Source organism: Aegilops tauschii, chromosome 5 (genome assembly GCF_002575655.3).
Source record: "Aegilops tauschii subsp. strangulata cultivar AL8/78 chromosome 5, Aet v6.0, whole genome shotgun sequence".
Lineage (NCBI taxonomy): Eukaryota > Viridiplantae > Streptophyta > Magnoliopsida > Poales > Poaceae > Aegilops > Aegilops tauschii.
In genome coordinates this window covers 534,354,541-534,426,215 of record NC_053039.3, presented here as the reverse complement: position 1 = coordinate 534,426,215, position 71,675 = coordinate 534,354,541, and the positions used below count along the sequence as shown (strand labels likewise).

The window sequence follows — 71,675 nt, the reverse complement described above, 5'->3', positions numbered from 1 at the left end:
GGAGAGGTTTAGTCAACGGATCTGCTACATTCAGGTCCGTATGTACTTTACAAATATCTATGTCTCCATTTTGAACACTTTCACGAATGGAGTTGAAGCGACGCTTGATATGCCTGGTCTTCCTGTGAAACCTGGGCTCCTTCGCAAGGGCAATAGCTCCAGTGTTGTCACAGAAGAGAGTCATCGGGCCCGACGCATTGGGAATCACCCCTAGGTCGGTAATGAACTCCTTCATCCAGACTGCTTCCTGTGCTACCTCCGAGGCTGCCATATACTCCGCTTCACATGTAGATCCCACCATGACGCTTTGCTTGCAACTGCACCAGCTTACTGCTCCTCCATTCAAAATATACACGTATCCGGTTTGTGACTTCGAGTCATCCAGATCTGTGTCGAAGCTAGCGTCGACGTAACCCTTTACGACGAGCTCTTCGTCACCTCCATAAACGAGAAACATATCCTTAGTCCTTTTCAGGTACTTCAGGATATTCTTGACCGCTGTCCAGTGTTCCATGCCAGGATTACTTTGGTACCTTCCTACCAAACTTACGGCAAGGTTTACATCAGGTCTGGTACACAGCATGGCTTACATAATAGACCCTATGGCCGAGGCATAGGGGATGACACTCATCTTTTCTATATCTTCTGTCGTGGTCGGGCATTGAGCCGTGCTCAACTGCACACCTTGCAATACAGGCAAGAACCCCTTCTTGGACTGATCCATATTGAACTTCTTCAATATCTTGTCAAGGTATGTACTTTGTGAAAGACCAATGAGGCGTCTTGATCTATCTCTATAGATCTTGATGCCTAATATATAAGCAGCTTCTCCAAGGTCCTTCATTGAAAAACACTTATTCAAATAGGCCTTTATACTTTCCAAGAATTCTATATCATTTCCCATCAATAGTATGTCATCCACATATAATATGAGAAATGCTACAGAGCTCCCACTCACTTTCTTGTAAACACAGGCTTCTCCATAAGTCTGTGTAAACCCAAACGCTTTGATCATCTCATCAAAGTGAATGTTCCAACTCCGAGATGCTTGCACCAGCCCATAAATTGAGCGATGGAGCTTGCATACTTTGTTAGCATTCTTAGGATCGACAAAACCTTCCGGCTGCATCATATACAACTCTTCCTTAAGGAAGCCGTTAAGGAATGTCGTTTTGACGTCCATCTGCCATATCTCATAATCATAGTATGCGGCAATTGCTAACATGATTCGTACGGACTTCAGCTTCGCTACGGGTGAGAAAGTCTCATCGTAGTCAACCCCTTGAACTTGTCGATAACCCTTAGCGACAAGTCGAGCTTTGTAGATGGTCACATTACCATCCGCGTCCGTCTTCTTCTTAAAGATCCATTTGTTTTCTATGGCTCGCCGATCATCGGGCAAGTCAGTCAAAGTCCATACTTCGTTTTCATACATGGATCCTATCTCGGATTTCATGGCTTCTAGCCATTTGTCGGAATCCGGGCCCGCCATCGCTTCTTCATAGTTCGAAGGTTCACCGTTGTCTAACAACATGATTTCCAGGACAGGGTTGCCGTACCACTCTGGTGCGGAACGTGTCCTTGTGGACCTACGAAGTTCAGTAACTTGATCCGAAGCTTCATGATCATCATCATTAACTTCCTCCCCAGTCGGTGTAGGCACCACAGGAACATTTTCCCGCGCTGTGCTACTTTCCGGTTCGGAAGGGGTGACTATCACCTCATCAAGTTCCACTTTCCTCGCACTCAATTCTTTCGAGAGAAACTCCTTCTCCAGAAAGGACCCGTTCTTTGCAACGAAGATCTTGCCTTCGGATCTGAGGTAGAAGGTATACCCAATAGTTTCCTTAGGGTATCCTATGAAGACGCATTTTTCCGATTTGGGTTCGAGCTTTTCAGGTTGAAGTTTCTTGACATAAGCATCGCATCCCCAAACTTTTAGAAACGACAGCTTAGGTTTCTTCCCAAACCATAATTCATACGGTGTCGTCTCAACGGATTTCGACGGAGCCCTATTTAAAGTGAATGCGGCAGTCTCTAAAGCATAGCCCCAAAATGAGAGCGGTCAATCGGTAAGAGACATCATAGATCGCACCATATCCAATAGAGTGCGATTACGACGTTCGGACACACCATTTCTCTGAGGTGTTCCAGGCGGCATGAGTTGTGAAACTATTCCACATTTCCTTAAGTGTGTACCAAATTCGTGACTTAAATATTCTCCACCACGATCTGATCGTAAGAATTTTATTTTTCTGTCACGTTGATTCTCAACTTCACTCTGAAATTCCTTGAACTTTTCAAAGGTTTCAGACTTGTGTTTCATTAGGTAGACATACCCATATCTACTTAAATCATCAGTGAGAGTGAGAACATAACGATATCCTCCGCGAGCCTCAACACTCATTGGACCACACACATCGGTATGTATGATTTCCAATAAGTTGGTTGCTCGCTCCATTGTTCCGGAGAATGGAGTCTTGGTCATCTTACCCATGAGGCATGGTTCGCACGTGTCAAATGATTCGTAATCAAGAGACTCCAAAAGTCCATCTGCATGGAGCTTCTTCATGCGCTTGACACCAATGTGACCAAGGCGGCAGTGCCACAAGTATGTGGGACTATCGTTATCAACTTTACATCTTTTGGTATTCACACTATGAACATGTGTAACATCACGTTCGAGATTCATCAAAAATAAACCATTGACCAGCGGGGCATGACCATAAAACATATCTCTCAAATAAATAGAACAACCATTATTCTCGGATTTAAATGAGTAGCCATCTCGAATTAAACGAGATCCAGATACAATGTTCATGCTCAAAGCTGGCACTAAATAACAATTATTGAGGTTTAAAACTAATCCCGTGGGTAGATGCAGAGGTAGCGTGCCGACGGCGATCACATCAACCTTGGAACCATTCCCGACACGCATCGTCACCTCGTCCTTCGCCAGTCTCCGTTTATTCCGTAGTTCCTGCTTTGAGTTACAAATATGAGCAACCTCACCGGTATCAAATACCCAGGAGCTACTACGAGTACTGGTAAGGTACACATCAATTACTTGTATATCACATATACCTTGGGTGTTGCCGGCCTTCTTCTTGTCCGCTAAGTATTTGGGGCAGTTCCGCTTCCAGTGACCACTTCCCTTGCAATAAAAGCACTCGGTCTCGGGCTTGGGTCCATTCCTTGACTTCTTCCCAGTAACTGGTTTACCGGGCGCGGCAACTCCCTTGCCGTCCTTCTTGAAGTTCTTCTTACCCTTACCCTTCTTGAACTTAGTGGTTTTATTCACCATCAACACTTGATGTTCTTTTCTGATCTCCCCTTCCGCTGATTTCAGCATTGAATATACCTCGGGAATGGTCTTTTCCATCCCCTGCATATTGTAGTTCATCACAAAGCTCTTGTAGCTTGGTGGAAGCGACTGGAGGATTCTGTCAATGACCGCGTCATCTGGGAGATTAACTCCCAGCTGAGACAAGCGGTTGTGCAACCCAGACATTCTGAGTATGTGCTCACTAACAGAACTGTTCTCCTCCATTTTACAGCTGAAGAACTTGTCGGAGACATCATATCTCTCGACCCGGGCATGAGCTTGAAAAACCAGTTTCAGCTCCTCGAACATCTCATATGCTCCATGTTTCTCAAAACGCTTTTGGAGACCCGGTTCTAAGCTGTAAAGCATGCCGCACTGAACGAGGGAGTAATCATCAGCACGTGATTGCCAAGCGTTCATAACGTCTTGGTTCTCTGGGATTGGTGCTTCACCTAGCGGTGCTTCTAAGACATAATCTTTCTTGGCTACTATGAGGATGAGCCTCAGGTTCCGGACCCAGTCCGTATAGTTGTTGCCATCATCTTTCAGCTTGGTTTTCTCTAGGAATGCGTTGAAATTGAGGGCAATGTTGGCCATTTGATCTACAATACATAGTGTAAAGATTTTAGACTAAGTTCATGATAATTAAGTTCATCTAATCAAATTATTTAATGAACTCCCACTCAGATAGACATCCCTCTAGTCATCTAAGTGAAACATGATCCGAGTTTGACTAGGCCGTGTCCGATCATCACGTGAGACGGACTAGTCAAGATCGGTGAACATCTCCATGTTGATCGTATCTTCTATACGACTCATGCTCGACCTTTCGGTCCTCCGTGTTCCGAGGCCATGTCTGTACATGCTAGGCTCATCAAGTCAACCTAAGTGTATTGCGTGTGTTCCGAGGCCATGTCTGTACATTCTAGGCTCGTCAACACCCGTTGTATTCGAACGTTAGAATCTATCACACCCGATCATCACGTGGTGCTTCGAAACAACGAACCTTCGCAACGGTGCACAGTTAGGGTGAACACTTTCTTGAAATTATTATAAGGGATCATCTTACTTACTACCGTCGTTCTAAGCAAATAAGATGCAAAACATGATAAACATCACATGCAATCAAATAGTGACATGATATGGCCAATATCATCATGCTCCTTTGATCTCCATCTTCGGGGCACCATGATCATCTTCGTCACCGGCATGACACCATGATCTCCATCATTGTGGTCTCCATCATTGTGTCTTCATGAAGTCGTCACGCCAACGATTACTTCTACTTCTATGGCTAACGCGTTTAGCAACAAAGTAAAGTAATTTACATGGCGTTATTCAATGACACGCAGGTCATGCAAAATAATAAAGACAACTCCTATGGCTCCTGCCGGTTGTCATACTCATCGACATGCAAGTCGTGATTCCTATTACAAGAATATGATCAATCTCATACATCACATATATCATTCATCACATCTTCTGGCCATATCACATCACATAGCACTTGCTGCAAAAACAAGTTAGACGTCCTCTAATTGTTGTTGCAAGTTTTTACGTGGTTTGTAGGTTTCTAGCAAGAACGTTTTCTTACCTACGTATGACCACAACGTGATTTGCCAATTTCTATTTACCCTTCATAAGGACCCTTTTCATCGAATCCGTTCCGACTAAAGTAGGAGAGACAGACACCCGCTAGCCACCTTATGCAACTAGTGCATGTCAATCGGTGGAACCTGTCTCACGTAAGCGTACGTGTAAGGTCGGTCTGGGCCGCTTCATCCTACAATGCCGCCGAAACAAGAAACGACTAGTAGCGGCAAGAAGAATTGGCAACATCAATGCCCACAACTGCTTTGTGTTCTACTCGTGCATAGTAACTACGCATAAACCTGGCTCATGATGCCACTGTTGGGAATCGTAGCATAATTTTAAAATTTTCCTACGCTCACCAAGATGCATCTATGGAGTATACTAGCAACGAGGGGAAAGGAGTGCATCTACATACCCTTGTAGATCGCGAGCGGAAGCGTTCCAATGAACGTGGATGACGGAGTCGTACTCGCCGTGATCCAAATCACCGATGACCGAGTGCCGAACGGACGGCACCTCCGCGTTCAACACACGTACGGTGCAGCGACGTCTCCTCCTTCTTGATCCAGCAAGGGGGAAGGAGAGGTTGATGGATATCCAGCAGCACGACGGCGTGGTGGTGGATGTAGCGGGTCTCTGGCAGGGCTTCGCCAAGCTTCTGCGAGAGAGAGAGGTGTTGCAGGGGAGGAGGGAGGCGCCCGAGGCTGTGTCTTGCTGCCCTCCCTCCCCCCTTTATATAGGCCCCCTGGGGGGTCGCCGGCCCAGGGAGATGGGATCTCCAAGGGGGGCGGCGGCCAAAGGGGGGGAAGGGTGCCTTGCCCCCCAAGGCAAGGGGGAAGCTCCCCCCCCCCTAGGGTTCCCAACCCTAGGCGCATGGGGGGAGGCCCAAGGGGGGCGCCCCAGCCCACTAAGGACTGGTTCCCTTCCACTTTCAGCCCACGGGGCCCTCCGGGATAGGTGGCCCCACCCGGTGGACCTCCGGGACCCTTCCGGTGGTCCCGGTACAATACCGGTAACCCCCGAAACTTTCCCGGTGGCCGAAACTTGACTTCCTATATATAATTCTTCACCTCCGGACCATTCCGGAACCTCTCGTGACGTCCGGGATCTCATCCGGGACTCCGAACAACTTTTGGGTTTCCGCATACATATATCTCTACAACCCTAGCGTCACCGAACCTTAAGTGTGTAGACCCTACGGGTTCGGGAGACATGCAGACATGACCGAGACGCCTCTCCGGTCAATAACCAACAGCGGGATCTGGATACCCATGTTGGCTCCCACATGTTCCACGATGATCTCATCGGATGAACCACGGTGTCGAGGATTCAATCAATCCCGTATACAATTCCCTTTGTCAATCGGTATGTTACTTGCCCGAGATTCGATCGTCGGTATCCCAATACCTTGTTCAATCTTGTTACCGGCAAGTCTCTTTACTCGTACCGCAATGCATGATCCCGTGACTAACGCCTTAGTCACATTGAGCTCATTATGATGATGCATTACCGAGTGGGCCCAGAGATACCTCTCCGTCACACGGAGTGACAAATCCCAGTCTCGATCCGTGCCAACCCAGCAGACACTTTCGGAGATACCCGTAGTGCACCTTTATAGTCACCCAGTTACGTTGTGACGTTTGGCACACCCAAAGCACTCCTACGGTATCCGGGAGTTGCACGATCTCATAGTCTAAGGAAAAGATACTTGACATTGGAAAAGCTATAGCAAACGAAACTACACGATCTTTTATGCTATGCTTAGGATTGGGTCTTGCCCATCACATCATTCTCCTAATGATGTGATCCCGTTATCAATGACATCCCATGTCCATAGTAAGGAAACCATGACTATCTGTTGATCAACGAGCTAGTCAACTAGAGGCTTACTAGGGACACGTTGTGGTCTATGTATTCACACATGTATTACGATTTCCGGACAATACAATTATAGCATGAACAATAGACAATTATCATGAACAATGAAATATATTAATAACCATTTATTATTGCCTCTAGGGCATATTTCCAACAACAACTGCATTACCATCATCAATTGAGCAGATGACCTTGAGGACTACACGGGTCCACAAGAGAGGTCGCACTCCTCCGTGTCTGCTTACGTTATGCATCGCTTAATATGATGACATGCTGCTTTATCGTCGTGTTCACCTATTAGACTCCGAGTCAGGTCCAAACTAATGCAGAAACTTGAGTTTTTAAATGGTTGTGGGGTACATATTGGGGCAACAATTAGTACTATCTCTCTACTATCCTGTTAATCTCGGGTGTCTACTATGAGTTTCATGTTGGGTGCAAACAAACATTAAAGGAGCCATTATCTGTATTATTTAACTAAAGCTATTATCTACCTGCTATCATTGGTTTTGGGTCTATCCATAGTTTGCTACCATCACTCTGGATTTGTGCATGCACTCCTTACATAATCTCACTATGTTTTATTCCTATGCATGTCAGTTATCGTACACAATGGAACTAAACATGTAGAGCAAAAGAGACGAGCCTTGCGTGGCAATAAAATTTCATGCAGACGTCGCTCCATGGTGGGCGCAAAGGCAGCCCCCCCCCCACCCATTTCGGATCGTAATCAAGAGGAAGATAACTGTTCTGAGGGGGATTCAGAAGGAGAAGACCACTCCTATTTACCCCCTGAGGTCTTCGCTCTAACTTGGCATGCTGATGTTGGTAATATCATGCATATGGTGCCTTGCATTGCTTACTGTATACATCAAATATGTCATCTGCTTAGTTTAGACATGCTTTGTGTCAATGCCATCTGTTTAGTTTCTTTATCGTATATGTGAATCATGCAATGCCATCTTGTTTAGCCAGGCATCATATATGTGAATTTTGCAATGCCACCCTGGTTAGCCAGTCATCTTATATGTGAATTATATCATGCCATCATTTTTTATTACGTATTAAATTTGTCAACAATTTTAGTACATTCAATTACTCTTCCTGTGCATCAGCCATTCGGCACGGTCATGAAAAAATCTGGAGTGGAAGCAAGGTCTTCAGAGCAGACAATGCTATCTGACGAAGCGCATGTCTTGCTGGTTACGGATAGCTCCTCGGAGGAGGATTCAGAGACAGATGACCAGTCCTATCCCCCCCCCCCCCGAGGTGCATGCTCTAACTTGGCAGGGTTATGTTGCTCATATCGTGCGTATGGTATCTTGCATTGCTATGTCATTTGCTTAGTTTAGACATGCTTTGTGTGAATGCCACCTGTTTAGTGTCTAATTACCATATATGTGAATTATGCAATGTCATCTTGTTGCAAGACATTATATATGTGAATTATGTAGTGCAATCTTGTTGCAAGGCATTATATATGTGAATTGTGCAATGCCATGCTGTTAGCCAAGCGTCATATATGTGAATTATATCATGCCGTCCTTTTTTTTGTATTTCTCGTTGCATTTGTCAACAATGTTTGTATATTCAACTGCTCTTCCTATGCATCAGCCATTTGAATTGGTGGTGGAGAAATCTGGAGCAAAAACAAGGTCTTCAGAGCAGACAATGCTACCTACTGAAGCAGATATCTTGCTGGTTACAGATAGCTCTTCAGAGGAGGATTCAGAGGCAGATGACCAGTCCTATTATCCCCCTGAGGTGTATGCTCAAACTTGGCAGGGCTACATTACTCATATCATGCATATGTTGTATTGCAATGCCTAGTTTTTACATCATATACACAATATTGAATGCCATCTCCTTAGTTGACACATCATATATGCGGTTGCCCTCTGCTCACTTGCTTAGTATATAAATCATATATTTGAATTATATCATGCCATGATGTTTACATAGACAGCATGTATCTGAATTATGGCATGCCAACCCATTTTCTAAAGACATAATATAGTTATATCATCTCATCCTATTTACATAGTCATCATATTTTGAATTATGTCATTCTATCCGTGAATTATATCATGCCATCATGTTTCCATCGACGGCATGTTTGTGATTAATGGCATGCCAACCACTTTGATAGACACATCGTATAGTTATATCATGTCATCCTGTTTACATAGTCATCATATTTTGAAGTATGTCATTCTATCCTGTTTAGTTAGCCATCATACATGTGAAATTGTGTCATGCTATCCTGTTTAATTAGCCACCATATATGTGAAATTATGTCCTACTATTCTGTTTGGTTAGACAACATAAATGTGAATTATTTCATGCCATGTTTTCTTCCCTACTATCCATTGCACCTGTCTATCTTACAATGTTTGTACATTCAATTACTTTTCTTGTTTATCAGCCATTTCAATTGGAGGGGTGATGGCAGTATCTGTGGGAGTAAAAACACGGTCTTCAGAAAAGATCATGCTACCTGTCGATGCAGATAGAACCACGGTTGTACTTGCCCAAAAACCAGCCCCACCACACATAACCCAGACTCACGCAGATTGTACCCCTACCCAGTTGGACAGAGAACCAGCTACACCCCTTCTAACCCCAACCCCAGCAGATAGTAACCCAGTTCCAGTTGACACAGCACCGTCTCCACCACAGAGCACCCAAACACGAGCAGTTAGTAAGGCCATTGCAGTGCCCAAAGCACGAGGACCACCACTCCGAACCCCAAGTCAATGCTTAAAGCAGAAGAAGAATTGTTCTCAGGTCAGGTTCCGTAGCTATGGTTCATACTACTTTGCTCCTGCATCACGGTATTTACTCATACCAACTAATTTCAAATTTGAAGGATGCAATTGAAACTCCAATGGCGCAACAGGTATGTTTTAAACATGTTTCTTTAACGTGTTTGCTGTTGTAACTTGCTCTATGTTGATTTCAGTTTCAATTGAATAAACGGTTATGTTCTCATGCCATGCACATTACAAGTGTTGTTATTGTTGTGTAGTTTCTCACACTTATATTTTGTCTATGCTGCTTTGTCTTAAATAGATATGATTCGAACTGTATATCTTGATTTGGCAACATAAACTAGAATGATATAGACCATACAGTGACCATACTACATAGATATATGTTTGTTTCATGTTGTTATTCTGTCCACCTTACTACTGAACTGGTTTACCAAAATGAGTTTCATATACTACATTGTAAACCTGTGATGTGTTTGTTTGTTTCTCTTTTAGAACGCGGATAAAATATTGGAGAAGAGTACCCCATTATGCAATGGTAAAGGAAGTAATGCAGATAAGGATCAAGATACTGAGACATCCCTGTTGGTCTCCAAGAAAGCTGATAAAAACTATATTGAAGACACTGAGACAACCCCAAAGTCCTATCTTGATGTAGTGTTCGAGTTACTGGCTACTACTGCTGGCACCAGCTCTTCGAACTCACTGCCCGAATCAGTTCGGCTTCTTGAGTCTCAACTTCAAGTTGAAAGACATCGATCAGATGTTATGCGACAGGAAGCCGAAGGACTGAGGAAGTCCCTGCAGAATTCAGATGCATACTTTCTGGTGCAACAGCAAGTGCTGGAGGATTTAAGCGCCAAACAAGAGAAAGTTAATAAGCTTGCTAAGCATCTTGCCAGCATTATGGGTACCCAGGATATTGTTTCTTGAACTCTTCTGAAGTGGTTTCGGTTCTGGACTTGTTTTGCTGTGGCGTTTATTTGCACTGGTCGCCAACTTTGACAACCAGTGTATATGATATGCTGCTTTGTTCCCTATATTTGCACTGGTGGCGAACTTTGATGCCCAGTGGATGTAATATGGGTAATAGCCGCGATAGCCTAGCGTAAGTTGCTTGCTTATTTATTTCCTTGTTGTTTCCCTATATTTGCACTGGTGGCGAACTTTGATGCCCAGTGGATGTAATATGTGTAATAGCCGTGATAGCCTAGCGTAAGTTGCTTGCTTATTTATTTACTTGTTGTCTTGTTTATTTGTTTGCTTGTAGTCAGTCCAGTTCTTTTTCCGCGGTTTGCTAGTGGCCGCAATAACCTATTTTTTAAAACTAGGCCACAATAACCATGGGCTACATATTTACTGTAGTTACCATGGGCCTTCTACAGGCTGTAGAAACACTGGGCCTTCTACGGGCCGTAGAAACAATGGGCCTTCTACGGGGCGTAGAAACAATGGGCCTTCTACGCGCCGTAGACACAATGGGCCTTCTATGGGCCGTATCATCAATGGGCCTTCTACGGGCCGTATGATCGATTGGCCAAACATGGGCCAATAACAGACCGCATTATGGCCGTAAACGGGCTAGAGTTGGAATCGTCCGTTCATGGGCCGACCATAACGGGCCGTCGTTAATCGGCCGTATTTGATGACGCTATGAAAACAGCCCAACGTATTAACGGGCCACAAACGGGCCGACTGTAACCACGGGCTGAATTTGGCCCACAAGCAGAAAATGACAGTAACGGGCCGTAAGTAAACGAATGCTGGAAATGAGCCCAAGAATAAATGGGCCCTGAGAAGGCCGAAAGATAACATGGGCTAGAAACGGCCCAATGGAATAATGGGCCGTTAATGGGTATAAAGTGATACACTGTTCATTATGGCCCAGTTTCACCACGGGCCGTTAATGGGCCAAGAGTTACAAAGGGCCTCATATGGGCCGAAAGACTTCATGGGCTATACATGGGCCGGAAGTTAAAACGGGCTGGAATCATATTGCACGGCCCAGATGACGCTACTGGGCCTAATTCGAATATGTCGTAACGGGCCCTGGGTTAGCGGGCTGTAAATGGGCTATATGCGAACAGGCCGTTAACAGGCTTTCCGTGGGCCGGCCCGCCACCTTTTGACCAAGTCAAACGGGCCGGCCTTTTCACAGGAATGGGCCTCTATTGGGCTGTGCCACGTGTCGACGTATCATAGGCGCCTTCGGTCCAATGAGTGGATGACATCTGTCCCAACGGTGAGCCGACACGTGTTTCCTCCAGCCAATGATGATTTTACACGTGGAAAATCCCCATTGGTCGGGGCTGTTAACGGGTTATCGGATCCAAAACCGGACCCCATAGCTTAACGGCAAGCCGTTACGGTGGATGCCACGTGTCGGTCACCCTTGACGAAAGCACTTCTATGACGCGCGATTTATCGTCATGGAAGTGGACACTTCCGTGATGATAATTTCGGTAATGTCATGGAACACTTCTACGACAGCACAGGTATGACTATCTTGATTATGTCATACATGGATGTACATGCATGACAAAAAACGTGACCTACTGTGACAAACACGTATCATCACGGAAGTGTATTTTTTTTGTAGTGCTGGTCTTGCACATGTAGGTTCTGCTGTCAGAGGTTTAGACCCACTGTTCGACCCATTTTGCATATGGGGAAATGAGATGTCCATGAATATCAGTCAAGTCAAGAAACTTAGAAAGATTGTCAGGATAAAGAAACTTGCGACGAATGACAGCAAGATCTTTGTTTGCATAATGGAGAAGACATCAGCCAACTATAGCATGGTACTAACTATTTTACCTTGTTTTTTCCCTTGTGCAATTTCAAAATTTAGAACAGCTATTTATGCATATCTTTGTTTTCAGTCCTTTCCAAAACAGTTCACTCATGATTACCTCTCAAACCACCTGCATGGTCAAGAGGCGAGGAAGGTATTCATTCAACACTCACGGTACAATATTGAAGTCTTCCTCAAGAGGACGACGGTTGGGGGGGCAATTATCCATAGCCACTCGCCTAAAGTTGCAAGGACATTCAACATCACTGAAGGCACAATATTTGCCTTCCGCTTCTGCAGTTTCCCAGATGTGATTTATCTGTCTATTTATCGTGTATGATGCTACTTTCCAAAGGTTATCGATGTTGCATGTGAAACTTGGTGTTGTTGTGTAATGGCGTAGCTAGCTATATGCCTACATGGTGTAACTAAGTGCTGAAGCTATCTGATTTAATTCAATTATGAAATCATGGTTGCCGTAATATGGATATAAAATATATTGTGTGTTTTATAAGAAAGGTCAATTTGATTACTAAATGGATTATCAATTGCAGACGGTTTCTGTTGCAGACGGTTTCTCAGACAACATCATGGGCGATGAACTCAAACAACACACATGGTTTCTGGAAAGTAGGCGTGTTGGATTAATGAACAATCACACACGACTTATGCCAGACAATTGTTTGTGTTAGGCCACCTTGCACAAACGTTTCCACATAAAAAAATTGTGTGTGATATATACATGTGAACAGAAATGTTTTTTTGGGATTCACTTTGTGGGATATACATACGAATGGAAATGATTGGGCATGTATAATTGTCTTCGATGCCTTGCCCAATCGCAAACGAGCTCATTTTGCCCCGCGTGTGTGACCGGAGGACCTATCGCGGCGGTTTCGGGGTTGTGTGCGAAGGACCCCCCCCCCCCCCCACCCCTATGCACACACAGTCAACGCGACGGTTTAAAACTCCGTCATGGAAAGGGGGTTTAAACCGTTTGTATAGCACGTCTCTGCACCAATGTAATAGAAGTACCTCCACTTGGTGTCTATAGATTTTTTTTTATCATTATGTAGAAATGCACCAGTATTTAGCTAGTGTTTTATTATATGATAGTGGACAAGGGTTGGACAACCAATGCATACTTGTTAGCGAAACAAAAATGAAAATCCACATATATTAAATGGAAATTTCTAGCAAAAAAATAAGATGGGCGTTGTACATGTGGTACAATAAAAATAGTTGTGCTTCAATGACTATTGTTTGTTTCAATGTTCAGATAGCTTGTAATGTCCATACTGGCCCTATAGAGTCATTTATGACCTCTTGCCTATTGAGAAGTATGAAGGCCTGACATTGATTTGGGTACATCCTAAGATTTCCATTGGAAGAAATAAATGGTAGGTCTTAACTTCCTATATTCCTTCATCAATTATCTTTAGTAATGACCCATTAAGTAATACATCAACGGATATGTACCAAAATCACACTATTATGTGACTATATATGCTACAGTTTCTATATGATATAGAGTCATCTCTTGCATACTGGCATGTACAGTATCAAAACACTTCAGTTCACCAAGAACCATGGGTGGCTTGTAATGTCCATCTTGACCCTATAGAGTTATTGATGACCTCTTGCCTATTGAGAAGTATGAATGTCTCGCATTAATTTGGGTACATCCTAATATTTCCCTTTGAAGAAATAAATGGTAGATCTTAACTTTATATCTTTAGTACTTATCTTCTGTCATTAATTATCTTTAGTAATGATCTAATAAATAGTATCAATTGATAGGTACCAAATCACACTATTATGTGACTATATATGTTACGGTTTCTATAGGATATAGAGTCGTCTCTTGCATACTCGCAAGGATCTGAACTTTAATTCACAAAGAACCATGGGTGGTCATTTCTGCCTCCTTGTTTCTTTTTGCTTGGTCGCCATTCTTTTCACCCATGCACCGCTAGCGGCTACCTATCAACTTAAATCTAAGTCAGGTGATCCTTCTTTAATTTGTACATATAGATCTTACACGAGAAGTTTAGATCTATTCTGAACTAGTGTAGGTATGCAAAAAATTCAGACTAATTTTTGTCATCCTTTTCATAAAATAAGTTGTCAAAGAAATATAATTCCATGTTCTTCACATAGTTAACAATTTTTCGATCATAGACAATGACTAATAGTCGTATTTTGTTTTTTCAGATGATTTCACAAAAGAATCTTTAGAGTATATCCCGCTTGACTACCATGATATAGCTCCAACTCCCGTCACCCCCATTACACCAGCACCGCCATGCATAGGGTAATTTCAATGTTGCTCTAGTGTAATTAAGTTATGTATACATACAAGCGTATTGTTTACCTTATGCTATTTTGGCTTGCTAAATAATTAATTATATGTTTCTACAGTTGTCATTCCTCTACGGATCAGGAAAAGCCACCTACTGCACAACATTCACAAGTCAGTGAAGATAAGTCGCCATCACATGAAAAGGAGAAAAATAAGGCGACACAAAAACATGTGTCATTTTAAAATGAGTTTTACACCTTCATGTAGTATGTAATGACTTCTCAACAACATATGCATATGTTCTAATCAATAAGACCCATCTAGTGAATGATCTACTATCTTTCTGTGATATATGTGGTCCATCTTGTTATTTGGAAACATGAGAGTCAAAGCTTGCATTGTGAAACAAAGGCATGGTTCACATATATGTGAATCTATCTTCCTTTTTCAGAAATACCTAATGCAATTCACACACACACACACACACACACACACACAGTCGTGGGGCATGAAGAATCGTTGGCGCCTGCATTCATCGAAGCTTCGTGCAGTGATGTTGGTTGATCGATGTGCACCTTTTGGTGGTTCGGGTCTGTTGTGTTCATGGCCAGTAAATCTTAAACCGGTTGTGTGCTATTAGTCGGGATTTTTTTTAATCATGTAGTGAGTGTTTCGTGGTGAGCGCTCGCAACGTGTTTCCTACTGGTGCCTCAACTCGCAACTGTCTTTTCTGTCCTCTTTTGTTGCTTGTTAGAACTGGATATTTTTGTTAAGCAATTAACAGACAGTGAGTTAAATTGCTGGGGAAAACACTTTTATACAGGGATTAATAAATTGATAATGTTATCTGACGAACATTAGCTGGGAAGGGGGTGGCAAGCAAACACATTTTCCTGGCAATTTTAGTTGCAACGCGGGATCAAACGGTGACAATTTTAAAAGGAAAATGTCTTTCTCTAAAGAAATTGTCTATGCTATTATGAAGAAATTGCCAACCCACCTACAACTAAAACTGCTATCTAAACGTTCGCAAATGTCGACCCTTCCGAGCAAACATCCGCCGGTTAAGAGGGTCCTTAAAAATCACATTTGCTCGACCATGATTTTATAATTAGGGAAAGAAAACATCCACAAACCCTTTTCAGGTTATGATATTTTTCAGGTGCAACTGTCGGTTTACTCCTACCGTAGTCCACAGCCACCACTGTGCTTTGTCGATACGGGCACGACTCATTTGGTCACGGCCACTTTCCCGATCCCTTCTCGTTGCGGCCTCCGACGTCCTCCCCTGCCCCACCCAACTGCTTCCCGCGAAAGCAACGAACCCATCATCATCAAATCCGGTGACCGATCCGTCATCCTCCTCCTCGCGGTCGCAGCGCCATTAAAATTCCTCCCACTCCCATTCCCCCGCCTCCCGTATCCCGCAGCTACAGCTAGCTGGAGGATTTTGCGTCCACGCCTGCCCCACTCCTCGCCGAGTCCCAGTCCCAGTCCCCTTCACTTCCACGCGAAGAAGATTTTATATTCCTGCATAATCCCCCAGGCGATCGGATTTCCCATGTTGGAAGCTTGCGCGGAGTAGTTTCTCCATTTTCAATTGGGTTTTTATTGCTTTGCTTCTTCTTTCCCCCACGCTTCCTCCTCCTCGACGCGAGGCCGTGATCGGGATCGTGCGACCACTGTGCCTATTTAGGTCGCCGGGATCGCTGGTCCGGTAGCCGGCGCCGCTCGAAATTGGATCCTTTTACCTCGGTTTCGTGTCGCCGCGAGGCTCCGTCGTTCATTGGCTTGTCCGCTTACTATATCTCGCGTAAAGATCAGTTTTGGCTTTGCTGCCGGGAGTGGGTTGGTCAACACGATTTGGGGATTTTTACAGTCGAACAAAGGTTGCTTCTGCTGATAATCCGAGCTCGCTTTTTCTACCGAGCTCAGTTCGAGATTGAAATCGAGCTGGAGTTTTCCATTTTCTGACCTCGCCGGAGTCGCCGAGTGACTTCATTTCAGTCGTCAATGGAGGAGTCCGGGGAGGCGAGCATCGGGCCCTTCAGGATCGGCCCGTCGACGCTCCTCGGCCGTGGCGCCGCGCTCCGCGTGCTCCTGCTCAGCTCGCTCTGGCGCCTGCGGGCCCGGGCGCGCGCCGCGACGAGCGCCGCGCTCTGGCGTGCGCGCGGGGCCGCGCTGCCCATGGCGGCGTCCTGGCTGCACCTCAGGAACACCCACGGCGTCCTCCTCGCGGTCGTGCTCCTCGGGCTGCTCCTCAGGAAGCTCTCCGGGGCGCGCTCGCGGCTGGCGCTGGCGCGCCGGCGTCAGCTCTGCAAGAGCGCGATGCGGTACGCGGGGACCTACGAGGAGTGGGTGCGCGCCGCCAAGGTGCTCGACAGAATGACCGACCAGGTCAATGAGTCGGACTTCTACGACGTTGAGTTGATCGGGAGCAGGCTCGACGAGCTCCGGCGTCGGAGGGAGGAGGGGTCGCTCCGGGACGTGGTGTTCTGCATGCGCGGCGATCTCGTCAGGAACTTGGGGAACATGTGTAATCCTGAGCTGCACAAAGGCAGGTTGGAGGTATTTGACATAATAGCACCTCTCATTCTTTTTTTGTCTGTTCTAGTATTACAAGATGTTTTTCTATACCAAGGTTGTGGTAAATGGCTATATTTAGAAAGTATAGGAATCAATTGTCTCATTCTTTTGGTTCTTCTCCATTATCTAAATTTACGCATATATGTTGGGTCATTGCACTTCTTATTCTCCAGTATCCATTCGCTTATTCTTAGTATCTATGCCGATTTATTCTTAGTATATATGCCAAAGGCATTGTCAATTGTTATAGTTGGTTCCTACAAAAAGGTTGGCTGAGTGTTTCTATGTTACTACAAACCTATAACAAGGTTTATTACTGTTTTCAACTGAAAATTATGCACTGTCAAATGCTGAATTGACTATACTGTCTTCCATTTCTTAGTATTTATGCTGAGGCCATTTTCAAATTTTATAGGTGTTCCTATAAAAAAAATTGGCCAAGTGTTTCTATGTTACAGACCTATAACAGGGTATATTACTGTTTCAACTGAAAATTATGCATTGTCAAATGTTCAATTAACTGTACTATCTTCCATTCTGGTTACACAGTTGATCTATTGTAATGCAGGTGCCTAGGCTAATAAAAGATTTCATTGACGAGGTTTCGACTCAACTGAAAATGGTGTGTGAATCTGATACAGATGAATTACTTTTGGAAGAGAAGCTTGCCTTTGTTCAGGAAACCAGACATGCCTTTGGAAGGACTGCGCTACTCTTAAGTGGGGGTGCTTCACTGGGGTCATTCCATGTAGGTGTAGTGAAAACTTTGGTTGAGCATAAGCTTCTTCCTCGGATAGTGGCAGGATCGAGTGTGGGTTCCATTATATGCTCAATTGTCGCTACCCGGACATGGCCTGAGATTGAGAGCTTCTTCATAGACTCACTACAGATCTTAAAGTTCTTTGATAGGATAGGTGGAGTTTTTGCTGTTACAAAACGGGTTATGACTTATGGTGCACTTCATGACATTAGCCAGATGCAAAGGCTTTTGAGGGATCTCACAAGTAACTTAACATTTCAAGAGGCTTACGACATAACTGGCCGTGTTCTTGGGGTCACTGTTTGCTCTCCTAGAAAGAATGAGCCACCTCGCTGCCTCAACTACCTGACATCACCACATGTTGTCATTTGGAGTGCTGTAACTGCCTCTTGTGCATTCCCGGGCCTCTTTGAAGCTCAGGAGCTGATGGCAAAGGATAGATTTGGCCACATAGTTCCCTTCCATGCTCCCTTTGCCACAGATCCAGAACAAGGTCCTGGAGCATCCAAACGCCGGTGGAGGGACGGAAGTCTGGAGATGGATTTGCCAATGATGCAACTGAAGGAGTTGTTCAATGTAAATCATTTCATTGTGAGCCAAACTAATCCTCACATCTCTCCACTCCTCCGAATGAAGGAGATCGTCAGAGCCTATGGAGGCCGCTTTGCCGGAAAGGTTTGTTTCTGACCTTTAATTATGTTAGGTTAATGGTTTGTGTGTGGTTTATCTTAGCATGCAGGACTTTAGCTCTTGCTGCAAGTAATTTAGAATTGTTCTCCTGCTCTTGAATACTAGCTCATCATTTCCCCACACACAAAAAGTTCTCATCATTTTCCCACGTGTTGCTGCACAATGCCTAACTGTCTACTATAGATTTCTTTTCTTCTAAATGGAGGGTTTCCCCCCGGTCTCCGCCTAACTGTCTACTAGATATATGCAATAACTGGCTAATGGTAGGATGGGTTGCTATTATTATTTGATGGAGGACATCCAAGCAATGTTCTGTAGCAAATACATTTGCACCTAATTTATCTTACAACTTTGTTATTGTGATTCCATATCTTCACTGAACACTAGACATTGCTATGCCTTCCGAATGTCAATTCATACCTGTTGCGTTACCAGCTCTAATTCTGATCTAAATTGTATAGCTTGCTCGTCTTGCTGAGATGGAGGTGAAGTATCGATGTAATCAAGTTCTGGAAATTGGCCTCCCACTGGGAGGACTTGCAAAGTTGTTTGCTCAGGATTGGGAAGGTGATGTCACCATGGTTATGCCAGCAACAGTAGCTCAGGTACCTTTGTTAATAATATCTTCATAGCTTGCATAGGTAATGCTGGTCCTTTGGATTCAAAATGCTCACCTTATATTACATCTTTTGAATTTGCAGTACTTGAAGATTATACAAAACCCGACATATCCAGAGCTCCAAATGGCTGCCAACCAGGGTCGCAGGTGCACATGGGAGAAGATCTCTGCGATCAGAGCAAACTGTGCAATTGAACTTGCATTGGATGAATCCATAGCAGCCCTCAACCACAAACGAAGGCTAAGAAGAAGCATTGAAAGGGCAGAAACTTCTTCCCAGGGATATACCGACAATGTTCGAGTCAAAACACCAAGGAGGGTACCATCATGGAGCTGCATAAGTCGAGAGAATTCATCAGGATCTCTCTCAGAAGATCACTTCGCGGCCGCCATTTCATCCAATCACCAAGGTACTATTCGAGTTGATGGTGCACCAAGCACGTCTCATCATGTTCGTCATAGGTCACATGACGGAAGTGAGAGCGAATCAGAGACCATCGACCTAAATTCATGGACCAGGAGTGGCGGGCCCCTGATGAGGACTTCATCAGCTGACCAGTTCATCAACTTTATCCAGAATCTCGAGATTGAGTCCGAGTTTGATGGGGTTCATACAATAGAGGGTGGCAATGCAGGTATTTTCACAGGACCCACATTTCCTAGAGATCCATATCCAACCAACATTTCCAGAGCTACTACACCAGACGGCCCAGATAGATGCACAGAGGTTTCTGAAACAGAGTCATGCAACAGTACTAGCAACGTAAGCATCGCTGTGTCTGAAGGAGATCTGCTGCAACCTGGGAGGACTACCAACGGGATTCTACTTAATTTTGTCAGAAGAGAAGATCTGATTGCTCGGCATAACGGCGATGCTGACGTGGCCGAGAGCTCCTTACCTCAAGCATATGTGGACAGAACACATTCAGAATCGGGTGACGCCATCTCAGCTGCTTCTGACAGCTCTGAAGATAACAAAGATGTGGCTGACTCGGACAATCCCTCGGTTTCTCATACAGATTTTGTAACTCCGCCTCAACCCTCTGTTGACGATAACGAAGATGCTAAGCTAGATTTTAAATAATTCTTAATGGTTTGGTGCAGCAACAATGATGTACGTATATGATAATTGCAGTGTCTATTTAGAGAGCACTGCTGACAGCAGCATATCTGTTGTGTGAAGTAGATGATTGGTACTGATGATACATTGATAGAAGCCTTTCTTGGCGTCGACATAAATGGAATTCAGTGTTTGTTGTACCACAGGCTCTACCTGGTCAAGATTCTTCTGAACTAAACACACATTATAACAACTCTGGAAATCCATTTCTGTACACATATTCAGTTATCATATACATGCACAAAAATTCTGAGAAAATCATATATGAACTAACAGGGCTTCCAACTCAAATTTTCGAAGTTAACTGGTTTCTATTTCGCAGATATACTGCCACAGAAGTCTTTATGAAACTCTTAACTGAATGTTACACAAGGTCCTGTCACATCTCACAGGTTCAACAGAGTAATATCAATAATAATCAGCACTGTCCTTAAGCACTAATATAGAACAATTATCCAATTTTACACATGATCACCCACCTTATTGACATGCTAACACAGGCAAATCAGAAATGGTACTCAAATGCTTTCAGATACCAAGTAACAAATGCAGCTAAAGACTTCAACTAGTCCTCAAACGCCTTCAGGTTGCCATTCACAGATGTAAATCCACCGTCGACCACGAGGTTGAGCGCGCTGATGTACCTCGCTTCGTCGCTTGCCAGGTAGAGCACCGCCTCGGCGACATCCTTCGGCAGCAGATCAACACCTTTCAGGTTTGCCTCACTGCCAACAAAGGCCAGGAAGTCTCTCACTGCATCACCCTTTTGCTCCCCCTGGGGCAAATGCGGCATGGAGAGCGCTGTGGGCACGGCGTACGGCGACACGCAGTTCACCCGTATGCCATGCCTCCCCAGCTCCAATGCCACACTCTTGGTGAGACCCACCACTGCGTGCTTCGACGCGGTGTATGCGTGAGGCCCCATCCCTCCGATGACACTGGCAACGCTCGCCAACGAGACAATAGACCCCTTCTTGCTCGGGATCATGACGCGCGCCGCGTGCTTCATGCCCAGCAGCATGCCGTGCACGTTGATGTCGAACACCTTCTTGACATCAGCAAAGTCGAGGTTCCGGATATCGGTGACCTTGTCGCCCGTAATGCCGGCATTGTTGACCATGATGTCGAGGGTGCCAAACTTCTCGGCTGTTGCATCGACGGCCCGGCTTATGTCTTCCTCGACTGTGACGTCGCAGTGGACGAACAGGACATCGGGGTCGCCTCCGAGGGAGTCGCGGAGCTGCTGACCGGCTTCATCCTGGACATCTGCTATGCAAACCTTGGCGCCGTGCTGTCTGAAGAGGCGGACGATGGCTTCGCCGATACCGGAGGCGCCGCCGGTAACCAGCGCAACCTTCCCTTCCAACCTTTGATCCAGAAAAGCAAAGCAGTCAAATTCACAGCAAGCAAACATAGTAATAATGATGGAATTCAGTAGCATGAATTAGTAATTCTGTTCAAAATCTTAGTCCTGGTATGCATTAAACAACCATGGCCCCGGTATTATCCACATGAGCCCCCATTGTAATGTAACCCATCACCATCACTTGTACTAACAAACTTGAAGCTTAATGTTTCTGCTCCACACTGTGAAAAACAACACAGGAAACACAGAGCATCCGCATTTCATTTCTTGCTCTAGCTTTCCGACGGAGCATCAAGGCGCGCATCATCCCTTATGCAACATGCAGCATCAATTTTTCGAATCTACTGCAGAAACCTTACCCTGCCTCCTGCAACATGCCACCTGAACTCCTGAAGAAAAAGACGCAGACACTGCAGTAAACGCGTGCTTCTCAGCCCTGGAGCAGAGGAGAGCAGAGCAGAGCAGAGGAGCGACGCGGCCAGCAAACTGCAAGGACCTCTCGCGTAACGCGAGCCACGCCATTGCAGGGCCATCAGACATCTAAAGCAGCGCTACTTGGGTTCGATCCGGTCAGGATCGAGCCCCTGCCGCGACAGATCATGGCGAAACCGGCAGCGACCGGGGGAAAGGGAGGAAGAGGAAGGAGGAGGTGAGCACACACGTACCGCGGCGCTGATGTGGAGGAGGAGGAGCTGCCGCCGGCGGCGGCCGACATCGTCTCGGGAGTGGAGCTCCGGCTTCGTTGCCGGGACGGGACGGGCGGGGCGGGGCGTCGTGGGGAGGCAGAAGCAGAGCGTGAGAGCTTCCACTGAATAATGCTCTTGCTGGTGGAGTGTGCGCTGTGAGATGCGATGCCCTAAATACAGTATGTGTTGTTGACTAAGGAAGAGTAATTAAGTTAATACGCTACACGTGGCCTCACGTGAGCTCCTGCTAGTGCGTGTTAGCAAATCAGTCCTCCGTCTCTGCGTTTATCAGACATCAGGCCTTCGAATCACACTGCTCTCTGTCTCGAGCAGTCGAGCTGGATCCTGCGGTGAGGTGTCCACCAATATGGGAAAGGTCGAGGGCCCCTGTGCATGTGTTCGCGTGGCACGATCATCAGGCGGCCGACCGACCGTCCAGCGAGGTTACCGATCTGTGACGGCCACGGAGATTGATATGGTCGGTGAGAGCACAAACAGTGGGAGGCGCAGCCGTGTCGCACGGCCGCTCACGGCAGATCAGATCACAGGCAGGCGTTGCCGCCACACCAAGGCCCACCCTTCGATGTTGACTTCGCCATGGCTTTTTTTGCTTGTTCGTTTCCCGGAGAATGACTAATCATCTTTTTTTCGTTTGTTTGTTTTCGAACTCGGGAATGATGGCTCATCTTCCGCACTGGTTTTTTCTCCAACTCGGAAATGACGACAGCATTATTTAAATGCGTATGGTCGACGTCCACTACTACGAAAATAACAACGACACTAATTTTGTGCTTCGAATTTTTTTTAACACAGTACAAACGCAAACGCTCATATACACGTGCATACACTCACCCCTATAAACGCACACACACGACCTACTTCTATGAGCACCTCCGAAAGACTGAGCCGGCATATCATCTTGAAATTTACAAAGTCATCGTAGGCACCTCGTCATCGACGGGAACGTCTCCTCCCACTGAATGCGCATCGCCGGAAATCCTGAAATAAATTCATAAATAAATGCGAGCACCAGGACTTGAACCCTGATGGGCTGAGGATACCACGGTCCCTCTAACCATCCAACCACAGGTTGGTTCGCTTTTGTGCTTCGAATTTGACAATCAATTTGACAGACGATGTGAATTATGTGTCACAAATTGTAGTGTTGAATACATATTAGAATAAAGTTTTAAACGTATAACTTCTATGACGTACGACTCGTACATTAATGGTTTAACTGACAAAAAGATGAAACAACGAGACTCCCGTTGATTTTCATTATAAAAAGGCCACCGTTCTATAAAGTATGACAAGCAAAAGGACACATGTAGCTAAACCCGTAAGTATACATGCAACTACCGGAACCAACAGCACGCAGCCAGAACAAGCATGACGAAACATGAGCTCCATAAATTACATACCAGTGAAAATACTCCAAGTTCCACAGATAGAACGTTGCACTCAGGAGCAAGCTAGAGTAGAATTAGCTGCATATCCTCCTAACCAAAAAATTCCACCCATGAACTCGGGCAAACGCCTCGCGCAAAACCTCGGCCTTCAACACTCCAGCCTCGGTTTCTCTTCTGCCTTGGCTTTTCTGCAGTATGCTCCAATATTTTTGAAAATAGTAGAGATTGGAAACAACAGCAGTCAACTCATCAGGATTTTCTTTATCAAAGCACGTTGTGTTTGTTAAGAATAAAGCGACGTCATTAGCGTTAAGAGTCGTCACGTGTGTCCAAAACGTCGTACGGACGCGAACGTCCGTACGGGCATCTTCTCGCGCCACAGGCGCCTATTGTAAACGGACGCCTCTCCGGAGGTGCCCCAAATCCTTGTATAAATAGGGCTTTGCCCAGAATCAATAAAACACAAGTTTTCATCAAATCTTTACACGTTATCCGCAACGCTAGCCTCGACCAACAGAGCACGAACAAGAAGAGATGAGAAGGTGAGATGGCAGGGATGAACCTGCATAGAATCGCCTCTGCCCTTGTTCGATTCATTGGACGGGAGATCCGTCAATCTGCCAGACGCCACAGTGCTGGTGTTCCTCGCCATTGGGGCCCAGGCAACGGCCGCCGTGGTCGCCGTGGTCGTCGGGATCACCCTGGCCCCACCGCCGCAGAGCAGGCAGGACCAAGCAACCCATCTGCCGCCGTCCACCATGCCTACCAGGCACCCCCAATGCCGGCCTTCGTCGCTCCGCCAATGGACTAGGCTCCCGCCGAGGCTGCAGCCCCGTTCCTGGGCGAGGAGGAGTTCTTCGACGCCGCCCAGGCCCCGCCACCGCCGGGCTTCTTCGGCAATGGCATGGACGCAGGCGTGGCCTTCTGTCCGGTGCACGGATACGGCCCTTGCCCTGCCCGCGATTTCTGCCCCGTGCACGGGTACGGGCCGTGCCCTCCACCGCCGGCCACTCCACCACCGGAACCGGAGGTCATCGATGAGCCGCTCGCCTACCCGGACCTCCCAACGCTGACGCCCGCCGACGAAGACGAGGAGCACTTCGCCCCTCCAGGCTATGGCCTTGTGCCCGCCATGATGTAGTGGGAGGTGACGCCGAACAAAGAGGAGGAGCAGTGGCTCAACTCCGTTGTGAAGCCGGAGCCAACCACGCCGGCGGAGACCGACGAACCCGGTGCCACCATCCCCGACCTCAACACTGCCACCGGCGTGAAGATCGAGGAAGCGGCATCGTCTTCCAAGGCCCCATCATCTCCGCCGCCTCTACCCCCGGCAAGCCCGCGAACGCCTCCACCGGTGGCTCGCCGGATCCTTCGCCGTTTCGCGGCGGCACTGGAGCAGCACCGCCCCGGCCTCCGCTCCGGCTCCTGGGCCTCTGCAGGCCTCCACCTCCCCGGCTATGCTGCGGGGGGGCGTCCTCCTCCTGAAGATCGCCGGCGCTGGGCGCCATCGGCGGCGGCCGGCGAGATCCCGTGGAGGTGGCGGTGGAATGGGGGGAATTGACCCCAACCGCCCCACCTCCCAGTCCCCCTTATCCGCTCGATGTCTCCATCAGCGGCGCCACCATGGGCCTGGGCCGAAAGGCCTCGTGGGCTGTGGCCCATGTTGCAACGACCAGAAAAAAAAAACGGGTTATAGGCTAGATTGCAGAAAAATCCTTATATTATCGGGATTTCGTGCATTAGTCCAACTACTAGTACTAATTTAGTGTTTGTCATGTTTTAGCCCCGTAAATTTGGGAATTCGCAGATAGGTTCAACTACTAGTGCTGTAATTAAGTACTTGTCATGTTTTAGGCCTTGTATCTCGATGTGATTATATATTGTACTCAATTAAATTGTGTATTGATGTTTAGACCATATTATTTCTATAAATCATTATATGTTCAATGTGTTTGCAATTTGCAATCCCTATAACATGTACAAATGGTACAATAATATTATTTTGCAATTGAAAATCATTTATTCTTGCAACTCAAATATTAATTCGCCATCAATTAAGTCCAAAAATGCCTATGTAGCACAAAAATAGACTTAATTCGAATAGAATTAATATGCAAATATTTATATAATCTAAACAAAGTTCAAGTCTTTACTTGAATTCACAACAATTGCAAAATTTATTACAACATGACCATGATGATTTTAATTTACATACAAGTAAATTGATCGAATATCTGGTTCTCAATCTTGTAGGACAAAATGATCGTCAAAGAATTTGAAGAGCTTGCGCTCGACGGACACAACTATCCTACATGGGCTATGGATGTTAAAATCAGTCTTTCATCCCGTGGAATTGCAGCTGCACTCATACCTCCTGCAGACTCTCCCAGAGAGGGAATTGCACAATTAACATAACAACAACAATATGCTGCTTTATACATAATAATGCACCATATACATCCAGATCTGAAATCTGAATATTTGATGGAGGAATCTCCAAGCAATATGTGGCAATCACTTAAGACTAGATATGAACAGCAAAAGGCAGTTATACTTCCTGAAGCTAGTCATGAGTGGACCCATTTAAGACTCCAAGATTTCAAATCGATCGGAGCTTATAATCATGAGGTTCATAAAATTTGTTCAAAGTTGCGGTTTTGCGAGAAGGAGCCTACAGAAGCAGATAAGATAGAAAAGACTCTATCCACTATGCTCCCAGCTGACAGGATCCTACAGCAACAATATCGTGCCTGCAATTATACAGTTTACTCTGAACTTATACATGTGCTCCTCCAGGCTGAGAAACACGATGAACTTCTGCTAAAGAATAGTAATCAACGCCCAGTTGGGGCCGCTCCTCTGCCTGAAGTACATGCAAATTTTCAGAAAAATACCAAGTTCAATGGTTCTTTCAAAGGCCAAAACAAGAACTTCAAGGGCAAGAGCAACCACAACAAGAAGAACAAGCCACAAAATTCAGACAAGGGGAAGGGCATAACAAAGAATAAGTTTGATAAAACTAAACTTTGCCAGAAATGTGGATGCTACAAGCATGTCACCAAAAAATGCCGCACCCCAAGACATCTGGTAAACCTCTACCTGCAATCCGTGAGACGTAACAGACCTACCCAAGGAGCAAGATATGAAGCTCACTTCAATCTTCAACCTGATAACAACAAGGAAGCTGGTTGTTCGCAAGATGTTCGAGGAGCACCAAGTAACAACAAGGAATTCCATATATCGCAGGACCCATGGACACGAGAATATGATGACCGAATACGCCGCCGACATGTTCGGGGACTTTGACTAGTCAATTGACTCCATTTAGATATTTTATTTGTTTACATCCATCAGATTGTTGTAATAAAAACATATTATTATTGTTATTATCATCATTCTATATTGTAAAAACACAATATATATTGTATCAGCACTTTGATATCAATAAAATTTGTATGTATTCTATATATTCAATAAAGTGTTTTTCATTAAACTGAAAATTCCACATTTTTAATATATAGATTTCTACGGGAATCAATCCAATGGAGGGGGAAATGTGCCTTGTGGACAGTGGCACCACAAACACTATACTTAGGGAAATAAAGTATTTCCAAACTCTTACAAAATTGAATGGAGATATTTTAACAATCGCTGGACGGGATGCGGTAATTGTTGGCAAAGGACGTGCCATATTTACCCTCCCTATGGGTACACAAATTGTAATTGAGGATGCTTTATTGTATCCCGATTCAACTCGTACCCTCATAGGTTATAGAGATATCCGCAAAAATGGTTTCCACATTGAAACTTATGAAGATAACAAAGAGGAATATCTCCTCTTTACCAAAGACAACGGATATGGCAAACATATATTTGAGAAAATTCCCTCTTTATCATCAGGATTGTACTACACGTACATAAAACCCGTAGAGCACGTTGCGTATAAGGTAATTTTTCAGAATGTAAATGCATTCCAAACTTGGCATGATCGCCTTGGTCATCCTGGTATAGGGATGAAGAGGAAAATTATCTGCAATTCCAATGGTCATGACTTAAATGAAGCTAAATTCCCACAATCTTCAGATTTTATGTGCACTGCATGTGCTACTGGGAAACTCATTTTAAGACCCTCATATCTTAAAATTCAAGCAAAACCACTACAATTCCTTGAACGAATTCAAGGTGGTATTTGTGGTCTGATCCAACCATTGTCTGGACCTTTTAGGTATTTCATGCTTCTAATAGATGCATCTACACGATGGTCTCACGTGTGTTTACTATCTACACGAAACCATGCATTTGCCAAAATAATGAGACAAGTTATAAAATTGCAAGCTCATTATCCTGAGAATCGAATTAAATCAATTCGAATGGACAACGCTGCTGAATTCTCTTCACATGCTTTCAATGATTATTGCATGGCATTAGGCATTGAAGTTCAGCACTCTGTCCCATATGTCCACACTCAAAATGGATTGGCCGAATCTCTAATTAAGAGAATTAAGCTCATTGCACGACCCTTACTAATGAATTGCAATTTACCAACTTCTTGTTGGGGTCACGCAGTTTTACACGCTGCTGACTTAATCCAATTGCGACCAACTGCATATCACAGCACTTCCCCTCTGCAATTAGTACGTGGAAACCTACCAAATATTTCCCATCTGCGTAAATTCGGATGCGCCACATATGTGCCAATCTCACCACCGCAGCGTACATCCATGGGCCCACACAGAAAATTGGGGATCTATGTGGGGTTAAAATCACCGTCAATAATCAAGTACCTTGAACCCCTCACGGGGGATCTGTTCACAGCCCGTCACGCTGACTGCATCTTCAATGAGGACCATTTCCCGGCATTAGGGGGAGACATCAAGTACCAAAAAGAATGCCCGGAAATCGATTGGAATGCCCAAGGCATTTCCTCCTCTGATCCACGTACTCAAGAAACTGAACTTCAAGTTCGGAAAATAATTAATTTGCAACACATTGCAAATAACCCGCCAGATTCATTTACTGACTATAAAGGTGTTACCAAATCCTACAATCCTGCTAAAAACGCGCCCGAAAGAGTGGAGGTACCAACAAAAACTACTCAACCCCCTGTTCAAAGGAAAAGGGGGAGAAGTACGGCCACGGAACAGGATTCAGCTCCTCACAAGCAACAAAGGAAACAGAGAAAGAAACTCTCTGAACCAGTAAATGTAAACCAACCTAGCATTGATAATCATCAAATGGGTAATATACACCCAGTGGAAGAACAACCTCCACAACCCAGCTCAGTTGTGCACAAACTAACTGGAACATCGGAACACCCAGACTCAATCGTATTGGGAAATCACGAAGAGTCACTAAGGGTGCAGGAAATTTCTATCAACTATGTTGATTCTGGAGAATCATTTGACCGTAAGACTACGACTGTCGACATATATTTTGTTGAAAACATTGCAGATACCCTTCTCACTGATCATGATCCAAAGACCATGGCAGAGTGCAAGAAACGCTCCGACTGGCCTAAATGGAAGGATGCAATCCAAGCAGAATTAGCCTCGCTCAATAAACGAAAGGTATTCACTGAAGCAATACCTACACCTCCCAGAGTTTTCCCCGTGGGATTCAAATGGGTTTTTGTTCGTAAAAGAAACGAGAACAACGAGGTGGTGAGATATAAAGCAAGGCTCGTAGCACAAGGTTTCACGCAGAAACCCGGCATTGATTTCACTGAAACATATTCTCCAGTAATGAGTGCAACCACTTTCCGATATCTTATATCTTTGGCAGTGCAAAATTGTCTATCTATGCAGTTGATGGACGTAGTGACCGCTTACCTTTACGGTTCACTTGATTCGAACATATACATGAAGGTTCCTGATGGAGTCCCAATCCCGAATCCAAACGCAAAACGCAACGCATATTGTGTAAAACTAAATAAGTCTTTATACGGCTTAAAACAGTCGGGTCGCATGTGGTACAACCGACTTAGTGAGTTCTTTTTGAAAAAAGGATACTCCAATAATGATGATTGCCCATGTGTTTTCATAAAAAGGTCCACAACTGGATTTTGCATTATTTCTGTGTATGTTGATGATCTGAACATCATTGGAACCACACAAGATATTGATGAAGCACGCAATCACCTAAAGACGGAATTTGAGATGAAGGATTTGGGTAAAACCAAATTTTGCTTAGGATTACAACTTGAGCACCTTCCCTCGGGTATTTTGGTTCATCAAACCGCCTATATCCAAAAAATATTGGAGAAATTCAATATGGACAAATCCTATCCATCCAAAACTCCTATGGTAGTTCGATCTCTAGACATAGAGAAAGATCAATTTAGACCAATGGATAATGGGGAAGAAATATTAGGACCTGAAGTTCCATATCTCAGTGCCGTTGGAGCGCTCATGTATCTTGCAAATTGCACCAGGCCTGATATTGCATTTGCAGTGAATTTACTAGCTAGACATAGCGCAGCTCCTACTAAACGCCATTGGACGGGAGTTAAGAATATCTTTCGATATCTCCAAGGCACAAAGGATCTTGGCCTATTCTTTCAATTTCAGAGAAATTTGGACATTGATATGATTGGGTATGCTGATGCTGGCTACTTATCTGACCCCACATTGCCAGATCACAAACCGGTTTTGTGTTCCTACATGGTGGGACAGCCATATCATGGAAGTCTTCCAAACAGACTCTAGTGGCTACATCCACCAATCATTCTGAAATAATCTCTTTATTTGAGGCAACACGTGAATGTGTATGGCTTCGCAGAATGATAAACCACATACAAAAATCATGTGGTAAAGGTTCTATCGAATCTCCAACCATTATCTACGAAGATAATGCAGCTTGTGTTGCTCAAATGCAAACATGTTACATAAAGAGCAATATCACTAAGCATATTTCTCCTAAATTATTTTCCCCCCATCAATTACAAAAGAAAGGGAAGATAAACATTTTGCAAGTCAAATCATGCGATAATCTAGCTGATCTATTCACAAAGTCACTCCCAGCTTCAACATTTGAAAAATATGTTCATGGGATTGGATGCGACGACTTCGAGATTTGCAAAGATCAGGGGGAGAGTCTCTCTGAATCATAACCTGTTCAAACATTATATTGCACTCTTTTTTCCTTTATGAGTTTACTCTCATGGTTCTCATCAAGGTTTTTAATGAGGTAATATCAACATAAGAATATATGTCATACATCCTATTTTTCCCCATCGGGGTTTTTAATGAGTGTATACAAGACATATTAATTGTCCTCTAAACTTACCAATGAGTTTTATCCTCAAGGTTTTCTCATATAAGTTATCAAAGAGACGATAACATATGTTGTAACATTTTCTCCTTATTTTTCCTACTGGGTTTTAATGGAGTTTTAACAACATATCAAGTTCTATTCTCCTCATATTTTTCCCACAGGGTTTTTGGAGGAGTTATTCAAGATCATATACGCTTGTGATTAAGAGCAATATTCTCAAAGTTATACAAGGATGCAAGACATAGAAGCAGCAGCTTTGTACAAGGGGAGTGTTAAGAATAAAGCAAGGTCATTAGCGTTAAGAGTCGTCACGTGTGTCCAAAGCGTCGTACGGACACGAACGTCCGTACGGGCGTCTTCTCGCGCCACAGGCGCCTATTGTAAACGGACGCCTCTCCGGAGGCGCCCCAAATCCTTGTATAAATAGGGCTTTGCCCAGAATCAATAAAACACAAGTTTTCATCAAATCTTTACAGTGTTTCCAGTCTTCCGAACAGTCCAGCAAATAGTCACTCCCCCTCCCTCATTAACACCAGATGTCTCTGTTTTCCGGGGGAGCAGTGCAACCATTGCCCCAACATATCTATGACCCTATTAGGAGGTCTAGTCAGATCAATCGCAGAGACAACTACTTGCCGAACAAATTTAGCCAAGCTACACTGGAACATGTAGTGATCCACACTCTCCTTGATACCACAAAGGTGCACTCATTGCCATTCCAACCTCTCCTTATCTTTGGTCAAAATGCCACTTTTTTTACAATTCAACAACCAAATCACTTTATCTTTCTGTCACACAACTCCACCTCATCAACGAACTTCTTCAACTCCTCCCATCGCTCCCAATATTCTCCATGCAAGCATCTTCTAAAACTAAAACAACCCCAACCAGAGTCTTTCACAAACTTAACAGTGACTTGCTTAGTCAAAGTAATGTTGAAAATTTTGGGAAGAGCGCATCAAGTTTCTTTTTCTCACAACCAAACATCTTCCGATGACAAAGTTTTAGCATCACCAGCAACCACCAATCTGGTCAAGCTGGCAAAGGTATCTTTCACCTTCATCAAACCTTGCCAAAACTGCGAGCCAATGCCCCTCCGCCCAACTAGAGCAGTCAAATGTTGATTAGAAAGATACTTTCTATATAACAACTCTTGTCACATACCCTCATAATTCTCAAGCGTCCATAATCATTTCATAAACAGGCATTTATTCATGACCTTCAAATCCAAAATTCCAAGTCCTCTGGAGCTTTTTGGCATACATACAACATGCCAATTAACTGAAGGAAATATGTCTTAGAGGCAATAATAAAGTTATTATTTATTTCCTTATTTCATGATAAATGTTTATTATTCATGCTAGAATTGTATTAACCGGAAACTTGATACATGTGTGAATACATAGACAAACATAGTGTCACTAGTATGCCTCTACTTGACTAGCTCGTTAATCAAAGATGGTTGAGTTTCCTAGCCATAGACATGAGTTGTCATTTGATTAACGGGATCACATCATTAGGAGAATGATGTGATTGACTTGACCCATTCCGTTAGCTTAGCACTTGATCGTTTAGTATGTTGCTATTGCTTTCTTCATGACTTATACATATTCCTATGACTGAGATTATGCAACTCCCGTTTACCGGAGGAACACTTTGTGTGCTACCAAACGTCACAACGTAACTGGGTGATTATAAAGGTGCTCTACAGGTGTCTCCGAAGGTACTTGTTGGGTTGGCGTATTTCGAGATTAGGATTTGTCACTCCGATTGTCGGAGAGGTATCTCTGGGCCCACTCAGTAATGCACATCACTATAAGCCTTGCAAGCATTGTAACTAATGAGTTAGTTGCGGGATGATGTATTACGGAATGAATAAAGAGACTTGCCGGTAATGAGATTGAACTAGGTATTGAGATACCGACGATCGAATCTCGGGCAAGTAACATACCGATGACAAAGGGAACAACGTATGTTGTTATGCGGTTTGACCGATAAAGACCTTCATAGAATATGTAGGAGCCAATATGAGCTTCCAGGTTCCGCTATTGGTTATTGACCGGAGACGTGTCTCGGTCATGTCTACATAGTTCTCGAACCCGTAGGGTCCGCACGCTTAACGTTCGGTGACGATTTGTATTATGAGTTTATGTGTTTTGATGTACCGAAGGTAGTTCGGAGTCCCGGATGAGATCGGGGACATGACGAGGAGTCTCGAAATGGTCGAGACGTAAAGATCGATATATTGGACGACTATATTCGGGCATCCGAAAGGTTCCGAGTGATTCGGATATTTTTCGGAGTACCGGAGAGTTACGGGAATTCGCCGGGAGTATATGGGCCTTATTGGGCTTTAGGGGAAAGAGAGAGGAGAGGCTGCGCCCCCTCCCCCAAGGCCTAGTCCGAATCCCTTTTTTCCTTAATACCCCTTCCTCCTCTTCCCAACCATCTTGTCCAGGGGGAGGGGCTGCGCCCCCTCCTTCCTTCTCTTCTCTCTTCCCTTTCCTTGACTCCTACTCCTACTACTTGGAAGGGGGGGGGGGGAATCCTACTCCCGGTGGGAGTAGGACTCCTCCAGGGCGCGCCATAGGGGCCGGCCCTCTGCCCCCTCCTCCACTCCTTTATATACGTGGCCAGGGGCACCCCATAGACACAACAATTGATCATTGATCTCTTAGCCATGTGCGGTGCCCCCCTCCATCATAATCCACCTCGATCATATCGTAGCGGTGCTTAGGCGAAGCCCTGCGTCGGTAGCATCATCATCACCGTCATCACGCCGTCGTGCTGACGGAACTCTCCCTCGAAGCTCTGCTGGATCGGAGTTCGTGGGACATCATCGAGCTGAACGTGTGCTGAACTCGGAGGTGCCGTGCGTTCGGTACTTGGATCGGTCGGTTCGTGAAGACGTACGACTACATCAACCGCGTTGTCATAACGCTTCCGCTTTCGGTCTACGAGGGTACGTGGACAACACTCTCCCCTCTCGTTGGTATGCATCATCATGATCTTGCGTGTGCGTAGGAATTTTTTTGAAATTACTACGTTCCCCAACAGTGGCATCTGAGCCTGGTTTTATGCGTAGATGTCATATGCACGAGTAGAACACAAGTGAGTTGTGGGCGATATATAAGTCATACTGCTTACCAGCATGTCATACTTTGGTTCGACGGTATTGTTGGATGAAGCGGCCCAGACCGACATTACGCGTACGCTTACGCGAGACTGGTTCTACCGACGTGCTTTGCACACAGGTGGCTGGCGGGTGTCAGTTTCTCCAACTTTAGTTGAACCAAGTGTGGCTATGCCCAGTCCTTGCGAAGGTTAAAACAACACCAACCTGACAAACTATCGTTGTGGTTTTGATGCGTAGGTAAGAACGGTTCTTGCTCAGCCCGTAGCAGCCACGTAAAACTTGCAACAACAAAGTAGAGGACGTCTAACTTGTTTTTGCAGGGCATGTTGTGATGTGATATGGTCAAAGCATGATGCTAAATTTTATTGTATGAGATGATCATGTTTTGTAACCGAGTTATCGGCAACTGGCAGGAGCCATATGGTTGTCGCTTTATTGTATGCAATGCAATCGCCCTGTAATGCTTTACTTTATCACTAAGCGGTAGCGATAGTCGTAGAAGCATAAGATTGGCGAGACGACAACGATGCTACGATGGAGATCAAGGTGTCGCGCCGGTGACGATTGTGATCATGACGGTGCTTCGGAGATGGAGATCACAAGCACAAGATGATGATGGCCATATCATATCACTTATATTGATTGCATGTGATGTTTATCTTTTATGCATCTTATCTTGCTTTGATTGACGGTAGCATTATAAGATGATCTCTCACTAAATTTCAAGATAAAAGTGTTCTCCCTGAGTATGCATCGTTGCCAAAGTTCGTCGTGCCCAGACACCACGTGATGATCGGGTGTGATAAGCTCTACGTCCATCTACAACGGGTGCAAGCCAGTTTTGCACACGCAGAATACTCAGGTTAAACTTGACGAGCCTAGCATATGCAGATATGGCCTCGGAACACTGAGACCGGAAGGTCGAGCGTGAATCATATAGTAGATATGATCAACATAGTGATGTTCACCATTGAAAGCTACTCCATTTCACGTGATGACCGGTTATGGTTTAGTTGATATGGATCACGTGATCACTTAGAGGATTAGAGGGATGTCTATCTAAGTGGGAGTTCTTAAGTAATTTGATTAACTGAACTTTAATTTATCATGAACTTAGTCCTGGTAGTATTAGCATATCTATGTTGTAGATCAATAGCTCGCGTTTAGCTCCCTGCTTTATTTTTGATATGTTCCTAGAGAAAACTAAGTTGAAAGATGTTAGTAGCAATGATGCGGATTGGATCCGTGATCTGAGGTTTATCCTCATTGCTGCACAGAAGAATTATGTCCTTGATGCACCGCTAGGTGACAGACCTATTGTAGGAGCAAATGCAGACGTTATGAACGTTTTGACAAAAGCTCGGTATGATGACTACTTGATAGTTTAGTGCACCATGCTTTACGGCTTAGAATCGGGGCTTCAAAGACGTTTTTTGAAATGCCACGGAACATATAAGATGTTCCAAGAGTTGAAATTGGTATTTCATACTCATGCCCGTGTCGAGAGGTATTTGACCTCTGACAATATTTTGCCTACAAGATGGAGGAGAATTGCTCAGCTAGTGAGCATGTGCTCAGAATGTCTGAGTACTACAATCACTTGAATCAAGTGGGAGTTAATCTTCCAGATAAGATAGTGATTGACAGAGTTCTCTAGTCACTATCACCAAGTTACTAGAACTTCGTGATGAACTATAATATGCAAGGGATAACAGAAACGATTCCCAAGCTCTACGTGATGCTGAAATCGACGAAGGTAGAAATCAAGAAAAACATCAAGTGTTGATGGTTGACAAGATCATTAGTTTCAAGAAAAGGGCAAAGGGAAGAAGGGGAACTTCAAGAAGAACGGCAAGCGAGTTGCTGCTCAAGTGAAGAAGCCCAAGTATGAACCTAAGCCTGAGACTGAGTGCTTCTACTGTAAAGGAACTGGTCACTGGAAGCGGAACTGCACCAAGTATTTGGCGGATAAGAAGGATGGCAAAGTGAACAAAGGTATATTTGATATACATGTTATTGATGTGTACTTTACTAGTGTTTATAGCAACCCCTAAGTATTTGATACTAGTTCAATTGCTATGATTAGTAACTCAAAACGGGAGTTGCAGAATAAACAGAGACTAGTTAAGGGTGAAGTGACGATGTGTGTTGGAAGTGGTTCCAAGATTGATATGATCATCATCGCAGACTCCCTATACTTTCGGGATTAGTGTTGAACCTAAATAAGTGTTATTTAGTATTTGCGTTGAGCATGAATATGATTTGATCATGTTTATTGCAATACAGTTATTCATTTAAGTTAGAGAACAATTGTTGTTTTGTTTACATGAATAAAACCTTCTATGGTCATACACACCAACGAAAATGGTTTGTTGGATCTCGATCGTAGTGATACACATATTCATAATATTGAAGCCAAAAAGATGCAAAGTTAATAATGATAGTGTAACTTATTTGTGGCACTGCCGTTTAGGTCATATTGGTGTAAAACGCATGAAGAAACTCCATGCTGATGGGATTTTGGAATCACTTGATTATGAATCACTTGATGCTTGCGAACCATACCTCTTGGGCAAGATTAAAACGCCGTTCTCCGGAACAATGAAGCAAGCAACAGATTTGTTAAAAATCATACATACTGATGTATGTGGTCCGATGAGTGTTGAGGCTCGCGGCGGGTATTGTTATTTTCTGACCTTCACAGACGATTTGAGCAGATATGGGTATATCTACTTGATGAAACATAAGTCTGAAACATTTGAGAAGTTCAAAGAATTTCAGAGTGAAGTGGAAAATCATCGTGACAAGAAAATAAGGTTTCTACGATCTCATCGCGGAGACGAATATTTGAGTTACGAGTTTGGTCTTCAATTAAAACAATGTGGAATAGTTTCACAAATTCGTGCCACCTGGAACACCACAGCATAATGGTGTGTCCGAACATCATAACCGTACTTTATTGGATATAGTGCAATCTATGATGTCTCTTACTGATTTACCGCTATCGTTTTGGGGTTATGCTTTAGAGACGGCTGCATTCACATTAAATAGGGCACCATCGAAATCCGTTGAGACGACGCCTTATGAACTGTGGTTTGGCAAGAAACCAAAGTTGTCGTTTCTTAAAGTTTGGGGCTGCGATGCTTATGTGAAAAAGCTTCAACCTGATAAGCTCGAACCCAAATCGGAGAAATGTGTCTTCATAGGATACCCAAAGGAAACTGTTGGGTACACCTTCTATCACATATCCGAAGGCAAGACATTCGTTCCTAAGAATGGATCCTTTCTAGAGAAGGAGTTTCTCTCGAAAGAAGTGAGTGGGAGGAAAGTAGAACTTGATGAGGTAACTGTACCTGCTCCCTTATTGGAAAGTAGTTCATCACATAAACCGGTTCCTGTGACGTCTATACCAATTAGTGAGGAAGTTAATGATGATGATCATGGAACTTCTGATCAAGTTGTTACTGAACCTCGTAGGTCAACCAGAGTAAGATCCGCACCAGAGTGGTACAGTAATCCTGTTCTGGAGGTTATGTTACTAGACCATGACGAACCTACGAACTATGAAGAAGCGATGGTGAGCCCAGATTCCGCAAAATGGCTTGAAGCCATGAAATCTGAGATGGGATCCATGTATGAGAACAAAGTATGGACTTTGGTTGACTTGCCCGATGATCTGCAAGCCATTGAGAATAAATGGATCTTCAAGAAGAAGACTGACGCTGACGGTAATGTTACTGTCTATAAAGCTCGACTTGTTGCAAAAGGTTTTCGACAAGTTCAAGGGATTGACTACGATGAGACTTTCTCACCCGTAGCGATGCTTAAGTCTCTCCGAATCATGTTAGCAATTGCCGCATTTTATGAAATCTGGCAAATGGATAAACAAAACTGCATTCCTTAATGGATTTATTAAAGAAGAGTTGTATATGATGCAACCAGAAGGTTTTGTCGATCCTAAAGGTGTTAACAAAATGTGCAAGCTCCAGCGATCCATCTATGGATTGGTGCAAGCATCTCGGAGTTGGAATATACGCGTTGATGAGTTGATCAAAGCATATAGTTTTATACAGACTTGCGGTGAAGCCTGTACTTACAAGAAAGTGAGTGGGAGCACTACAACATTTCTGATAAGTATATGTGAATGACATATTGTTGATCGGAAATAATGTAGAATTATTCTGCAAAGCATAAAGGAGTGTTTGAAAGGAGTTTTTTCAAAGAAAGACCTCGGTGAAGCTGCTTACATATTGAGCATCAAGATCTATAGAGATAGATCAAAACGCTTGATAAGTTTTTTCAATGAGTACATACCTTGACAAGATTTTGAAGTAGTTCAAAATGGAACAGTCAAAGAAAGAGTTCTTGCCTGTGTTACAAGGTGTGAAATTGAGCAAGACTCAAAGCCCGACCACGGCAGAAGATAGAAAGAGAATGAAAGTCATTCCCTATGCCTCAGCCATAGGTTCTATAAAGTATGCCATGCTGTGTACCAGATCTATTGTATACCCTACACTGTGTTTTGCAAGGGAGTACAATAGTGATCTAGGAGTAGATCACTGGACAGCGGTCAAAATTATCCTTACTGGAATAAGGATATGTTTCTCGATTATGGAGGTGACAAAAAGGTCCGTCGTAAAGGGTACGTCAATGCAAGTTTTACACTGATCCAGATGACTCTAAGTCTCAATCTGGATACATATTGAAAGTGGGAGCAATTAGCTAGAATAGCTCCGTGCAGAGTATTGTAGACATAGAATATTTGCAAAATACATACGGCTCTGAATGTGGCAGACCCGTTGACTAAACTTCTCTCACAAGCAAAACATGATCACACCTTAGTACTCTTTGGGTGTTAATCACATAGCGATGTGAACTAGATTATTGACTCTAGTAAACCCTTTGGGTGTTGGTCACATGACGATGTGAACTATGGGTGTTAATCACATGGTGATGTTAACTATCGGTGTTAAATCATATGGCGATGTGAACTAGATTATTGACTCTAGTGCAAGTGGGAGACTGAAGGAAATATGCCCTAGAGGCAATAATAAAGTTATTATTTATTTCCTTATTTCAGATAAATGTTTATTAATCATGCTAGAATTGTATTAACCGGAAACTTGATACATGTGTGAATACATAGACAAACATAGTGTCACTAGTATGCCTCTACTTGACTAGCTCGTTAATCAAAGATGGTTGAGTTTCCTAGCCATATACATGAGTTGTCATTTGATTAATGGGATCACATCATTAGCAAAATGATGTGATTGACTTGACCCATTCCGTTAGCTTAGCACTTGATCGTTTAGTATGTTGCTATTGCTTTCTTCATGACTTATACATGTTCCTATGACTATGAGATTATGCCACTCCCGTTTACTGGAGGAACACTTTGTGTGCTATCAAACGTCACAACGTAACTGGGTGATTATAAAGGTGTTCTACAGGTGTCTCCGAAGGTACTTGTTGGGTTGGCGTATTTCGAGATTAGGATTTGTCACTCCGATTGTCGGAGAGGTATCTCTGGGCCCACTCAGTAATGCACATCACTATAAGCCTTGCAAGCATTGTAACTAATGAGTTAGTTGCGGGATGATGTATTACGGAACGAGTAAAGAGACTTGCCGGTAATGAGATTGAACTAGGTATTGAGATACCGACGATCGAATCTCGGGCAAGTAACATACCGATGACAAAGGGAACAAAGTATGTTGTTATGCGGTTTGACCGATAAAGATCTTCGTAGAATATGTAGGAGCCAATATGAGCTTCCAGGTTCCGCTATTGGTTATTGACCGGAGACGTGTCTCGGTCATGTCTACATAGTTCTCGAACCCGTAGGGTCCGCACGCTTAACGTTCGGTGACGATTTGTATTATGAGTTTATGTGTTTTGATGTACCGAAGGTAGTTCAGAGTCCCGGATGAGATCGGGGACATGACGAGGAGTCTCGAAATGGTCGAGACGTAAAGATCGATATATTGGACGACTATATTCGGACATCGGAAAGGTTCCGAGTGATTCGGATATTTTTCGGAGTACCGGAGAGTTACGGGAATTCGCCGGGAGTATATGGGCCTTATTGGGCTTTAGGGGAAAGAGAGAGGAGAGGCTGCGCGCCCCCCAAGGCCTAGTCCGAATTGGACTAGGGGGAGGGGCTGCGCCCCCTCCTTCCTTCTCTTCTCTCTTCCCTTTCCTTGACTCCTACTCCTACTACTTGGAGGGGGGGGGGGAATCCTACTCCCGGTGGGAGTAGGACTCCTCCAGGGCTCGCCATAGGGGCCGGCCCTCTCCCCCCTCCACTCCTTTATATACATGGCCAGGGGGCACCCCATAGACACAACAATTGATCATTGATCTCTTAGCCGTGTGCGGTGCCCCCTCCACCATAATCCACCTCGATCATATCGTAGCGGCGCTTAGGTGAAGCCCTGCGTCGGGAGCATCATCATCACCGTCATCACGCCGTCGTGCTGACGGAACTCTCCCTCGAAGCTCTGCTGGATCAGAGTTCGTGGGACATCATCGAGCTGAACGTGTGCTGAACTCGGAGGTGCCGTGCGTTCGGTACTTGGATCGATCGGATCGTGAAGACGTACGACTACATCAACCGCGTTGTCATAACGCTTCCGCTTTCGGTCTACGAGGGTACGTGGACAACACTCTCCCCTCTCGTTGCTATGCATCACCATGATCTTGCGTGTGCGTAGAATTTTTTTTGAAATTACTATGTTCCCCAACATTAACTAGATAGTATTTTATTGTCATGTGTCTCTTGCCACACCATCCTGGCGCTGCTAGCATTCATAGCCTTAAGTACACATTTAGGAGCCTCTTGATATGACAACATAAGGATAGAAATGCTGCTAAGGCATGAGTTAACTAAAGTGGCATATCTCTAATAGACAACAAATTTCCAACCCATATAGCCATCCTCTTCTCAATCTTCTCCTTAGTAGGATCCCACAGTGAGTTACTCGGTCTCTTTGTATTCACAGGGAGCCCCAAATAGTTCATAGACAATGAGCCAACATTGCAAGTGAAGATCTCTTTTTAATATTGTAGTCTAAGCTTAACATCTCCCAAACAAAAGACCTCACTTTTGTGTAAGTTAATTTTTAATGCAGACAACTACCAAAAAACACAAAGCACATACTTCAAATTTCTAGCTTTCTCATCCTCTAGCAGAAATATAGTATCATGCGCATTAGGATGGTCAGACCATCGTTGACCAGATGGGGCACTACACCAGAAATCAAACCATGATCTTGAGCACTCTTGACCAAAATGGCCAAACCACCAGCAATGATATTGAACAACAAAGGAGACAAGGGGTCTCCTTATCTTACTATTTAGAATTAGGGAAATAAGGTCCAACTTGATCATTAACCCTCACAATAACTCTACCACCTCAAACCAATCACAGCAATAACTTTAGCTTTCATCATATGGTAAAGGAAATGCCTACAGTTAGGGCATGTTCGGATCTTTCCCAGCTTCACCGAGAAGCTAGCCTCCCGAGAAGCTAGCCGCCGCTAGCTTTCGTCAGGAGTAGGATGCGTTCGGCAGCTCTGAGCAGCTCCTATCCGTTAGCATGGGTTGGCAGCCCACGAAGGGAGCTTGACGCCCAGTTCGGTGGCTCGTAGCGAGAGGAAAACAGTTCAAGGAGGGGAAAACAGTTAGAGGATGGCACTTCGAAAGGGCATTCCCACGTAATTTCGACCAACTTCCCCTTCTCGGTTTTGCGAAGCCGCGCTTCCGCTGCTCCAAAAATTTGCACAGCGGGCTGCTCTTTCTCCAGGAGCTGGCTTCTCGCGGCTATTTTCGGAAGCTGGATCGCCGGAGGATCCTAACGGGGCCTTAACCTTGTCATAAGTCTTCTCAAATCTAATTTTGAGAAGTAGACTAGATGTCTTGTTTGCTTAAAGATCATGCACAACCTCATGCAGCAAAACAAACCCCTACATAACGAACCTTTCCTTAATGAAAGCAGTATGTGTAAGTGATATGAATTTGCCAATAATCAAACCCAATCTGTCTGTCAATAACTTTGTCAGCATTTTAACTAACATTGACCAAACATATTGGCTTAGTTTTTAGTATCACATTAGCATTCAATACCTTAGGTATGAGTGCAATGATACCATGATCCATTATTCGGTCTCTCAATCTCGAGCTCTCCTCCATGGAAAGCATTAAACATTTCCTTCAAGTCAAACTTGACCACATCTCAAAACTCTTGGTAAAATTCAGTAAGTTGCCCAACTGCCTTGTTATGTTTAAGCCTAAACACCACCTTCTTAATCTCCTCCATAATGAACTCTTTAGTAAAAGGAACTACTTTCCCCATCATTCAATTGAGAACATATATACCAAACACATCAATACTAATAGCAGTGATCTCAGGTTCCCCAAACATATCCTTATAGAAATCAATGACATGTTTAACTAGGTGTGTTTATCTAGAAATTTGCACTACATCTTTATGCAGGACAAAAATATAGTTGGTAATAAGCAAAGAGGGCGGGGGGGGGGGGGGGGGGCTAAAGAAAAACGACGAAGAGTATTAGCTTGTGAAAAACAAACGGTGCCAGCCGGCTGATGATGAAGAAACCAATGACGATTGAGAAAAAAGAGGATGGTGACAATAATGAAACGTTACACTCACCGTCAACCACTTAGTGGCGCATAACGACATAAGCGCCTTTGTAAAAAGAGCGTGCCTACAACTGTGTCGATTTAGAAACAGTTATTTCTCAATCGACATTCGCTGTCCCTTTTATACTGTTTGTAGCCTCTTTCCATTTTATACTTGACCAATCGAGATGCCTGAATCACATGGTTGTTTGCTTTGCCTGTCATCTTACACAATACTACCTCCATACCAAGATATAAGACGTCCGGAGGGAGTAGTTTTTTCTTCACAAAATAGCAAAACCGTTCAACGAAAATACTTCATTAACCGGCCCATGTAAGGTCCAACGTGGCGTCATCATTCACGAGCCCTCCTCGCAGGCCCGAAGCAAAGCAACCACGACGTCTCTGTGTCGCGGTCGCTGGTTCCATCCATCGCCTTTTCTTTTCTTTTCTTTCTTTCTTTGCGTCTCCTCCAAGCCGAAGCAACCAAAGACGAACCAGACCGATCCTTCCGTCCACCATAAGACCGAACCGGCCACCACCCCTCCGGCCCCACCGCCTGACACTCCACGCCACACAGCCCCCGCCGCGCCCAAATCCCCCAAAACCCTAGCCCCGAGGAGGAGGAGGAGGCGGCGGCTACCATGGCTGCCGCAGCGGCGAACCTGGCGGGCCGGCCGGGCGTGCGGGTCGTCGTCATCGGCGACCCCGGCACCGGCAAGTCCAGCCTCGTCGTCGCCGTCGCCACCGAGCAGTTCCCCGAGAACGTCCCCAAGGTCATGCCCCACACCCGCCTCCCCGCCGACTACTTCCCCGACCGCGTCCCCATCACCATCGTCGACACCTCCTCCAGGTCCTCCGCCCCCCCTCCCATTCCGTCCCGCCCCAGATTTGACGATTCCGTCGCGGATTGATTGATTTGGTGTTCGCGCCGCCGGTGTTGACCCCGTCGTCCTCGTTCTCTGTGTGTGTGTGTGTGCGCGCTGCAGCCCCGAGCAGAAGCCGAAGCTGATCGCCGAGTGCCAGGCGGCGGACGCGGTGGTGCTCACCTACGCCTGCGACAGGCTCTCCACGCTCGACCGGCTCAGCTCCTACTGGCTCCCGGAGCTCAGGCGCATCCAGGTAATCTCGCCCTCTATGGCCTGGTTCGTGGTTGTCGCAGCTTTGGGCTGGCCATGGTCGGCGATTTTACCCTGGGTTGCCCGTGTTGATCTGTACTGTCCAATGTATCTGTGATTGCAGTTGAAGGCGCCTGTCATCGTGGTGGGGTGTAAGCTGGACCTGAGGGACGACCAGCAGAACAGCCTTGAGCAGACGATGGCGCCCATCATGCAGGCGTTCCGTGAGATCGAGACCTGCATCGAGTGCTCCGCGCTTCGCCAGATCCAGGTGAGAAAGACCCCCCTTGTCTCAATATCCAGGGAATGTTGGTCACACTTTTATTATGTCAAATTGTTGATTGTTCACAACGAATGAAACTAGAATGCTCAAAATGCTGATGCCAGCAGCTGCTCAGCCTCACGTAATATTCCAACATTGCATTTTTTATAATTTGATTGTGTACTAATTCAACTATGCAGTTGATAATTTGATTGTTGTGTTAGAATTCTAGATACTATGCTTGAGTAGGTTTACTAAACAGATAGTTTATGGATCGCAGGTGCCTGAGGTCTTCTACTATGCCCAGAAGGCAGTGCTTCACCCCACAGCTCCTCTATTCGACCAAGAGGCACAATCTCTAAAGCCACGCTGTGTGAGGGCTTTGAAGCGGATATTCATTCTATGTGACCACGACAGGGATGGAGCTCTCAGTGATGTGGAGCTCAATGACTTTCAGGTTTGTATTCACTGAGGTCACCATTCTTCCTTTATCTTAACATGAGGCTGACTAGAGTTTTTTTATTGACATTCTTCTATGTATGGTGATACTACAATTCTCTTTCCATCGGTTTGCAGGTCAGATGTTTTAGCGCTCCTCTCCAGCCTACTGAAATATCAGGCGTGAAGAGAGTTGTTCAAGAGAAGATGCCCGAAGGCGTAAATGATAGTGGCCTTACATTGACTGGGTTCCTTTTCCTTCATGCTCTTTTTATTGAGAAAGGTCGTTTGGAAACTACATGGACAGTATTGAGGAAATTTGGTTATGATAATGAAATCAAGCTTAGAGATGAATTCATTCCAACGTCAGTCAAGCGAGCTCCTGATCAAGTAATGTTCTGTTGATTAATGTCAGCTATTCATATTTTGTTGTCAATTGAAGCTAGACCAATTTTTTAGTGCACATATATTTTAGTGTCAAGTTGTTCTTATAATGGCTTAATAGTTGATTTCAACTGTATGGTGGGTATCTGCAATGCTGGCTTCAATATTCATTACCTAAGTGTTTAATATTTGCCATACCTTTGGTCTATAATATTTCTTTGGTACTAAAGTCATATCACTATCTTTGTTACAGACGGTGGAATTGACAAATGAAGTGATTGATTACTTGAAAGGAATATTCAACATGTTTGACATAGATAATGTAAGTCTGATGTTTTGATTGTCACATTTGTTTTTTATCCTCGATGTAAATGTTGTTCTTGGCATTTTCATTCTAAATCTTATCCTTAAAAAACTTCTGTGTCGGAGGAAGTTCTGAAAATGTGTTTATGACTTTATGTATCAAATCCAGGACGAAGCTTTGCTACCTTCTGAGTTGGATGATCTTTTTTCAACTGCACCTGAAAAGTAAGTTGTTACTAAAAGAAAGGGTAATTTTAATCTTAGTTTGACACTATTGGAGACAATTGGTTGTAATTTAGATACTTTACTCATATTGTTAGTAAACCTTGTATTACTTTGTCTTTGCTTTGATTGAATCTGTTGAACTTTCATTAAATGGTTTTCAAGTTTAGTCTATTTAGTCATTTGTCTCTGCTTACCATTCACATATCATTATTCCAGTCCTTGGACTTCTGATCTATATAAAGACTCTGCTGAAAGGAATGTCTTGGGTGGGCTATCACTTGAAGGATTTCTTTCTAAGGTATTCTCTCACTCCTAGTGTGCTAAAAACCAACACTGTTCGTGTGCAATAATTTTTGACGCTGTCTGGTTGGTTAAGCTGTTTTGTTGGTTAGATTCAACGGCCTAAGGCTCTATTCGTAACACATCTTTTTATTCATTATTCTGACTGTCTTGTACTACCTCTGTAACTTAATATAAGATGTTTTTTTGACACTATGACAGTGTCAAAGAACGTCTTATATTTTGATACGGAGGGAGTACCATTCGGTGAGCTCAATTAATCTCTCTGAGAAAGCCCAATAGTTTGTTGTAACCATTGTATGAATTACTGCACCCTATTCTGAGTTTGTCATTCTCAGTATGCAAACGAATCCAGAAGAGATTATATATGAGTTTTGCTATATATACTATATCAAACACATAAGAAACATAAAAATAGGATAGAAATCTTTTAGTAGTGTTGTGCTTGCTATGATTAAGATGCATCGTATTTAGTGGCGTGCCTTGAAAAGCTTGTGGAACGTTTCCAGGTAAGAAAGCCTTTTCTTATTATGCATATCTACACCAGTTTAATCTTGTGGACATGCACTTAGAGAACTGTAAGTAAAACACCTGTGTGTATTATGGTGATATGCTTTCTTACTAGATTACCGGTAAATTTTCGTTGCTGACTAGTATCTCCTACAATTGCAGTGGGCTCTTATGACACTTCTAGATCCAGCAAATAGTTTCGCGAACCTTGTATATGTCGGCTATTCGGGCGATTTTAATTCAGCATTCACCATCACGAGGAAAAGACGAGTGGACCGTAAAAAGCAGCAGACTCAAAGAAATGTGTTCCAGTGCTATGTTTTTGGTCCCAAAGGTTCAGGAAAGACTGCATTGCTACAATCATTCCTTGGAAGGTATATGATGCATTTCCCTGTATTTACTCCATGAATTTTCATACCATCTTTGTTCCTTTTGGAAACTCCATTTCACTTGTTGTCTTCATTGCAGGCAACCTTCTGATGCTCTGCCAACTAACAGCGACCGGTTTGCGGCAAATACTGTTGAACCATCTGATGTAAGTAGTCAAAAGTGATGTCTGTATTCTGCTTGCACTATAAGCAAACATTCTGATAAATGAAAATTCTATTCTTAATGATGCAAGACATCATGTGAGTGTACAGACAGAAATTAAGACAACCCAAATTTTCTCTGCCAATGGCATGTGCAGTAGTTCAATCTCGCCCTTTCCCTCTTGCCATCTTCATTTTTGGTGGATATGTGAGGGGGAGAGAGAGCCTTTCAGAAATCATAGTGATGGTCTAGTGGAGACGATAGGCTGACATTAACTTCATTAGTTGCGAGTGCAGCTTTGAGATTTATCATTTTCTAATCCTTTGTGATCTGTAAGGATGCTTCTACTCTGCAATGTTGATATCTGATTCATTATGTCCTTGTTTTATTGAAGGGGACTAGAAAAACACTTGTGCTGCGAGAGATTCCTGAAGGTGATGTCAGATCATTGCTAAACAACAAGGAATCCTTGGCACCCTGTGATGCGGCAGTCTTTGTTTACGATAGGTATGCATTCTGTTTCTGCTGAGCTATTTTCTTGTTTATTGTACTGTTTTCTGCTTTGTGTCATATATGCGGGCAATTTTTGAATTGTTCTCAGTGGTTTTGATGGCCCATCTTGGCAAGGAAATTAGGTTACCATTCAATGCTATTTGCAAAATTAGGTTTACAATTCATGTATTGCAATCTTATTTCAGTTACACAATAGCTTACTGGCCATATCAGATATATCAGTGTAAAATGATCTTGGTCAGTAAAAAATGAATCTCTTTGATCCTTAATTACCTTTATTAATTGATTCGAATGTTCATCACTGGTTATGTAAAAAGTACAGATGACAGTTGAAAATCTTGCTTATCCTGGTATATCGTACTCTGTGACGTATTATTCAATATTACATAAATTTCCTTATGTGACACCTACGAAATGGCAGCTGTGATGAGTTTTCTTGGCAAAGAGCAAGAGATTTGCTTGTGCAAGTGGCTTCACATGGAGAAAACACAGGCTATGAAGTCCCTTGTCTGATAGTTGCTGCTAAGGACGATCTTGATCAATCTCCAGTGGCTCTACAGGAATCAACCAGAGTAAGCTCCGATACAATTTTGTTTGACATTTTAAATTTACCATTGTAGTTGGTGAAGGGACAAACAGATATTTCAATGGATTAGAAAATGTTCGTCCTTATATTTCTATACTTGTGCACATGATGGCTTTTGCAAGTTGTTCCTGTACTTATTGACCACAGTTCTCTTAGTAATACACATGTGGCAGACAGAGCTGTACATCTATGGACTGTAGTTGTTTTATGTTTGTTGCGGAGTAATCATAAGTTTATCTAATTCAGGTGAGCCAAGACATGGGAATTGAAACACCAATTCCCATCAGCGTGAAGTTGAAAGACTTGAACAATATTTTCTGCAGAATAGTTCATGCGGCACAGCGGCCCCATTTGAGCATTCCAGAGACTGAAGCTGGTAAAACACGCAGGCAATACCGTCAACTTCTCAACCGTTCCCTCATGGTTGTTTCAGGCAAGTCAACCCCACAACCCTAATCCACATGGTACCTAATATAGATATAGCAAGAGACACATATAATAACGCGATACATTTATCATCTCAATAAAATCCCTCCATTCCTAAATATAAGTCTTTCTAGAGATTTCAATAGGGACTACATACGGATGTATATAGACATATTTTAGAGTGTAGATTCACTCATTTTGCTCCGTATGTAGTCCCTTTTGGAATCTCTAGGAACTTATACGTATTTAGGAACGGAGGGAGTAGTAACTAGTCCATAGCAGAGTGAATTAATTGATCGATGTAGAGGTTAGGGTGGGTTCCATAGGGAATCGAGTCAACGGGCCTGATAGCTTGCATTCAACAAAATGCTGCTACCCAGTTAAGATTTTCTATGTGTTTAGACCTTACTTGAACTTGCATTCAAGGGTGTCGAGCATGATCTGTGGAGCAAAGCCCGCCCAGTACTAACTTATTCTAATACTCTGCAGTTGGAGCTGCTATAGGTGTTGTGGGGGTAGCCGCCTACAGGGTTTATGCGGCTAGGAGGAACTCGTCGTCATGAAGGCCCCCTCCCTCCCGGACAGTCGGGAAATAACGTGCAACAGGCAGGTTCATCGTCGATGAAGTGGATCGTCTAGCTTGATGTTTATGTACAGGTGCTGTCATCATCAAAGATAACTTGTACTAGTGCGTGTTTGAGTTTCGGACCGTATAATGTACGGCAGTCATCAGGCTCTGTTAGATTCTTTAGCTGATAAGACTGTCATGACTTGTTTTGCTTCTGTTAGAATTCCACCACTGCCCTAAATTTTTGCCTGCATTTTTCTTTTTCATTTCCTCCGAACATTTTAAATGTCTTTATTTATTTTGGTGTGGGGATGCAGTTGGAAGTTTTTGTTTTGTCCGTGCTTTAATTGATTTCATAGTTCTATTCAGTTTCTTTCGCTTAGTTATACAGCTATCCCTTTCAGAGTGCAGAACGCAATTACGGTCTCAAATGGTGAGAGTAAAAAAAACACCAAACGCTGACTGATTCTTTTTACTGAAATATGGTCGATGGTTTACGCCTATACGAGTTGGAATAAATTGACGAATTCTCTGGTCACATTCCTCCCATGTCTACATCTCGACTAGCCTAGCACGTCGAAAGCTGAGGCCGTCGCCGTCGGGTGTGTCTGGACTCCGGTAAGCGCCAGCGGGATCCGGGCAGTGCCTGGCCATGCCGATGCCGATGTCTACAGCCACGCCCTCGTGTCGATGCCAGACAAGGCCCGTCTTAGTTGGGGTTATGCCCGTCGGTCAATCACAGGCACGGGGTCGCTTTCGCCATTCAGACGATAGATAGATAGAATAGAATAAAATGATGATTCCACTAGCCGGCGTTGTCACGAGGGAAATGAAAATGGCGAATGCGGTGACGTGCGGCGCAGGTTCCTCATCGGTCACCATGATGCGTACTCGACGGGCACACACACAGTGCCCGGCTCGAGTTATCACCATTATTTTTTGTGGCCAAAAGTGCCAGCTCGAGTTCAGACAACGCAAGCCATATCTCCAAAATCTCAAAAAAAGAAAAGAAAACGCAAGCCAAGGGTGGACTCTGGAGCTGGAAGACTAATAGCAAAGTCGCTGCAAAACCAAGAAATCCAAGATTGGACACAGTGCACTTCATTATCGACGGGCAGCACGTTGAAAAACTAAGCCGTTTCGTCGAAACGCACGCACACACACAAGGGTTAACTTATTGCGTGATCCTGGGTGTGCAAGGGTAACAATCGTCTCCACCAGCCGGACCATTGATGCAACGTCTCTCGTGATAGGCGTTAAAGGACTATGATAACTTTCAGCTAGATACATAATACAGAACCGAAGAACGTAAAGATCCACACCAGCAGTGTTAGATACGAACAATTGCTCTGAATGTTTGCAGGTTTGTGGCAAACACGCTATTCATTCCATTTCCACACCAGTTTTTCGTGCATATACAAGCCAAACAAAAAAGCGCCACCGTGTGATCAGTGATGGCCCCCGGCGGCTAGTATACAACGGAGGCAGCAGCAGCAGCAAGTTTTCAAATCCTTTTTACAATTAGGTTTCCGACCGATCGGATGCAGCAGCAGCAGCACACGCCCTTACTTTTTACTACCCATGGGCAAAAACAGACAGGATTCCAGAGTTGAGGGAGGCCGGCGGGCGGGCGGGCTAGAAGAAGGAGCGCTTGGTGGGCACCCTGCCGACGGCCTTCATGAAGTTGGCCAGCTCCAGCACCTTGGCCAGCTTGAGCCCCCGCTTGGCCTCCGCCGACGCCCGCTTCTCCTCCGCCTTGTGCCGCGCCTTGGCCACGTCGTTCTGCGTCTTCTCCACCGCCTTGGCGCGCTGCTCGTCCAGCTTCCTCTGCACCCGCCATTTCGTGGGATCCATCACAGTTAGACATAGATACAGAGTCTGTACTGTGCTTCTTGATAAAAGACACCAACCAGACAGTAACTAAGCATGATTTGCAGCATGGAGGAAAGGGTATGTGTGTGAAAAGCTAAAGGAGAACTCTGAAACTGAACTGATAGCCAGTGGCTCTCTCGGACAAAGACCACCACTCTACTGGTCTTATCGCTGTGAAACCAACGTGCTAACGATCCATGATAATCTCACAGGTAAACAGTAGTCTCCTTTATGCGCAGAAAGTTGCATGATTGAGCTGTAAAACGAACTGATGTTCACATGCACGCACCCAGAAGGAAAGGGGCAATTGAGACAGCCACTCAGATGTAACACCTCTAAATAACTAATTTGGGATTGGTTCATTTCATATACCTTTTCTCAAAACAAGAATAGATAACCAATAGTGGAGTACTATTCTACTCAAAAGGAGTACTGTATTAGTGTTGCTAGGCCTAGAAACTTCCTCTCTTTTTTTTTTGGAGAAAAAAACCAGCTTGCTAATCAGTGATCACAAATTATATGTGCTGAGTCCACCAACCATCAGTTATCTATTCAGTATCGGAACCGTTCTAATCTGTGCAAGACAAAATATTTTTGGGCAGTTTAGTCGCTGTATTAATTTGTCATGCTTTACTCCTTTTCTCTCTTGAATTGATAGGACTGTCAAGCTTGGAGATTTTTTTTTCTTTCTTTGTTGCAAGGAAAGATGATGCTAGATGTAAATTAAGCTCAAAGCAAGCAGAATTCCAGTGATATTTTAATCATCAGAAAAGAAGTGCAAAAGGAGGTGAAGAATTTCTTCTGTAGAGTAATCATTACCTCAATCTTCTTGAGCCAGGCGGAGGCCTTGTCGACCTGCTCCGTCTCCCAGCCGTTGATGACCACCTCCTCCCTCTTGAACCGGTTGTTGATCTTGGCGATCTCCGCCGTCTGCCACGCCGACACCTTGGTCTCCACCTCCTCCTTCTTCACCTGGCTCGCCTCCACCGGCGGGCCGGCGGCGGGAACCACCTCCAGGTCGAGCCGCGCCGCCCTGCCGCTGCCGCCGCCGCTCCTGCTGGGCGGCGTGGCGAAGGGGCGGCCGCTGTCCGGCACGATGGCCAGCGGGTTGTGCTCCTCCAGCTCGTCCTCGCCGATGCTGGTCAGCTGGTCGGCGCCGCCGTCGTAGGGGCCGCCGGGGTGGTTGCTGTTGCTGTTGTTACTGTTGGCGTTGTTGGCCGCGCCGGCGCCGGCGCCGGCGGCGACCATGGCCGTGAACTCGCGGCTCATCGTCATGAACTGCTCCTCGGAGGTGACGGAGCGGTGGCTGCTGGCGCTGTCCCAGGCGGTGGAGGCGGCGGAGACGGTGCGCGTGGGCGGCGTGAAGGGCGGGTGCTGCGGCGGCGGCGACAGGGGGTGGACCTCGCGCACCTCGATCACCTCGTCGACGTCGTGGAAGGTGGTGTTGGTGGTGCTGGTCACCAGAGTGCCCTCCTCGTCGTTGGGCCCTGGGGCATCGTCCTCGTCGTCGGACGCGGAGGGTGGTGCGTGCCGCTCATGCAACATGTGTCGGCGCCGGCCGGCGGGGACGGGGCACCATGCGCGGGAGAAGGAGGACCAGCAGTGCACGCCTCGCCCTCTTGACAGACTCACTGCTCGGTCGATGATCTTGCTGTGTCAGCGCGCGGTGTGGTGGTGTGTGTGGGTGGGTGATGGGGTGTGGTTATATCAATCTGTTCATCCGTCCATCTGTCCCGGGCGCGGGTGAGGCGACGGCGATGGCAGGTGGGGGCTGGCTTGTCTCCCGTGGCGCGTACCGGCGGATGACACGTACGTGTCGCGGGGGCAGCTGCGAATGTTCGTTTAAGCCTTGGTTTTATTTATATTTTTTTGAAAAGTCCAAAGACACTATACAAAGTACTCCCTCAGTCCGATAATGTAAGACATTTTTTTTGACATTATGGTGTACAAAGACACCCTTGCATGAAAAAAATACATCCAATTTCTTTAGGGCACTCAAGTGTTCTCCCCCCACCCATACATCGGCGGCGCGCCGTGAGCAAAGCTCCTTCCCTCCTTTGGTCCCTATTTCATCGGAGCAAACTTGTTTAAACCCAAAAGAAGCTTATAAAAGTAGCGCCGACAAGTCATCGATGTTGATTTGAAGACGTCGGCCGCCGCAGTTTCTGTAACAAATTGCCGCTATGGAGAAGAAGATGGTTGAGAGGGCTTGTAGACCCCAATTCCGGCCAGACGGAGCCGGAGAACACAAATCTCACACGCTCCTTGACAAGGCCGAGTCTGGTTAACCTTCGCCGATCAAAACTGGAGCCAGCGGATCAAGACAGACACGTTATCTGCTCCGCAGGGTAGCGCGACCGAGACAAACCTGCAAAAGAAACACCAGACCAGAAGAACCAGATCTTAGGACACACCATCTTCCACACACCTCCTGGCGATACGAATAAGCATCACCGGAACGAGGGTGAGGTGGAGAGACTTTATTCACGCGTATGGTGACACCATAGTCTCGCCAAAGTCAAACGGAGGCTTAACCAATGTCTCGGGAGAGGAAACTACGGCTCCCACCGGTAGATTGGGGCCTCCCTGCACACCCTCGCCGGTGGAGCCGGCGGAGGAGGAGGTCGACGATCTATTTGCGAAGGAGGATGGACGGGAGGAGGGGGGAGGACCCCTAGACCTCTTTTGGGTCTAGGCGTTGATAATATAATTCCTATTTTTCTGCCGAAATGATTATTTCTTCTTGATTTGGTCCATTTCGCCTAGAGAGGAGGCATTGCCGAGAGGAGCAACACAATCTAGAGCTCAATCCAATGACGCCGTACGAGGACGGGGGGGACGACGTTATGTTGGTTTTTTTACCACCGCTTGGGTTAGACAAAAGCCAAGTTTGAGACGGTTGCGGTGTCACTAGCGATCTCGCTAGAGACAAGGATGACGAGACACGCCACACCGTCGCCACCGAGGAAGGTAGACCCTTGATAGGTTCCCGGAGCCACGAGGAGCAGGAGCGGTGTCCGTCGGGAGGAGGAAGAAGGAGGCGGCCATTGCATTCGAATCCAACGGTCCGGGTGAAATGGATTGAAGTTGGAATTGGAAAGAGAAAACAGTCGCCGAAGCTATAGGCTATAGCTAGTGGCGGAGATAGGGAGGACCAGCAGGGGGCCCTGCCCCCCCCCCCCCCCTAACATCACTGATTTGTTACTAATATAGCAATGAACAGTGTAGAATTTAGAGAATAATACATGCATTAGTGTAGTTTGGCCTCTGTAATTCAAAGTTTGTGTCATTTGAACCCCCCCCCCCCCCCCCCCCCTAATCTTTAATTCCTGGCTCCGCCACTGGCTATAGCAGGACCCTTTTTTGTTCGTTAGAAAAAAAAACACTTGTATAGGATCCCCCCAATATCTTTTTTCCCTTTGACTGAAAGAAAAGGTTTGGGGCTTTGGGCGCGCGTGCGCCGGTGCGGTCTGGAGATTGGCGATATCGCGAGTGGGTTCTTGTTTAATTTGAATCGAGATGGGAACGGACACGCGGATGCATGTTTGTTTCTTGATGCATGCATGCACGCACCTTGTAGTTGACTCACCGTGTAGTAGCCCCGTGGCTGTGTGAGTAGTGTAACAACCAAGGAGAAGACTGTAATGCCAAGAACAATCAACTTTTGTGTGATATTTGGTAAATTTGTAGCTAGGGGTAGCCGTGTAGACTGTAAATTTGTGTGCCCGGGCTTTGATAATCCACATCCACTACTCACACGAGAGGGTCATGGGTTTAGATAATCAGTTGAGTGCCAGTCGTGACCTCTAGATATTGGTGGCGTGCCATGCCCATAGCCCATAGCCCATAGCCCAGGTTGTTGTCGCGTAGCACCAGCAGGGTCCGTCCACAGGAGGAGGAGATGGAAAATGTTGGGAGCTCGATCGAGAGTTGGGTGGATGGATAGGCTCCCGACGAGCCATCCATGATGTACTCCGTCCGTGGTGCGTGACGTGACGTCGGAACACACATCTTTCCCGCGTTTCACGAAGACTCGTCGCCGTTTTTAGGTGCAACAAGTTTTAGTTTCGTACGTGTGTACGTTATATAGTAGTAGCACTGGTTATTATGTCAGCCACTCCACTCCAACCCAAAGCAAAGCAGGTGTTAGTGTGCGGATTGATCACGGGTGTCTGCGTTAATCCAAGACCACATAACTTTAAACTTGGCGCCAAATTGTATGAAGGATAAACTATGGTGATCGATCCTGTCATGGCCCGGGTTTTTCCTTGTCTTTGACGTACGTGCTGTCCTCGACTGTATCTGCATCGTTCGAACGGAGCCACACGACAATGATAATTATGGATGGAAAAGTCGACGGGATTATATATATAGCTAACTAACGCTAAAATAACATAAATTATTAAGCATGGCCCTGGTGGACGTGGAGGGGGCCGGGTGGTGGCGCGAGGCGGCGACCGGCGCGGCGTCGCTCTCCGATCCTCCGGATAAGAGAAGGGCCGCGACCCACCCACTCAAAGCTTCTTTTCATATGCGCGCCGGGGCATGGCATCGGCATGCAGCCAAGCCGAAGCTACCCCCGCGCCATGCACGCAGCTGCTCCGCGGCCGCTGTCGCGAGGACCAACGGACGGACGGACGCGCGCTGCCGCGGGCGACGCGACGTAGCTAGCGGTACGTGGTGTCCTGGGTGTTCCTGCCGTGCGCGCGCGGCTCGACCGGCCGGGCCGGGTCGCGCTCTGTCCAGTGTCCACCGGGCGCGCGGCACGTGGGCCGGGCGACGTCTACGCGGCGTCTGAAGCACGGCTTACGTCCATTCCATGGGCACGCACGAACCGGCTGTCGGCCTCAGCGATGGCTTCGTCTGCTGGAAAGCTTGTGCCATGGCTAGTGGTTAAAAATGCGGGGAAGTGGAGTCCCGGTGGTTTGTTTAGCAGAGACGTTGCGGTCGGGTCGACGGGAGTCACCGTCCGTCACCAGCTGGTTCCGCTGGGTTAACAGCTAGCCCGATAGCGAGGTTAACTTAACTAGGGAGTCTTTTCTACTACTTGGCACATCACGACTCCTTTTCTAACATGGTTATGTAGGAGTAGCACATAGCCCGCGTGCGCCCAGAGGTTATCAGAGTATCTTTTTGCGCGACGTGCGTGCGCGGGCTGGCTCAGGAATCAGTCAGCTAGAGTACCATACGGCCGGGCATATACTGCCATGCCGTGTACGAGTCACGAATCCACGATGATATGACATCGAACTACCGCCTTTTACACGCACAGGACATGGTCCATGCACATCCATCGCCAACGAATTTTAGAGTAGCCAGTCAGCCAAACGAATCAGGCCTTCGTGCAAAGTGTACAAGTGATCCAGACCAATTATCGACGCGTTTGGTTGGGTAGAAAACCCCGACAATTCAACCTAGAGCCCGGGCTCAGAACAGTACCGCGATTAAAATAGAAAAGAGTTTAAAAAGTTCTATTTTTTTTGGGTACAAAATGGTCCTGCTCAAAGTTTTGCACGGAGTTCACGCACAGGACCATCTTGCACCACAAAAAAGAACTATTTAAAACTCTTTTTCCTTTCAAATCGTTGTACAGTTCACGCAGGGCTCATCTGAGCCCAAACACCAAATCGCCTCTATCGGAAAACCCCCGCTTCCGATTACAACACTTTTAAAAGAACAGTCGCAGCCGTTTGGTTTGGTCATTCTGTTTTCTGTTGCGATGCTATGGGATACAGCGCTTCACATCTGCGAAAATGTCTGATCCGGCCGGATAGAAAATCGCCTCTGCTCCGTGTTCGCTCGCATCCGAACCAAATAACACGCGTATTCAGGTGCGAACCAAACGCCTTGTATATCGTATATGTACCATGTCGGTCTGGATCATTTGCACACTTTTAATCATGTCAGGCAGCTGCAAACAGTATCTTTAAGCAGAACAAAACCAATTATTGTACCAATTTTTTTTTAAAAACAATTATTGAACCGACCCTTTTTTTTCCGATAAATTATCGTATACCGACCGCCCTGATACTTATGGTCTCGAATTAGACAATTAGTTATAGCTTAACCGGTGGAATCGTTCTAGAAGAAGCTGGAACACACGCGTACGTCGGATGATTGAGCCGTGTTCGTTCATGCATCATGCATGGCATGGCTACTCATGAGGGATAGTGCCGGATCGATCAGGGAGCGGCACCGAGAGGAAAATTAACAACGAAAAGGTGGAGATGATCAACAAGATGCGATCGATGTGGCCATCCACCTCATTGTTGTTTCCGGCTAGTGACTGCCATGCAGGCTGCTGGCACTTTGCTTTGTGGCTTTCGCCATCTTTTATAGCTGGATAAACAATCCTCCGTACCTACTCAAAGCAATACCAGTTCGTTAAGCACGGCACGATTAATCGCTCGCTGGCTGTGGAGATGGATGTGAGTGGATATGATGGATGCGTACAATTCCCATAGCCAGCACACAAAAGTGCATTATCTCACCATCAATCCAACAACGGGTTGTACAGTCATACAAGCAAAAGTGCATTATCTTCCGGCTTTATCTAATTCCATTCTAATCCGGACCTCTTCATTCTTCGCAGCACCAATTTTTTCTTCCGCCGGTCTGCGCAAAGTTATTGTTCACACTGATCCTTTATCCCTGTATCTTCTTTTGTTATGCTCTAAAGGCTTTTTCATCCTTTTGCTTCATGAGGAGGAAGTTGGTGGATTGGATGGTATTCATGTGTGTAGGAATGCCCCTGCAATTTTCCTTATTTTATTTGCAAATGACTCATTGATGAAAGCAGATTCTCACAATTACCTGGACAGCTTGTGAGTAATGATAAATCGAATGTTTTCTCTAGTCCTAATACGCATGTTAGTATATGGGAGAATCAGTGGCGGAGGACGATTTTTTTTTTAAGGTGGGGCGAACTCTAAAGTCTAACAAATGATGCGATGCAATATCAAAATAGCTTTTACGCAATAATAGTACACTCATAATTTTATGTGATTTTAAACTAATTCAAATACAACGGAAATGCAAGCGTATTTAAATTAATCTGAAAACATATGGATAATGAAGCTTTAATGGTAGTATCAAAGATTGCAAAGCTATTCTCGGAAAATTTACATCATAAATTCACAACATGAAAATATAGAAATTTATAGCTCTCCATGTGAGGGCGTGGTGTACTTTTTTTTAGAGAGAGATCGTGGTTATTTTTTAGAAAAAAGAGCGTGTTTTTTTGGGAAAGATTTCAATAAGAGAGATAGCGTGGTGTACTGGTTTTTTTTAGACTGGTCAACTGGCATGGGCTTGATCGCTTTGCCAGTTCCGCGTAGCGAACGGTGCCGGACTTAAAGAAAAAAAGAGACCAAAAAGAGTCCAACAAAAATATAAGAGAAAAAAAGAGAAGAGGCAATGTTACTATCCTTTACCACATTTGTGCTTCAGAGTAGCACCATGTTCTTCATATAGAGAGTCTCCAGAGTTGTCACTTTTATATACTAGTTGGAATTTTCAATATAGAACTTGGCTTGTATATTTCGATGATGGGCTTCCTCAAATGCCCGAGGTCTTCATGAGCAAGCAAGTTGGATGCACGTTCACTTAGTTTCAGTAGAGATTTCCACTTATAGCTCTAGTGCATCCGTTGCATGGCAACCCCTACCCCTCGCATTTATATCGTTTGATGAGCCTCTTCATTGTCCGTTGATCCACCGAGTTGATGCGAGACTTTCTTCCTTTTTGATTTTCCTTATTGATCTCTACCACCGCATTCTATTTCACCCTAATGCTAATATCCAGGACTCACGCTTATGTATTGAGTGGAGTTGAAAATGCTGAAGTGCGTTAAAAGATATGATCCAATTGTTTGGTTTGACACCGTGGTGCTCATGATTTTATATTTATGATGTGAAAGCGGAGTCATGCCATGTTTACATAATTCATTGAGTAGGATAACATTTGTTGAGCATTTTATATTTTGAAAAAGTAATTATTATGTTCTTGTATTCATAGATATTATTATGTTGACACCAATTACTTCATTGTTGCTCAATATTTATACCGTCAAAGAGATTACATGATAAACATGCTAGGTAGTATTCAACATCATTTTTTTGTTTTATCATTTACCTACTTTAGGACGAGCTGGAATTAAACTTGGGGAACGCCTTCAACATATCTATAAATTTTGATTATTTCATGCTATTATATTATCAATCTTGTATGCTTTATATGCAATTTTATATCATTTTTGGGAACTAACCTATTAACTCAGTGCCCAGTGCTAGTTCCTGTTTTCTGCATGTTTTTTGTTTTTCAGGAAATCAATACCAAACGAAGTCCAAACACGATGAAACTTTATGGTGATTTTTTCTGGACCAAAAGAGACCCTAGAAGCTTCAGGAGGAGATCAGAGGAGATACGACAGAGCTAGAAGTGAAGGAAATATGCCCTAGAGGCAATAATAAAGTTGTTATTTATATTTCCTTATATCATGATAAATGTTTATTATTCATGCTAGAATTGTATTAACCGGAAATTTAGTACATGTGTGAATACATAAACAAAACACAGTGTCCCTAGTATGCCTCCACTAGACTAGCTCGTTAATCAAAGATGGTTAAGTTTCCTGACCATAGACATGTGTTGTCATTCGATGAACGGGATCACATCATTAGGAGAATGATGGGATGGACAAGACCCAGCCGTTAGCTTGGCATAATGATCGTTAAGTTTTATAGCTATTGCTTTCTTCATGACTTATACATATTCCTTTGACTATGAGATTATGCAACTCTCGAATACCGGAGAAACACATTGTGTGCTATAAAACGTCACAACGTAACTGGGTGATTATAAAGATGCTCTACAGGTGTGCTCTGAAGGTGTTTGTTGGGTTGGCATATATCGAGATTAGGATTTGTCACTCCGAGTATCGGAGAGGTATCTCTGGGCCCTCTCGGTAATGCACATCATAATAAGCCTTGCGAGCAATGTGACTAATGAGTTACTTGCGGGATGATGCATTACAGAACGAGTAAAGAGACTTACCGGTAACGAGATTGAACTAGGTATGAAGATACCGACGATCGAATCTCGGGCAAGTAACATACCGATGACAAAGGGAATGACGTATGTTGTCATTACAGTTTGAATATGTGGGAGCCAATATGAGCATCCATTTTCCGCTATTGGTTATTGACCGGATAGGTGTCTCGCTCATGTCTACATAGTTCTCGAACCTGCAGGGTCCGCACGCTTAACGTTCGATGACGATTTGTATTATGAGTTATGTGTTTTGGTGACCGAAGATTGTTTAGAGTCCCAGATGAGATCACGGACATGACGAGGAGTCTCGAAATGGTCGAGGGGTAAAGATTGATATATTGGATGATAGTATTCGGACACCGGAATGGTTCTGGAGTGTTCCGTGAACTTATCGGAGTACCAGGGGGTTACCGGAACCGCCGGGGGGAAGGTTATGGGCCACATGGGCCTTGGGAGGGAGGCAAACCAGCCCAAAAGGGGCTGGTGCGCCACCCACTTGGAAGGGGTCTGAATTGGAGTGGGGAAGGGGGCGGCGCCCCCTTTCCTTCTCCTTCCCCCTTTCCCCCTCCGGAAGAAGGAAAGGGGAGGCCGAATTGGACATGGAGTCCAAGTAGGACTCCTTCCCCTTGGGGCCGCGCCTAGGACGGCCTCCTCCCTCTCCCTCCTTTATATACGGGGGCAGGGGGCACCCCAAAGTACACCAAAATTGTTCTTAGCCGTGTGCGGTGCCCCCTCCATAGTTTACTCCTCCAGTCATAGCGTTGTAGTGCTTAGGCGAAGCCCTGCGCGGATCACATCATCATCACCGTCACCACACCGTCGTGCTGATGAAACTCTCCCTCAACCCTCTGCTGGATCAAGAGTTCGAGGGACGTCATTGAGCTGAACGTGTGCAGAACTCGGAGGTGTCGTATGTTCGGTACTTGATCGGTTGGATCGTGAAGACGTTCGACTACATCAACCACGTTAAGTTAACACTTCCGCTTTCGGTCTACGAGGGTACGTGGACACACTCTCCCCCTCTCGTTGCTATGCATCTCCTAGATAGATCTTGCGTGATCGTAGGTTTTTTTTTGAAATTGCATGCTACGTTCCCCAGCAGTGGTATCAGAGCCAGGTCTATGTGTAGATGATATGCACGAGTAGAACACAAAGAGTTGTGAGCGATAATAGTCATACTGCTTACCACCAACGTCTTACTTTGATTCGGCGGTATTGTTGGATGAAGTGGCCCGGACCGACATTACATGACCACGTTCATGAGACTGGTTCTACCGACATGCTTCGCACACATGTGGCTGACGGGTGTCCGTTTCTCCAACTTTAGTTGAATCGAGTTTGACTATGGCCGGTCCTTGTTGAAGGTTAAAACAACACACTTGACGAAAAATCGTTGTGGTTTTGATGCGTAGGTAAGAACGGTTCTTGCTAGAAGCCCATAGCAACCACGTAAAACTTGCAATAACAAAGTAGAGGACGTCTAACTTGTTTTTGCAGGGCATGTTGTGATGTGATATGGTCAAGACATGATATACGTTATTGTATGAGATGATCATGTTTTGTAAAAGTTATCGGCAACTGGCAGGAGCCTTATGGTTGTCGCTTTATTGTACGAAATGCAATCGCCATGTAATTGCTTTACTCTATCACTAAGCGGTAGTGATAGTCGTAGAAGCAATAGTTGGCGAGACGACAACGACGCTACAATGGAGATCAAGGTGTCAAGCCGGTGACAATGGAGATCATGATGATGCTTTGGGGATGGAGATCAAAGGCACAAGATGATGATGGCCATATCATATCACATATTTTGATTGCATGTGATGTTTATATTTTATGCATCTTATTTTGCTTAGGACGGCGGTATCATTATAAGATGATCTCTCACTAAATTTCAAGGTATAAGTGTTCTCCCTGAGTATGCACCGTTGCTACAGTTCGTCATGCTGAGAAACCACGTGATGATCGGGTGTGATAAGCTCTACGTTCACATACAACGGGTGCAAGCCATTTTTGCACGTGCAGAATACTCGGGTTAAACTTGACGAGCCTAGGATATGCAGATATGGCCCTGGAACATTGAGACCGAAAGGTCGAACGTGAATCATATAGTAGATATGATCAACATAGAGATGTTCACCATTGAAGACTACTCCATCTCACGTGATGATCGGACATGGTTTAGTTGATTTGAATCACGTGATCACTTAGATAACTCGAGGGATGTCTATCTAAGTGGGAGTTCTTAAGTAATTTGATCAATTGAACTTTATTTATCATGAACTTAGTCCTGATAGTATTTGCAAATTATGTTGTAGATCAATAGCTCGCGATGTAGCTCCCCGTTTATTTTTTGATATGTTCCTAGAGAAAAATAAGTTGAAAGATGATAGTAGCAATGATGCGGACTGGGTCCATGATCTGAGGATTATCCTCATTGCTGCACGGAAGAATTATGTCCTTGATGCACCGCTAGGTGACGGACCTATTGCAGGAGCAGATGCAGACGTTATGAACGTTCGGCAAGCTCGGTATGACGACTACTTAATAGTTTAGTGCGCCATGCTTTACGGCTTAGAACCGGGACTTAAAAAATGTTTTGAATGCCATGGAGCATATAAGATATTCCAAGAGCTGAAATTGGTATTTCAAACTCATGCCTGAGTCGAGAGGTATGAGACCTCTAACAAGTACTTTGCCTACAAGATGGAGGAGAATGGCTCAACCAGTGAGCATGTGCTCAGAATGTCTGAGTACTACAATCGCTTGAATCAAGTAGGAGTTAATCTTCCAGATAAGATAGTGATTGACAGAGTTCTTTAGTCACGTGGGCCCCTTGTTGGCCCTTCGGTGCCCATCTTCTGTTATATGAAGTCTTTCGTCCGAAGAAAAATCATAAGCAAGCTTTCGGGACGAGACTCCGCTGCCACGAGGCGGAACCTTGGCGGAACCAATCTAGGGCTCCGGCGGAGCTGTTCTGCCGGGGACACTTCCCTCCGGGAGGCGGAAATCATCGCCATCGTCATCACCAACGCTCCTCTCATCGGGTGAGGGCCAATCTCCATCAACATCTTCACCAGCACCATCTCCTCTCAAACCCTAGTTCATCTCTTGTATCCAATTCTTGTCTCTAAGTCTGGGATTGGTACTTGTAGGTTGCTAGTAGTGTTGATTACTCCTTGTAGTTGATGCTAGTTGGTTTATTTGGTGGAAGATCATATGTTCAGATCCTTTATGCATATTAATACCCCTCTGATTATGAACATGAATATGCTTTGTGAGTAGTTACGTTTATTCCTGAGGACATGGGAGAAGTCTTGCTATTAGTAGTCATGTGAATTTGGTATTCGTTCGATATTTTGATGAGATGTATGTTGTCTTTCCTCTAGTGGTGTTATGTGAACGTCGACTACATGACACTTCACCATTATTTGGGCCTAGAGGAAGGCATTGGGAAGTAATAAGTAGATGATGGGTTGCTAGAGTGACAGAAGCTTAAACCCTAGTTTATGCATTGCTTCGTAAGGGGCTGATTTAGATCCATATGTTTCATGCTATGGTTAGGTTTACCTTAATACTTTGTTTGTAGTTGCGGATGCTTGCAATAGGGGTTAATCATAAGTGGGATGCTTGTTCAAGTAAGAACAGCACCCAAGCACCGGTCCACCCACATATCAAATTATCAAAGTACCGAACGCGAATCATATGAACGTGATGAAAACTAGCTTGACGATAATTCCCATGTGTCCTCGGGAGCGCTTTTCTCTATATAAGAGTTTGTCCAGGCTTGTCCTTTGCTACAAAAAGGATTGGGCCACCTTGTTGCACTTCACTTACTTTTGTTACTTGTTGCTCGTTACAAATTATCTTATCACAAAACTATCTGTTACCTATAATTTCAGTGCTTGCAGAGAATACCTTGCTGAAAACCGCTTATCATTTCCTTCTGCTCCTCGTTGGGTTCGACACTCTTACTTATCGAAAGGACTACGATAGATCCCCTGTACTTGTGGGTCATCAAGACTCTTTTCTGGCGCCGTTTCCGGGGAGTGAAGCGCCTTTGGTAAGGAAAAATTTATATAGTGTGCTGAAATTTATATAGTGAAGCGCCTTTGTAACACCCCGGATGTAACTTTCCATATTTGTAACTCCAACTCTTGCCATTTTCGGCTATGTGTAATGATATTCCCTTCGTGGTTGGGTTTTGTTTTTCGTTTTGCATTTTGTTCATGTCATGCATCTCATATCATGTTATCATGTGCATCTCATTTGCATACGTGTTCGTCTCATGCATCCGACCATTTTCCCCGTTGTCCGTTTTGCAATCCGACACTCCCACGTGCACCGACGCCCCCCTCTAGTTTCTTTTCGTGAGCGGGTGTTAAACGTTTTCGGAATGGACCGAGGTTTGCCAAGTGGCCTTGGTATACCACCGGTAGACCACCTGTCAAGTTTCGTTCCATTTGGAGGTCGTTTGATACTCCAATGGTTAACCGGGTAACCGCAAAGTCCTTTTGTGTGTTGCAGCAAAACCCCCTCCTAAAAGCCCAAAAACCCATCTAAGTCACCTCCATGCTCTAGGTCGTTCGATCACGATCGTGTGGGCGAAAATCGCACTCCATTTGGAGTCTCCTAGCTCCCTCTACCTATAAAAACACCTCCCCATCCGAAATTTCGGGCAAAAACCACCCCTAACCCTAGCAAAATCGCCCTCCGCCGCCACCAGACGCGTCCGCCGCCGCCGGACGAACCCGCCGCGGCGCCCGGCCTCTCCCGCGCTGCCACGTGGCCCAGCCACCGCGCGCCGCCGCCGCGGCCCGGAGAGCCCGGATCGGGCCCTCCCGATCCATCTCCCCCGCGCCGCCGCCCGGGCGCCTCGCCCCCGTCGCCCGCGGCTCCCCCGCCGCCCGCCGGGCGTCGCCGACCGCCGCCACCTCCGCCGCTCCTCCCGCGCGCCGCCCGCGCCCGCCGGTCGCCGTCCCGCGGCCTCGCCGGACCCCGCGCCTCCACGCCGCGCCGGCGCCGCGCCCCGTCTCCCTCCTCTCCATCTCCGGCCGGACCCCTCCTCCTTCTCCAGCTCCGGCGACGAGCTCCGGCCGCCTCGACGTCCGTGCCCACCGAACCCTAGATCCAGAGACGGTTGACTTCTTCTCCCCCCTCTGATTTCTCCAAGTCCTGAAACTATTACATTATATGCTCCTGTTCATTGCATCATAACTCTCTACATATTGCTCCGTTTTGCGTGCATGATATATCGTAATGCTCGTCTCGAGATGCTCTTCATTTTGTTCCATTGTGCCATGCTCATTTGAGTTCATCTTGATGCCCAAATCTCTGGTGCAAGAGTGCTATATGCTGTTAACTGCTGTTACTTATCAGAACTTTGTGATTTGTTATTTTTATTGCAATTGATGTGTGCATCTTATGAGTAGGATATCTACATGTGTTTTGATGTATACCATGACATCTTTACAGAGGTGTATGCCATGTATTTTTTTGATCTCTGTGGTGACTAGCACGAGCATGCAAACTAGGCTTCGTGATGTTTCTGTTTTCAGGGACATAATTTCACCAAGTCTGTTTCTGCTGTTATTTTGTTGCCATGTATCCATGTGTCTACAAAGAGATCCATGCTCCTTTTGGTGATGTTCAGCAAGGATGTTTTGTAGATATAGTTGTGTTCTATCCATCCATGCCCTTGTTTGCAATTATGGAGTGCGATAGCATGTCTCAATCTTGCTCTACTTTTGCTATAAAATATTTCTGGCAGATTGTTAACATGATATTCAATTTTGCCAAGGTTGTTGTAGTTGATCCATACATGCTATGAACTTGCTCTTTCCATGGATAGCTTCATAAACTATCCGTCTTGCTGTAGGTATGATTGTTTTGTCATGCATTGCTTTGTGGTAAGTGAGTCAAGCTCACAAAGATGCCTTCATAATACTGTTTCTGCCATGCTCTGTTTTCTGCAAAGTCTGAAACCTGTTAACGAAACTTGCTATGTTTACATGGGTGTCATCATATCTTCTGGTCCTTTGTGGCTCATGTACAGTAAGGGACTTTTGTTCTATGAATTTATTAGATTCATGCCATGCCTTGATTTGCTATGTTAAGTTCCTGTAGAATGTGCATTCTTGCTCTGAACATTGCTACCTGATGCTGTTTCTGCCATGTCCAGTAATTTCACCAAGTCTGTGAACCTGATATCTTTTGCACTTTTGCCATGTTTGTTTGAGCCTGTTATGTTCTGATCTAGCCGTAGCTCAGTGTTCATCTTTTGTCATGAATCTCCTGTAGATTACTGCCATATGCTTTATTGCTATGTAGGAGTGCTGTAGCATAGTTACTTGTTGTATTCTAAGTGCTATCATGCTGTTAATCGCAGATTTATGTGATTCTTGTTTTGCTTGCCATTTGCGAACCGTGCATCCGTTTCCGGTGATCTTTATATCGATTTCGACCGAAATCATATCATCTTTCAAGTGGCATGCTTGGCTTGCCAAGTTACTGCCTTGTTCATCATTTTTCTTCCGGAGCACGCATATGCATCGCATACCACATCTCGCATATCATACATGTTTTGCATCATGTTGCTTGTGCATTTCCCGTGATTGATTGTGGTTCCGTTGCTTGTGTTCTTGTTTTGGGTAGAGCCGGGAGACGAGTTCGTGAATGAGGAACCTGTTGAGTACGCTTACGAGGATCAAGCTTTCGACAACTCTGAGAACCTTGCAGGCAAGATGACCATACCCTCGAAATCACTTCTATCTTTGCTTTGCTAGTTGTTCGTTCTATTGCCATGCTGCGCTACCTACCACTTGCTATATCATGCCTCCCATATTGCCATGTCAAGCCTCTAACCATCCTTTCCTAGCAAACCGTTGTTTGGCTAAGTTACCGCTTTTGCTCAGCCCTTCTTATAGCGTTGCTAGTTGCAGGTGAAGTTGAAGTTGGTTCCATGTTGGAACATGGATATTTTGTAATATCACAATATCTCTTATTTAATAAATGCATCTATATATTTGGTAAAGGGTGGAAGGCTCGGCCTTATGCCTGGTGTTTTGTTCCACTCTTGCCGCCCTAGTTTCCGTCATACCGGTATTATGTTCCTTGAGTTTGCGTTCCTTACGCGGTTGGGTGATTTATGGGACCCCCTTGACAGTTCGCCTTGAATAAAACTCCTCCAGCAAGGCCCAACCTTGGTTTTACCATTTGCCACCTAAGCCTTTTCCCTTGGGTTTTCATGACCCCGAGGGTCATCTTTATTTAAACCCCCGGGCCAGTGTTCCTCTGAGTGCTGGTCCAAACTAGAGCCCTTTGCAGCGCCACCTCGGGGAAACTTGAGGCCTGGTTTTAGTTGTACGGACTGCTCATCCGGTGTGCCCTGAGAACGGGATATGTGCAGCTCCTATCGGGATTTGTTGGCACATTCGGGCGGCTTTGCTGGTCTTGTTTTACCATTGTCGAAATGTCTTGTAAACCGGGATTCCGAGACTGATCGGGTCTTCCTGGGAGAAGGTTTATCCTTCGTTGACCGTGAGAGCTTATAATGGGCTAAGTTGGGACACCCCTGCAGGGTATTATCTTTCAAAAGCCGTGCCCGCGGTTATGAGGCAGATGGGAATTTGTTAATGTCCGGTTGTAGAGAACCTGTCACTTGAACCAAATAAAATACATCAACCGTGTGTGTAGCCGTGATGGTTCTCGGCGGAGTCCGAGAAGTGAACACGGTTTGAGTTATGCATGAACGTAAGTAGTTTCAGGATCACTTCTTGATCATTTCTAGCTTCACGACCGTTGCGTTGCTTCTCTTCTCGCTCTCACTTGCGTATGTTAGCCACCATATATGCTTAGTGCCTGCTGCAGCTCCACCTCATTACACCATTCTTTCCTATAAGCTTAAATAGTCTTGATCTCGCCGGTGTGAGATTGCTGAGTCCTCGTGACTCACAGATTCTACCAAAACAGTTGCAGGTGCTGACGATGCCAGTGCAGGTGACGCAACCGAGCTCAAGTGGGAGTTCGACGAGGAACGTGGTCGTTACTATGTTTCGTTTCCTGATGATCAATAGTGGAGCCCAGTTGGGACGATCAGGGATCTAGCATTTGGGGTTATCTTATTTTCATTTGGATTTTGACCGCAGTCGGTCTATGTGTGGATTTTGGATGATGTATGAATTAATTTATGTATTGTGTGAAGTGGCGATTGTAAGCCAACTCTCGTTATCCCATTCTTGTTCATTACATGGGATTGTGTGAAGATAACCCTTCTTGCGACAATACCACAATGCGGTTATGCCTCTAAGTCGTGCCTCGACACGTGGGAGATATAGCCGCATCGTGGGCATTACAAGTTGGTAATTAGATCCATCCCCGACTTAGGAGCCCCCTGCTTGATCGAATCACTAGCGTTGTTGAGTCTAGAACAAAAATGTTTTGAGTCTTAAGATTATATATATCGGAGAGTAGGATTCTTTTTACTCCTCAGTCCCTTCGTCGCTCTGGTGAGGCCTCCTGACATAGAAGTTTTGACTCTTCTCTCCTCAAATTTCACTAATTTTTTTTAGGATCACGCGGGTATCTTGGAATCGTTCCGATGGTTTTGTGACGAGAACATTGTTCTTGGTGCCTCCTGACATTTAGGGGTTGTGGCAGTGTCCCGGGGAGTTGAGCTCCGAGGTGTTGTCGTCACAATTTTATCGTTGCAGTTCTGGAATACCTGAGTTTCGCCGACATCAAAAATCTCTTTTATGCAGTTGTTGGTGAGATCACCTCAACGCCACCCAGTACTGGGGCGGGAGTTCGGGAGTATTGCCATAACTCGTATAACCGATGCTTTTCGAAGGTTGAGGTACACGATCTCCGAAGGTTTCTTGGTTATGTGTTGACGGATGGATACAGCTGGATCTAGGGATTGCTAGTTTGGGTGATATATTTTGTGTCCCCTGTATCCCCAACACCAGATTGCATAACCAGAAAGTTTCGGGAGTTTATAGGTGGGATTCAAGTAGCTCTTAGCATTTCTTCCCGCAGATATTTGGTTTGTGATTGGGTAATCCTTACCACTTATTTGTTCCACTCGTACCTTTTTATTTTATTCATCAATCTCTTATCAAGTGGCTTCTCACCTTAATGGCAGTATGATGATTTACTATGGAATTCATTCGTTCATCCTCGTCCGAATGTTTATTGTGAAGACTATATATTGCAATTTCTATCCGTTGATTCAACTTGTCTATTTGTCTCTCAAGATGCTAACGGATGTCACCCTCTTCAGGATGGCTCCACCAACGCGTCAGAATCCGGAACGCAATGAAGGGAGTCAGGCGAACCCTCCGCCACCACCTCCGCCTCCGGAGGCATGGCAAGCTATCATGGCAGCCACCAACGCCAATGCTCAGATGATTTTGCAACTCTTGCAAGAACGCACCCAAGGGCAAGGCAATCAAGGAAATCAAGGCCAAGGCAACAATTAGCCTCATTTCGCTACCCTCAACCAGTTCCTCGCAAATCAACCCAAGTCTTTCAGCTACTGTGCCAAGGCCACATATGCCGATGATTGGCTCGTGGACATCAACAAGCATTTTGAATGTAGCAATGTCAGACCGTACACTAATCATGCACGCAAATGTGTACGATCAAGGTCAGGGACTCACGGGAAGATATCACAACACAACTCTACAACATAAATAAGTCATACAAGCATCATAATACAAGGCAGGGGCCTCGAGGGCTCGAATACAAGTGCTCGATCACAGACGAGTCAGCGGAAGCAACAATATCTGAGTACAGACATAAGTTAAACAAGTTTGCCTTAAGAAGGCTAGCACAAACTGGGGTACAGATCGAACGAGGCGCAGGCCTCCTGCCTGGGATCCTCCTAACTACTCCTGGTCGTCGTCAGCGGCCTGCACGTAGTAGTAGGCACCTCCGGTGTCGTAGGTGTCGTCGTCGATGGTGGCGTCTGGCTCCTGGACTCCAACATCTGGTTGCGACAACCAGATAGATAGGAAAGGGGGAAAGAGGGAGAGAAGCAACCGTGAGTACTCATCCAAAGTACTCGCAAGCAAGGAGCTATACTACATATGCATGGGTATATGTGTAAAGGGGCATATCAGTGGGCTGAACTGCAGAATGCCAGAATAAAAAGGGGGGATAGCTAGTCCTGTCGAAGACTACGCTTCTGGTCATCTCCATCTTGCAGCATGTAGAAGAGAGTAGATTGAAGTCCTCCAAGTAGCATCGCATAGCATAATCCTACCCGGCGATCCCCTCCTCGTCGCCCTGTTAGAGAGCGATCACCGGGTTGTATCTGGCACTTGGAAGGGTGTGTTTTATTCGGTATCCAGTTCTAGTTGTCATAAGGTCAAGGTACAACTCCGGGTCGTCCTTTTACCGAGGGACACGACTATTCGAATAGATAAACTTCCCTGCAGGGGTGCACCACATAACCCAACACGCTCGATCCCAGTTGGCCGGACATACTTTTCTGGGTCATGCCCGGCCTCGTAAGATCAACACGTCGCAGCCCCACCTAGGCTCAACAGAGAGGTCAGCACGCCGGTCTAAACCTATGCGCGCAGGGGTCTGGGCCCATCGCCCTATGCACACCTGCACGTTGCGTACGCGGCCGGAAGCAGACCTAGCCCCCTTAATACAAGCGCGAGCTTACGGTCCAATGCGGCGCGCGCCACTCAGTTGCTGACGTCAAAAGAGCTTCGGCTGATACCACGACGTCGGGATACCCATAACTACTCCCACGTAGATGGTTAGTGCGTATAGACCAAATGGCCAGACTCAGATCAAATACCAAGATCTCGTTAAGCGTGTTAAGTAACTGCGAACGCCGACCAGGGCCAGGCCCACCTCTCACCTAGGCAGTCTCAACCTGCCCTGTCGCTCCGCCACAAAGATCCACTCGCGGGTACTCCTACGAGCCGACCCGACTTTAGTCATCTCATGTGTCATGTATATAGTATATAAGTATATACCCGTGATCACCGCCCAGGTGATCACGGCCCGATAGTATAACACAGCAGACGGACAAGAATGTAGGGCCACTGATGGAAAACTAGCATCCTATACTAAGCATGTAGGATTGCAGGTACAGGTATCAACAGTAGTAGCAAGGATAGGCTATGCATCAGGATAGGATATCGAAAAGCAGTAACATGCTACATTACTCTAATGCAAGCAGTATAGAGAAGAATAGGCGATATCTGGTGATCAAGGAGGGGGCTTGCCTGGTTGCTCTGGCAAGTAGGAGGGGTCGTCGACTCCGTAGTCGAACTGGGCAGCAGCAGTGTCGGTCTCGTAGTCTACCGGAGAGAAGAGGGGGGAAGAAACAGTAAATACAATGCAAACATAAGCATGACGATGCGTGACATGAAAATGAGCGGTGCTAGGTGTGTCCTAACGCGACAGTAGGTGGTACCGGTGAAGGGGGGGGGACATCCGGGAGGTATTCCCGATGTTTCGCGTTTTCGGACAGACGGAACGGAGGGGGAAAGTTGCTAGTTCGATAGGTTAGGGAGGTGTGGTGGACGAACGGACTGCGTATTCGGATTCGTCTCGTCGTTCTGAGCAACTTTCATATAGAAAACATTTTCATCCGAGTTACGGTTTAAAAGATATG

At 45.3% G+C, this 71,675-nt stretch overlaps 4 protein-coding genes and 1 long non-coding RNA gene across 5 annotated transcripts; 3 read left to right on the top strand and 2 right to left on the bottom strand.

Annotated features, from left to right (window-relative positions):
• The first annotated feature begins 14,231 nt into the window (after positions 1-14,231).
• LOC120964148 (uncharacterized) lies at positions 14,232-15,073 on the top strand. Its single transcript, XR_005755797.3, has 3 exons — positions 14,232-14,367; positions 14,576-14,675; positions 14,783-15,073. It is a non-coding gene; the product is annotated as an uncharacterized lncRNA (long non-coding RNA).
• An 803-nt stretch (positions 15,074-15,876) lies between these two features.
• Positions 15,877-20,578, top strand: LOC109784727 (triacylglycerol lipase SDP1). The gene is made up of 4 exons (XM_020343327.4): positions 15,877-17,231; positions 17,818-18,684; positions 19,161-19,304; positions 19,401-20,578. The coding sequence occupies exons 1-4, from the start codon at positions 16,677-16,679 to the stop codon at positions 20,400-20,402; spliced, it is 2,568 nt and encodes an 855-aa protein (XP_020198916.1). The 5' UTR covers positions 15,877-16,676; the 3' UTR covers positions 20,403-20,578.
• A 151-nt stretch (positions 20,579-20,729) lies between these two features.
• Positions 20,730-22,651, bottom strand: LOC109784728 (zerumbone synthase). The gene is made up of 2 exons (XM_020343328.3): positions 22,470-22,651; positions 20,730-21,805 (listed from the first exon to the last, which is right to left on the bottom strand). The coding sequence occupies exons 1-2, from the start codon at positions 22,517-22,519 to the stop codon at positions 21,004-21,006; spliced, it is 852 nt and encodes a 283-aa protein (XP_020198917.1). The 5' UTR covers positions 22,520-22,651; the 3' UTR covers positions 20,730-21,003.
• A 20,783-nt stretch (positions 22,652-43,434) lies between these two features.
• On the top strand, positions 43,435-49,482 carry LOC109784729 (mitochondrial Rho GTPase 1). The gene is made up of 14 exons (XM_020343330.4): positions 43,435-43,803; positions 43,940-44,072; positions 44,193-44,339; positions 44,611-44,787; positions 44,907-45,158; positions 45,406-45,474; positions 45,625-45,680; positions 45,897-45,978; positions 46,653-46,864; positions 46,959-47,025; positions 47,416-47,528; positions 47,956-48,106; positions 48,367-48,553; positions 49,036-49,482. The coding sequence occupies exons 1-14, from the start codon at positions 43,595-43,597 to the stop codon at positions 49,107-49,109; spliced, it is 1,929 nt and encodes a 642-aa protein (XP_020198919.1). The 5' UTR covers positions 43,435-43,594; the 3' UTR covers positions 49,110-49,482.
• A 976-nt stretch (positions 49,483-50,458) lies between these two features.
• Positions 50,459-52,818, bottom strand: LOC109784730 (remorin 4.1). The gene is made up of 2 exons (XM_020343331.4): positions 51,806-52,818; positions 50,459-50,941 (listed from the first exon to the last, which is right to left on the bottom strand). The coding sequence occupies exons 1-2, from the start codon at positions 52,529-52,531 to the stop codon at positions 50,750-50,752; spliced, it is 918 nt and encodes a 305-aa protein (XP_020198920.1). The 5' UTR covers positions 52,532-52,818; the 3' UTR covers positions 50,459-50,749.
• Positions 52,819-71,675: the final 18,857 nt, after the last annotated feature.

Excerpts from the sequence above, each read along its gene's own strand:
- LOC109784727 (XM_020343327.4), top strand. The coding sequence starts at position 16,677 with ATGGAGGAGTCCGGGGAGGCGAGCATCGGGCCCTTCAGGATCGGCCCG. Across the intron at positions 18,685-19,160 it reads GAGGCCGCTTTGCCGGAAAG|CTTGCTCGTCTTGCTGAGAT; the intron begins GTTTGTTTCTGA and ends TAAATTGTATAG. Across the intron at positions 19,305-19,400 it reads TGCCAGCAACAGTAGCTCAG|TACTTGAAGATTATACAAAA; the intron begins GTACCTTTGTTA and ends TTGAATTTGCAG.
- LOC109784730 (XM_020343331.4), bottom strand. The coding sequence starts at position 52,531 with ATGTTGCATGAGCGGCACGCACCACCCTCCGCGTCCGACGACGAGGAC. Across the intron at positions 50,942-51,805 it reads CCTGGCTCAAGAAGATTGAG|AGGAAGCTGGACGAGCAGCG; the intron begins GTAATGATTACT and ends TGGCGGGTGCAG.
- LOC109784729 (XM_020343330.4), top strand. The coding sequence starts at position 43,595 with ATGGCTGCCGCAGCGGCGAACCTGGCGGGCCGGCCGGGCGTGCGGGTC. Across the intron at positions 43,804-43,939 it reads ATCGTCGACACCTCCTCCAG|CCCCGAGCAGAAGCCGAAGC; the intron begins GTCCTCCGCCCC and ends TGCGCGCTGCAG. Across the intron at positions 47,529-47,955 it reads GCAGTCTTTGTTTACGATAG|CTGTGATGAGTTTTCTTGGC; the intron begins GTATGCATTCTG and ends ACGAAATGGCAG.
- LOC109784728 (XM_020343328.3), bottom strand. The coding sequence starts at position 22,519 with ATGTCGGCCGCCGCCGGCGGCAGCTCCTCCTCCTCCACATCAGCGCCG. Across the intron at positions 21,806-22,469 it reads TCCTCCACATCAGCGCCGCG|GTTGGAAGGGAAGGTTGCGC; the intron begins GTACGTGTGTGC and ends TCTGGATCAAAG.